Source organism: Cnephaeus nilssonii, assembly GCF_951640355.1.
Source record: "Cnephaeus nilssonii genome assembly, chromosome: 7".
Classification (NCBI taxonomy): Eukaryota; Metazoa; Chordata; class Mammalia; order Chiroptera; family Vespertilionidae; genus Cnephaeus; species Cnephaeus nilssonii.
This window is the reverse complement of record NC_137078.1, coordinates 91685608-91756376: the sequence shown is the minus strand read 5'-3', so window position 1 is coordinate 91756376 and position 70769 is coordinate 91685608. Positions and strand designations below refer to the sequence as shown.

The 70769-nt window shown below is 53.2% G+C and overlaps 1 protein-coding gene across 1 annotated transcript; it reads left to right on the top strand.

The window, feature by feature from the left end:
* Nucleotides 1-12489: 12489 nt before the first annotated feature.
* On the top strand, nucleotides 12490-52606 carry VWA5B1 (von Willebrand factor A domain containing 5B1; the record flags this gene model as incomplete). Its single annotated transcript, XM_079777874.1, has 21 exons — nucleotides 12490-12628; nucleotides 14256-14408; nucleotides 15724-15994; nucleotides 17849-17994; nucleotides 18846-18977; nucleotides 19611-19735; nucleotides 23329-23505; nucleotides 27753-27863; nucleotides 29594-29796; nucleotides 30240-30354; nucleotides 30764-30949; nucleotides 32311-32494; nucleotides 33270-33460; nucleotides 38373-38574; nucleotides 39050-39346; nucleotides 42179-42316; nucleotides 46693-46824; nucleotides 49239-49313; nucleotides 49922-49991; nucleotides 50523-50643; nucleotides 52121-52606. The coding sequence occupies 21 exons, from the start codon at nucleotides 12490-12492 to the stop codon at nucleotides 52604-52606; spliced, it is 3654 nt and encodes a 1217-aa protein (XP_079634000.1).
* Between the last annotated feature and the right edge of the window lie 18163 nt (nucleotides 52607-70769).

Genomic DNA, 70769 nt, shown 5'->3' with positions numbered 1-70769 from the left:
CAAGGTGAAAGGGTGGAGCTATAGTCCACCTTTTTAGAGGGGGAACCTCCTAGTCACATGGCACAGGACATAGATACATGGAGGGAGGAAAACTGGGTCCATTCATGCAATTTCTAGCAGCAGATGAGGGTTTGGGAGGATGTAATTAATGAGTGTGTGTTTTTTTGGCCAAGAATGTGTGGCACATGTCAGCCCAACTGCCTCCAAAGCTTGGACCTGCTCCCCTTTCATCCCACAGCCATACTCAGCTGGGTCCAGCCCCATCAGGAATTCCACCTGAGACAGGGGTCATCTCAGATGCAATGTCTGTGCAGCCAGGCCACCCTGCTCAGGATGTTCTGAGGAAAGAACCAGTCCCCACCCCAGCCTGAGCCCCCGCCCAGGCCTTCCCTGATCTGCCTGTCAAGTCCTGCCCTGGGTCCCCCAGCCCTGCCCTGGGCCCCCCAGCTTGAGTCACTGGAAGAAGTCACTTCCCTTCTGGCTCAGACTGTGTTAATTACACATTTCTGAGACTTGTTTTCCTCCATGTGGGCAGAAACAGTCATGCAATTGCTTCCAGTCCTGCAAACAGAGGGGTGGGTGGGAAAAGAGGTGTGTGTCTGGGAGTGGGAGGAATCTCCTACTTCTCTCCTCGCTGGGATCCCCTCTGAACACACCTCTCCTCTCTTGCTGCCCCTCCAGACTGTCTACAGGATTTCTCCAACGGCTGCAAGAATTAGGAAGGAGTTTTAATCTCCCCAGAGGGTAACCCTGGGGGGAAGACACAGAAATGGCCTGTACGCTGATGGCCCAACTGGGTGACCAAGGGGATGTCACCTCCCCTTTCTCGATCTCAGTGTTCACACCTATAAAACAGTAAGACTGGACCAGGAATCATTGAATGTTTAACAAACACTCATATGGCCCTGGCTGGTTTGGCTCAGTGGATAGAGCATTGGCCTGCGGACTGAAAGGTCCCAGGTTCGATTCCGGCCAAGGGCACATGCCTGGGTTGCGGGCTCAATCCCCAGTAGGGGATGTACTGGAGGCAGCCAATCAATGATTCTCTCTCATCATTGATGTTTCACTCTCTCTCTCTCTCTTTCCCTCTCCCTCTCCCTTCCTCTCTGAAATCAATAAGGAAAAAAAGAAAAAAAAACACTCATATGATGCTTACTAAGTGCCATGCTATCTTAAGAGCTCTGCAAATATTAACTCATTCGATTATCATAACAGCACTCCTCATTTTAGAGCTTGGAGACTGAGGCACAGGGCGGTTAAGTCATTTCCCCAAGGCCACACAGCCAGGGAATGACAGAGTCAGAGCTTGAACCCAGGCAGCCCAGCGCCAGAGTCCACATTTTGCCACCGCCTGCTTTCCTCTCCTTTCCCACTTTCTATAAACCCAAAGGACTGGCCTCTTGGAGTCATGCCTGTCTCACGTCCTTCTTTGTTTCCTTTTGAATAGGTTGCATTGTGCCACCCAAGTCCTAACCCCTGGAAAAGGGTCTTTGCAAATACAGTGAAGTTACGATGAGGTTGTACTGGATTCGGGTGGGCTTTAATTAACCACCAGGGGCGTTTTCATAAGAGAAAGGAAAGGGCGATTTGGTGACAGACACATGGAGACCCAGAGATGCTCAGGGAAGATGGCCAGGTGAAAGCAGAGGCAGAGATCCGAGTGATGCGTCTGTACGCTGAGGAACGCCAAGGAGCGCTGGCAGCCCCCGGAAGCTGGAAGGCGCCAGCGGGACCTCCCCTAGAGCCTCCACAGGGATCCCAGCCCTGACTCCAGACTTCCAGCCTCCAGAATTGTGAGAGGATAAATGCCTGTTCTTTTAAGCCACCCAGTTTGTGGTCGTTGGCTACAACAACCCTGAAAACTAACGCAACGGATAAGGAAACCTTGACTGTTTAAGCAGAGTCAGCTCTGGAAAACGCCTCCAAGCTGGCAGCCTTCTCTACACGCCCTTCCCCCCCCCCCCCCCCCCCCCTGCTTCATTCACATCTCAGATCCTCTGTCTCCTGCCACCTCTCATTTCTTCTTCATGGTATAGCCACCCAACCAAGCTGATCTTGATTCCCGGGGAACCTTGGTCTTGAAATGCAAGCTCTGAGCTTGGAATGACTGAGTCGAAAGGCTGGCCAGTGGCTATGGACCCTGGATGGGGAGCCAACAGGGGACAGAGATCTCAAACTTCATGGGGCTTTGGGAGCCTGGAGGAAGGCCCAGAATGCCAAGTGGCCATGCCCTTAAGCCCTAGTCCCTGACCTGGAGGAATCCGGGACCCTCTGAGCTGAAAAGTGGCTCAGAGCCACTCAGAGCCACTCCAGGTGCCAGTCATGTCTGTCACCTGTCAGCCTCAGTTCCCGCCCATCTAGAGCAGGGCGGATTCTGCTGACGGCACTGGGTGACCGTGAGGATTAAATAGACAGTGAATGGGCAAAGACTTGAGGGAACTGTGGAGTGGGACAGAGGCTGGTTGGGAATCCTTGTGCCTCTTCCCCATGTGGCCAAGTACCTGGGATCTGGGTCTTGCTCGCCATCACCTTCTCTAAGCACTGGAACCAAAGTCTGGCTCCTCGTGGGTGACCGTAACTATTAACTGAAGTGGATTTTGCCTTGTATATTGATTAGTCCTCATTATGACCAAGTCAGCATTCCATTCCCAAAACCCTCATTTTCTACTTAATGGCTGATCCCACGCCCTCGCAAGCATGCAGCAGCAGCCAAGGCATAACAGCCAAGCCAGAGAAGTTTGTTTTCCCTCAGGCTAGCTGCTACCCTTTCCTCTCCACCCATCCTCCATTCTTGCGGCCCAGCAGTACCCCCCAGGTCCCTCCCTCCAGACTGTTCTCCAGAATTCTCTTGCCGGGCCTCCCGGCTCAAGCTGGCTTGACACCTGCAGTGACAGGGTGTCAGGTTGATGTTTAATGAAGGTCTGGTGGGACTAACAGCTCTCAGGGATTCTAACGGTGACAGATATAAAAAACCAAGCCGGTGGAATGGAAACTTCCCAGCATGGGGATCTGACTGGCATGAATTTGCATCCCTGCCCTGCCACCTCCTTGCTGTGTGGCCTTGGGCAAGTCATCCCCCCTCTCAAATCTGCGGTTTCTCTATAAAATTGGGGTTTTTATAATGATTAAATGAGATGCGTAGGTGTGTGATCACTAGCTCTGCCCTGTGCTTCCGGGGCACCTACCCTCTCAACTGGGGACCCTTTAACTCTAGACTCCAAAGTGAGGTTTCACAGTCCCACTTGTCCTTGATCAGAATAAACCTCTGGCTCTGTGGGCTGTCCAACGTTGGACCCAGAGGCCAGGCCTCTGGTCTGATGCTTCCCAGAGCTCCACCTAAAAGCCTTGACATTTCCCTTGTGGCTTTGGCATGACCGGGGCAGGAGAGGATGACTCGGGGACTCTAAAGCCGGACAGGCATGACCAAAGGTCTCAGGAGCTATCCTGCCCATGCCCAGATATGGGCAGAGCCAGCTGCTCGGCTGCATCATGGCCGTGGGGGGAGGGGAAGAATGGATTGACAGCTTGTATCATTTGGCCCTAGGATGGACTTGCCAGGGGACAAGGAGATGCAGAGGAGGCCAGCTTGGCTCTGGTCCCATGCAGAGGGTCCCCAGGGCCGGGCAGGCCCTTCACAGTGCTCCATTTCCCAGGGAGGAGCTGCCCACAGACCTGTTAGCACTGGCCAGGTCCTCGCCATTAGCCCCAGCAGGAATTAGCAGAGGCTGCTAAGTGGCCTCCTGCTTTCTCCTGTGCTGGGGAGAAAGGGGGAGGGGCGGGGTGAGGGGAGAGTAGCACCAGCGTGTGCGCATGGGGTGATTGTCATGGTTACGCTCTGACAAAACAAATGGCTCTGCTTCCTGCAGGCCACCTAAACAGCCATCGCAATGTGGGCATTGATCAAGCCGGCTGCCAGGCTTGGGTGCTGAGCCCCAGGTGCCCCCTCCAGCAGCTCTGGGTGAGGGAGGCAGCTGCTGGCACTCTGGACAGAAGGACTATTGGCCCAGACACGTGTTGCTTCTGGGGCAAGGTAAGGGCTGGTGCAGCCTGTGTGAGGATGAGGGGCCGGCAGCTGGGCTGTCCCGAGAGTGTGTGCACGGGAAGGGGTATGCATGGTGGATTTGTGTGTCAGTGGGCATGTGCGTGTGTGAGTGTGTACTTTGTGTGCTTGCACTCATGGAGAGGTGGATCAGCAGAAGACCGCTCCGGTGCTCCAGCATTAGAAGTGAGAGCTAACACGACCACATGTTGCTGCTCGAATTCTCTCTCTCTCTCTGCCCCCCCTCCTCTCTCTGCCTGTCTTTTCTGTGTGATTCTCTCTGCATCTCCTTCTCCTTCTCCTCTCTCTCTCTCTCTCTCTCTCTCTCTCTCTCTCTCTCTCTCTCTGCCTCTCCCCTTTCTCTATCCCCCCTTCCTACCACCTGTTTCCACCACCTCCCAGTCCCCCATCTCTCGTTCATCCTCCAGGGCCCCGGGGCGGTCAGGAGCTCTCAGGCTGTTCACCCCTAGCTGACTGGCTCGTGCCCGCTGCCCTCCCGGTGCCCAGCGTGTGACTGTCCCCAAAGCCGCTGGCCGGCTGAGCGCCCTCCTCAGAGCCCGAGTCCCCCGGCTCCTGGCAGGTAAGCGGGGCTCCAGGAGGGCGGGGGGTCCTCCGGAGGAGGGAGGCGGGCAGGCGGGCGGGCGAGGGGACCACCGCAGTGCAGCAGTGGCGTCTGCTAACACGTCAAGCCCCGGCTGGAAGTCCCGTCATAACATCTCCTGCAGCAGCTGCAACAGTTTCCTCCCTGGACTCCCTCCGCGATCCGCACCGCAGCGCAGCGCGGGCCGCCCACCCTTAGCGCGGCAGACAGAGGCTGGGGGCAGGGGCATACCTGCTCCCTGCGCTCCTTCCCCCGCCCCCCAAGAGCAACAGGCACCCCCTTCTCTGTTCCGAGTCTCCTTTCTTGCGTGCCTTTTCGGAAGAAGACTTGGAGGAGGCAGAGCGCTCTTCCTCTCCTCCACGCTGGCTCGGGAGCCTGTTTCCTGGGCTCCGCTGCCTGAGCCCAGCCAGGACGCGGCAGCCGGGCAGAGGCTCAGAGGGCACAGGGAACCCCAGGCCTCCTGCTCAGGGTGGAGGGCAGAGGGCACGGAGGCTCCCTTGGTTAGCTGGACAGGAGGGGGTATCACTGAGTGCTTGGAAAGTGTCGGGCATGTGTGTGTAGGGGTGTGTCCCCGGAGGTGGTGACATGCATGGAGTGAGCCACATGAGATGGTAAGGAGGACATGTGTGAACGTACCGACATGTTTAGGGGTGCCTGGGTGGGGTTCCCTGTGTCTGCGCCCATGTGAGCGCACACATGCACCTCTGCAGGCCATTGTAGATTGAACTTGACCTGGAGGTGGCTGGGCAGGCTCCCCAGGGCCTGGCGTGGCAGTTGCATGCAGTCCCCTCGTCGCCCAGCCTCGGATGGCTTCTCTCTCCAGGGACAGTGCTTTGGCTCGTTCCAATCCCGTCCCGCCCCGTGATGATCTCGGGCCCAAGGTGAGGTGGGCACTGTGTCCTGAGGAGTGGCCCGCAGACTCACTGCTTTTCTGTCGTGAGATAGGCCGAGGCTCCTGGGCTGGTGGCTGGGGTTCTGAGCATCCTCCCAGCCCCAGGGAACTTGGGGTTTGTGGAAGACCAGCCTCCAGTCCTGGCCAGAGGAACCTCCCAGGAGGGACGCCAGCCATTGACCAGGGGCTTGCTCCCTGGTGGAATGCACTTGCTAGTGACGATGACCTGGGCCCGGAGGGAAGAGTGGCATTTCTGTCCCTCCCGGTTTCTTTCCTTGTGTTCAGCTCGGAGCGAGCACCTGCACCGGCCGGTGGCCTCTCCTTCCCACACATATTGCTGATTGCGGTTCCACAGGACAAGGGACAATCCTGGAGGAACGGGGGCGGTGGGAGAGGCACCCAGGGGCTTTAGGTCCGCGGCTCGTCTAGGACCCTGGCCTTGGGCTCCTGCTCGGGTTCAAGTTGTCCTGTCTGCTGGGTGAATGGGTCTCTCTTAGCACTCCCCGGCTGATTGCCTCCAACTACATGTCCTGAGCAACCACTGGCCAAGCTGACTTAGCTTTCTTATGGCCACACGAGTGTCCCCAGTCCAGCCAGATTGGAAAGCGGGCTTGGGCCATGCCAAACAGAGGCGCTGGGGCCAGCACTTCACACACAGCACCTCCCTAGTAACCCTCACGATAGCCCTGGGAGGGAAACTACCACTTTACGTGCCCATTATGCAGAGGGCAAAACTGAGTTTCAAAGGTTTTCCAATGAGAAAGTGTTCGTTACGGAGGAGGCAAGGCAGGTCCCAGGAGCAGGAATCCGCTTCCTAGTCTGTCATTGTGCCACTCAGTGTCCAGGAGGGCACGGTACACGGGCCTCTCTGGTTCCCTAGGAGCCCCAGTGCAAGGGAGCCCTTCTGGAAGGGAAAGGCTACAGGCTGGGTTCCACAATAGCCCTCCCTTTGCGCCATCATCCCGCCAGCTCCTCAGCAGTCAGGGAGTGGCAGGCTGGAGATGCGGACAAGGCCAAGTCACACAGAGAACCGTTTAGTGCCTTTCAATGGGGCCACAGGGATGCTGGCAGCTCAGCCGGGGGGCCTCATCTGGCAAGTGTACCCCTGGAAAGGTGGGTGTAAGCTGAGCTTGGGTAAATGGAGTCCGATTTTCCCAGCGATGGGGGGCTCGTTTCTCAGGGACCCTCAGAGGGCAGAGACTCCAGCGCTGGAACCTCATTGCCCCCCAGGGAACCCACATTCGTCCACCTATCAGCCAGCACCATTTATGTGTATTTAAACCACCTTCTCCTTAATGTTATACAACAAAGTCTCTCTTCAGAAACCCTATAGACAGCCCTTAATTATCTGGAGTTTTCAAAGTTGGATGTGGCTCTTTCTCCCTCCTTCAGCGGCTCCCGACGCAGCCTCCCAGCTACCTCAGAAGCCAGGGGTGGCTTGGCCTGACTGTCCTCAATGTCCCCACTGGCCGGCCTCCAGGTGTCTCAGGCCATGTGGGCACACTAAAAACTGAGAGACCTGGGCATTTCCTGTTCTGATCATCCCCCCAGTTCCCCAGCCAAAAGGAGACTACAGCTATCGCTAGGATGGAATCCTACAGGCTTTGGGCTGAAATAGAGGCATTTTGCCCATTACTAGATTCTTTAACTGAACCCATAGCCAAGGCCTATTCCCATCCCTGACACATCCCATCCTATTCATTCCTCCATTCACCCAGTCATCCATTCATTCAGCAAGTGAGCCCGTGCCATTCATCCATTCAGTTCATTGTTAAGCACCAGCTATGGACCAGACAGCGGAGAAACAGAGCTCTGGTCTGGAGTTCTAGCAGCGGACAGCCTAGCTGGGTGGGTGGGGAATAGGACCAACACAAGGCCTCAGGGCAGGGTCCTTGTCCATCTGTTGACCTCTGTGGCCCGGCCTAACAAGTGTCTGGCACACAGTAGGTGCCCCATATACTGTTGAATGGACATACCACACATGGATAATGAGATGGCTGACCTAAGAGATGCCAACTGTGCTAGTGGGGGCAATCGTACCTAGCACGGGACTCTGAGAAGGCTCCAAGGAGTTGGTGGCATTTGAGCTAGGCCTTGAAGGATGGAAAAGAGCTCCTCCAGAGAGGGGTTTTGGGGTGGGGGTGGCATTCCTGGCAGAGCCAGCAGCATCAAAAGAGATATGGAAGCAGGGAAGCCAGGCTTGTCTAGAGAAAGAACAAGTGGTCTTGACTGGCTGGAGCATGGGGTCCGGGGGTGTCAGGAACATGGATTTGTTAGCTATATCAGCTGGGTATGGGCCCAAGGGGAAGAGCTGTGGAAGAAGGAATCAGAATGTGAGAACTTCAGGATTCTAGAAGCCTAGAACAATCGGACCATCAGACCAGATCCAGAGATCCTGCCCCCATTTTAATGGGGGTGCTGGTACAGGTCAGTGAGTGAATGGTCCTTGGAGAACAGGCTCCCAGTGGGGGCGTGATAGCATGGACTTCTAGTAGGGTCGGCGACAGGGAAAAGGATGAGGACCCCTAGCCCAAGGTAAGAGGGCAAAGCATCAGAGTAAATGAGCCAGAATTGCTTGGTGGGCTCAGTCTGCATCTGGTCCAGGCCTGGCTGAGCCCACTCAGCGCCCCAACTCTGTGGATACAATCTGGGGGGATCTGGACAGGATGAGGGTGAGAGGTCTCCAGAATGGCTTTCTAGGTGGAGGGAGGAGGTCTGCCATACTGTCTCTTGGACAACATTGAACTGTGGATGAAAGAGGACGAGGCAGCTTCCATCTCCAAGGGCAGAATCAGAGGGTTACTGATATGGACACTTCGGAAGAGAACCAAGGATCTTCCCAGCTCTGCTGACCTGGCAGCCTGCACAGGGGTCACGCAGCCCAGGAAGGCAGGGCCTGTGGAAGAAGGCAGAGAAGAGAAGCCCTCAGTCCATCAGGATCCGCCCGGCTCCTGCCCACTCACTCAACAGGCGTTCTCTCCTTTATCCTCTCAGTTTCCTAGGAACTGGGCACCGTCTTGGTCCCATTTTACAGATGCAGAAGCCAAGGCACAAAGAGGTTAAGTAACTTGCTCAGGGTCACACAATATGCAAGTGGCAGAGCCCAGCCAAATAATTGACCCAAGGCCACCAGGAAGTGGCCATCAGGGACTCTGACGCCAGGCAGTACTCTAGATACAGGGACCAGGCAAGTTTACCCCTTTCCAGTCTCTTTCTGAAGCAAATATTCCCTGGCAAGGGGGAGCGGGAGGCCTTCTTCTTGACCCCAGAAGCCCTGATGCGGGCATTCCCCGCGGCCAGCATGATGACTAAAGAGAGGCAGGGCCCCAGCACTCTGTTTCCCCTGCTCCCTTTCCTGCATGTCCTTTATTGCATCTAAATCAGGTCCCACCACACCTGCTGCAGGTACCTGCTGGTCCAGTCTTTGTCCTCAGCCTAGAACACTGCACCCCAGGCAGTTGCAGGGCCCAAACTGCACCCCAGACCACAGGCCTCGCCAGTGGCCCCTTCTGGAGTTGGAGAGTGGGTAGGGGCTGAGTGCGCTCAGGGTGCAATCAGGAAGCCCCGTGTCCCTTAGACCCACCACCCCAGTTCGCCAGGCTCCTGGTTCTCCCGCCACCTCATCTCCCTCCCCTCCATCACTCTCTCCTGTGCTCAGCATAGACTGGGAAGCACCTGGGGAAGGCCAAGGATGAGCTTTGGAGGAAGCTGCTTCCTGTCTCATCGAGCCTGACTACTCACCAGCTGTGTAATCCTGGGTGCTGGACTTCTCTGCATGTCAGTTGCCCCACCTGTAAAGTGAAAGTGGGCATGAGCATTGGTGATGATTATAAAACATTAGAATCCGGAAGGTGCCCCCATTAAGGGTCCCTCCTCTGAGCTGCGCCCTGTTCAGGACGCTGGAATATGGGCCAAGAAGAAGGGGGTGGGCCTGCTATCCTCACGGAGCTCACAGCCCTGCGCAGTGGGGTAGACAAGCTGTTGTAGAAGGGCGGTTACAGAGCTTCATGATGTGGGATGTGACAGACAAGTGCTCATGGGCTGTGGAAGCCCTAGGAGGGTGTGTCTGATGGACTGGGGTATCAGGGGAGGCTTCATGGAGGCAGTGACAGTGGAACTGGGCCTTGAATGGTGAACAGGACTTTGTACAGTAGAGGAAGGCAACCAACATCCCGTAAAAGGCTCAAGGATGGGGAAGAACCTGACCTGTTCAGGGAGGTTACTGACACCCATTCCTTTTTCATTTCACTTTATAAATATTTATTGAGCACCTACTACATGGCAGGCACTGTGCTGGGTAGTTCACACATTTAATTCCATTTAGTCTTCACAGTGCCTGTGAGATGGAAGCCAGTGGCCCCTGCCCTCACCCAGTTTTATAGATGAGGGGACTGGCATTCAGGAATTAAATGACTCAAGGTGAGTGAGTGAGGCAGTAAGTTATCCACCAGGATTCAAATCTGAGTTTGGGTCCCAAGAGGCCTGTCTGAAGGACAGCGATCATTTGGGATTTACAAGTTCTAGTCCATTAGGGGACAGTCTTGGTATTTAACACGGGAACCTCCTAGAACCTGTGCAGCTCTCTCAGGGCTCAGGCTCAGCACAACATTTCATCCAAAGAAACACAGTCCAACACCCCACATCATTCAAAGCTTTCTTTTTGGCTCTTAAAGAGTATTGAATGGGGCCCAATTTGTAAATCGGGGCACCTCTTCCAAAGAATCCTCTTTTCTCCCCAGTTCTCCCCGTGGCTGCTCTAAGGCCTCTAGTAGCTCCTCCATCCCCATGACCCTACCCCTCCCTCCTCCCAACCCATTCAGTCCCCTTTCTGTTTTCTCTCTTCCTTCAATCCCGTTTTCCAGATTCAGCATCACATAAGTCAAGGACCTGGGTGAAGACAGGTTGGGTGGCAGATTAGGGGAAGAAGGTGGGGAGGGGAACATGTTGGTCCTGACGCACTAAACTCAGCCCATATCACCACGTCGGGCCCGCTCACACCATTCCTGAGGCTGAGCCCTCGCTTTTCACACTGTCCTGGACAACATTGGGTTGGTGGTTTCTTCCCCATCAAGTCTCTCCCGGGTGTTTCCTGTGGTCTGGTGCCCACTGGAGGCCCAGCTTGGGATGGTTGGAGGGCGGATGTTCCGCATTATTTGCTCTGGTCCCCATCTGTCACAGGAGAAAGCCCTACACAAGTGCCCATTGTACCCCTATGTCCTTCAGACACCCCAAATTCATGTGCAAACCAAACACATCTCTTTTGAGGCCTCAGTATCTTCATCTACAAGATAATACTGCACCTAAGATTGGCGTGGAGATTAAATGAGATAATGTATGTGCCTGACAAGTTTTTAATGGTCAACAAATTTCAGCTGCTCTTACAATTCTTCCCCCTCTCCACAATCTCCTCTGCAGCTAGACTGTAAGCTCCTTAAGGACAGAGCTGTCTCGTCTTTCATCCCCAGTGGCAAATTTAGGGCCTGGAAGGTAGTCAGTGCTTATCAATGCTAGACGGATTGATGAAAATATGCATGAATTAGGCCCCAAAGAATTTCAAGTTTACTTTTCCCAAGAGGGCTGATGTTGTTAAGGGGCCGGTTCCCAGGGCCTTTGCCTGTATTATCAACATCACTCATCCAAGCACCACTCCCCAGCTCAGGGACGCCCCCAGGAAGCCTGGCGTGGGCACCAGGCGTAGGAGGAAAAGACTGGGTTGGATAAGTTGCCCTTGGCAACACTCCACCCCAAGATGGACTGAACCTTATGTCCAAGTTCGCCCCACATCTGGGTGCTCGTTGCCTGCAGCTGCATTCCCCAGTCAGCATTAGGGCCAGGAGTGAAGCAGGAGGAGGGAGGAGGGTGGGAGTGTGGCTGGCCCTGAGGTGAGATTCAGGAAATGAACTGCACCCTCTTGTTCTGACCCTGCCAATAGCCAGGCTTTGCTGAGGCTACCAGGACAGAGAACCCCCAGAGAAGGCAGCTGGGGATCCAGCAGCTCCCCTGTCTGCTCCTTATCTACCTCCTGTTGTCAGTCAGCCTGCGGGAGATAAGCCAGGGCTGAGAGCTGTCTGGGCCTGAGCCACAAAGGAGAACATAATTAAAAAGACACTGCCGGCGTGGCAGAGGGGGGCGAGGATCCTGGTGGGATGTGAGGGGGGCCTGGAGGGAAGAGTTCCGTCTTTGAGAAAAGGCAAAGCAGTCAGCACTCATTGAACAGCCTTGCAAATAGGCTACCAGCCCATGGTAGCTTCACCTGGCTCAGAGAAGAAAACCCAGAGAGAGCCTGCCCTCCGATGTATATTCCACACCCTTTGTTTGACTTCACTTCCCACTCCCACCCACCCCTCAAGGGGCAGTGGTCATCCAGGGGAAGTCTCAGGAGCCCAACAGAGAATGGATACACCGCCCTACGAAGTGCTCGGAAGTCTTTCATGTTGGAATGAGGATGGTCATCCATTCTCTCATTCCTTTAAGCAGCACTGAGGACACAGTGGGTAGATTTACTGAAATCAGAGGAGGAGGGGCTTGATGAGCTATTCCATCCCCTCCTTTTGCAAAGGAAGCATCTACAGCTCAGAGGCTATGGGGCTGACAGAGGTGGGTCAGGCCAGGAGGGCACTGAATGCTGGGAGAATTCCAGACTGGACGGGGCTCTGATGGGCTCCAGCCCTACCTGTGCACCAGCCCACCGAGCAAACCCAGGCGGGTCCCCTGTCTTCAGGCCTCAGTTTCTCCACTGTGAAATGGAAAGAAGCAGAGTCACTACTTCTCTGCTAGTTCAGCATTATCGGGGGTCACCAACGGGGAAGTGCTTGGGGAAAGGGAAGAGAATGAGGCTCCGACTGCCTGTGGGTCTAAAGTGAGAGAACTGGTTGGTGGGGGGTGGGGGGATGGGAGCCCTCTCACTTCCTGTGCTTCCTGTCTCCCGCAGACCCTGAAGGCTGAGTAGCCAGCGGGATGCCCGGTCTGCTGAACCAGGTGACAGGGGCAGCCCTGCCCCTCACTGCTTCTGATGTCACCTCCTTCGTCAGTGGTTATGCCCTGGGTCTGACGGCATCCCTCACCTATGGCAACCTGGAAGCCCAGTCTTTCCAGGGTAAGGACCCCTCCTCCATATTGAATCCCCACCCCAACAGGTTAGCCGATGGACCTTGGGCAAGGCCTGGGCCCTCTCCGAGTCTCAGTTTCCTCACCTGTAAAATGGGGGTACCATTTCTGCCCAGTAGGCCTCAAAGCTGGTAGCAAGTCGGGTCGGGATTTGAGGCCAGGTTTGGGCTCAGCCCTGCCAGCTGGCCCAGCGCTGTTTAGGTCCCACAAGGCACGCCCACCTGCGTCCAATGGCCAGCCCCCACTTCCTCCGGCAGCCTCATGGTGGGAGGGGCCTGAGACTCAGTGGAAGCCAGGAGTTGCCAGCCCCAGGTGTGGCTCTGGTCCCTGTGACTCTGGAGAAGCCACTCTCTTCTCAGAAGCAGGATGCCCCTTTGCCTGTCCAGAGGGGTGTGGGAGGAGCAGATGAGGTCTAGAGTGCAGAAGAGCAGCGTGGAATAAAAACAGCCTGCGAACATGAATCATTGGGTGGGGCAGCCAGGACTGCGGACAGATGTCCGCCTGGAGGAGTCATTTGTAAATCAAACGCCTCTCTTTCCACTTCAGGAAGGGAGTTACCGGAGGGCGCTGTGTGGTGGCTTGTCCAGGATAAGATTCCCTCGCACCCACAGTTGATCCCCTCCGAAATCTCCTGGGCAGACAGTGACCCTGTTGAGGAAATCCTGGAGAGGGTGGCTTAAAAGGGGACCCACTGGGGACCCAGGAGACTACTGAATAACTTGGGGACAGCCCCTTGGCTTTCTACATGCAAAAAGACCCAGTCCCCCATTTTATGGATGAGAAAACTGAGGCGCAGGGGGATGGGAAGCAGGGGTTAGGGAAGGGCTCACTATGGGCCCAGCATTGTGCCGCCCCCGTGTTGGTGGGCAGATTAAATGAGATACAAACTTGATCGTCCCTGTGGTCCCCACGCCATGGAGCCATCACATCACTCAGGAGCTGGTTAAAATGCAGATCTAGGCCCCACCCCAGAACTACTGAGTCAAAATCTGTATTTTTAACAAGACACACACCCTCACCCATGATTTATGTGCTCTTCAAGGCTGAGAAGCACGAAGGTACAAAAATGTGGGCACATAGCTTCATAAATGGCTATTTTTTCCATTTTCATGATGACCCTACGAGTTGGGCTCTATTATCCCCATTTTACAGATGGGGCTGTGAGGCTTAGAGAAACTAAACATCTTGCCCAAGGTCACCAGGCTAGGAGAGGCAGCAGGGCCCAGATTTAAACCCTAGTTTACTTCCTCCAACACCCCAGCTCCTGGGAGCCAAGAATAGCAAATTCACCACGCACATGTGTGTTATTTGGCCCACACAACAGTCACATAAAATCCAGATTTTTACTCTCTCTCCAAAAGTCAGAAGCCCCGGCCACACTGGCCTCACATGCCTGCAGAGTAAGAGTTGGCTGGGGAGCTGCTGTCCCTTTTCCAGTAGCCCCTGTGCTCACACAGTGCCGGGCCTGAGTGCAGAGCCGTCAGGTCCCAGCCCAAGTCCTCTCTGGCATCCTCTAAATGGCAGTGAGCACCAACCTAGGCTTGGGTTCCTTCCCAGGGGAGGGGCATGCAGGGTGGGGCCGGGGCACCCCGTGACGCTTGGTCCTGCTCCGGCAGGCCTCTTCGTGTACCCGCTGGATGAGTACACCACGGTGATCGGCTTCGAGGCAGTCATTGCTGACCGGGTCGTAACGGTACAGATCAAGGACAAAGCCAAGATGGAGGGTGGCCACTTCAATGCCACCCACCTTCGAGCCACAACTGTCACAGGTAAGGAGGCCAGAAGGGCTATGGCTGGATCTGGGCCCAGCTGAAGTCTCGGGCAGGCTGAAAGGGTAGCAATGGCATAGGGTAGAGAGAGCATTAAAGTAGGAGTCAGGAATCCCGCGTGTCACTGACCCTCTCTGAACCTCACCTTACTGTCTGTAAATAGAGGCAATCTCTCCTCTTCTCGTCTAGAAAGCTTGGTGAGGATCAGAGGGTTCAACGACAGGTTCTACAGCTCTCTCTACAGAACAGAAAACATGTCATTTAAGCTCAGAGGTTGTGGAATGAGTCACACCAGGGTTTGACTCCCTGTCCTGGTCCTTGCAAGTGGTGTGAGCTCAGATAAAAAATAAAAATTATCCATAAAATGAAGCTAATACTTATACACACCAAAGCTCAACAGAGAGCATGTATGCAGAGCACGCACCGCAGTCCCTGGTACAGACTAAGTACTCGAATTGCTATTGAGGATGCTGAGGCTCAGAGAGGGTCAGAGACTGGTCCAAGGTCACACAGCCCGTCATATATATATTTGTTGCTGTTGACAGTATTATAGATGTCTCCCATTCCTTCCCTCTTTTGCTCCCCTCCACATGTTTGAGACAGGGCTTGAATCCAGACCAAGCATCATAGGATGTAAGAGATCATTATCATTGGATCTATGATCAAAGTGATGTTTGTTCATCTGATCATTAAGACATCCAAGAATATTTTAATGAGCACTTACCATGTGTAAGATGCAGAGTTGTCCTCAGGCTGATATAACCACTCACAGCCTGGAAGTATAGCTAGGATGTGCTTAGCAGTGACCATGAGAGCAGGTGGGATAATGTGCCCAAAGAGGTCTGGATAATGTCAGAGCAAGGAATGAGGGGTACAGATTGGGGGCCAGGGAGCTGTTCATGGAGGGGTTCCTGGAGGGGTTGGATAGATGGGTAAGACTGGAGAAGTAGGGGTGGGGGGATGGGCCTTACAACTGAAAGGACAGAGTAAGAGCAAAAGCATGGATCCCAAGGTGGGGCATGCTTGAATGTGGTTTCTTGGGGATGTAGAGTCTGCGGATGCAGATGTGACCCTCTGTGGGGGTTTTGTGGGTCCAAGTCTCCCAATCCGAGCAGAATACAAGTACACGGGCCTGGTGTCAGACCCATGCCTGGTTCAACGAGTTAGTAATTTGCTGAGGAACTTGGCCAAGTCACACCCCTATGCTGAGCCTGTTTCCCATCAGCAAAATGGGCTACTCAGACCTATCGCACAGCAAGCGTAGGGGGCAGTAGCGATAATGTATGCAGCGGCTGACTCCAGGCCTGGCGCTTAGGAAGCATCCTGCGAGAGGGGGTTTCCGTCGCCCCTCCTCCCTGCACACTGGGAAAGGTGGCTTTGGATGAGGATTTGGAGCGGATCCTCTTCGTGGTCAACCTGGGGACCATCGCCCCGATGGAGAATGTCAAGGTCTTCATCAGCACCTCCTCAGAGCTCCCGACGCTGCCCAGCGGGGCGATGCGGGTCCTGCTGCCTGCTGTCTGCGCCCCGACTGTGCCCCAGTTCTGCACAGAGAGCGGTGACCCCTCCAGCCAACAGGCCCAAGGGTAAGGAACCCCTGCCCGGACAAGGGCACAAGGATCAGAGTCTCAGGTGGGCAGCGGGGAGTCTGTCAGGTGAAGTCAGGGTGTGCAGGGCGGTGGAGATGGAGTTGAAGGTGAGGCTCAGCGCTAGAGGCCACCCCCGGAACAAGGTCTCCTGCCCCGCTCACTTTTAGAGCATTGGGATCTCCCTGATGCCTTGGAATGGTACTGGCCAGATGTTCTGGAATTTGGACACTTTGGGATTAGAATTTCCAGGCTTTATTCTTTCATGCACTTAAGACACTGAGTTGAGTGTTAGGGATCCAAAATCATCACAGATCCTGCCTTTTTAGAACTTGGTGGGAGAGATCATTATCCAATGAATAACACCCCTAATGTGGAACCACTGATGCACTTGCATGCATAATTAATTATGTGAAAAGTACAATGAAAGAGACATTCATTGGGCTAAGAGTATAAAAGAGGGACCCGCCCTAGCTGGTTTGGCTCAGTGGACAGAAGGGTCTGTGGGCTGAAGTGTCCCGAGGTTGATTCTGGTCAAGGACATGCACCTCGGTTGCAGGCTCCTCCCCGGCCTGGGCCCTGGTTGGGGCACATGCAGGAGGCAACCAATTATTGTGTTCCTCTCACATCAATATTTCTCTCTGTCTTTCCCTCTCTCTTCTGCTCTCTCTAAAAAATCATTGGAAAAATATCCTTGGGTGAGGATTAATCTAGATCAGTGATGGGCAACCTTTTGAGCTTGGTGTGTCAAACTTCGCCAAAAAACTGAGCATAACTCGGGTAGTGTGTCACTTTGAGGAAAAAACATTATTTCGCAAATGTTTCATCCTCAGGAGCAGCAAATGTTTCATCCTCGGCGTGCGGCCGCCTCAGCGGCCGCGTGTCATCAGAAATGGCTACGCGTGTCAGTGCTGACACGCGTGTCATAGGTTCGCCATCACTGATCTAGATAGATAGATAGATAGATAGATAGATAGATAGATAGATAGATAGACAGACAGACAGAAGAGCGACCCAACCCAGGGGTCCTGGGCCAGGCCAAGCTTCTCTGAGGAGTGATATTTCAGCTGAGACCTGGCGGGTGAGGGGGATGTAGGCACAGATCCAGCATTCCTGCAGGGGAGAACAGCAGAGGCAAAGGCCCTGGGGCAGCAGGCTTGATGTGTGTGAGGAGCGGTGAGCAGGCTAGTATAGCTGTAGCAGGTGGGAGAGTGAAGGAGAGAGGTCAGAGGGCTGATGTGGAGTCAGATCGTGTAGGACCTTGAATCTGAGGGTGAGGACACTTATGCCACAGCAGAGAAGCTGTAGGCACAAGCCAGTCACAGCCCAGGGGACACCAGGTTGTATGTTACCTTTGTAAGTACTGCCATAGGCGCCAAGCTTTGTGGATTTCAGAGGCAGGACCTGGGACAGCCAAGACTTTGGCAGGTCAAGGAACAAGAGGCCCCTGAGGTGGCCCCAGGAAGCTCAGTGGACAGAAAGGTCTGTGTTGAGCCTCCGTTTCCTCGTGTGGGAAATGGGGGAGATGGGGGCCAAGTGGCTTTTTTCAGAGGATTCTGGTAAGAACAATGTGTGCTGATGCTGTGGAGCACTGAGCCTGGCCCCTGGCCCAGCCCTCCAGGGTCTCGGTGCCTGTGTCTGAATCCAGGCCCTCCCCGGGATCAGGTTGAATGGGAGAATAAGGGTCTGGGGTGGGAGGAAGCTCCTCAGCCCCCTTTCGGGCTGGGCTGCAGGGGAGCCAGGGCTGCCTGAGACTCACCGTCCTCTCGACGTCCTCTCACGATGCACCCCCCTCCCCTTCTGCCTTGGTCCTGGCTGCCCGCCTCCTCCTCCTCCCCTCGGTCCCCTTCCCAGCAAAGACAGGCATTGCTTCGGCGGCCGGGCCCTGGACTCCTGGAACAAGCTGTGCCTGGCAACTCTTCTGGACATGGATGTGTCCAACCCCATGGAATACGAGTTCAACTTCCAGCTGGAGATCCGTGGGCCATGCCTGCTCGCAGGTGAGAGGGAGCTGCCCAGACCCAGGTAGGCGCCAGGAAGACGTGAGGCCCCGGGCTGGGGAGGGCTTCAGGCCCAAAGCTGCCCAGGACAGAGAGTAAGGGGAGGGTGGTGAATGTGACAGGCCCGGATGGAGGACATCCTGAAGTACATGGAGCTGTACGGATTCCCATTTCCTGCTCCCCAGCATACAGCCAAAGACAGGCCCCTCCCAATGAGCCTTCAAGGCTGCCCACCCCACCGCCATGGCTTCCCGGGGATGTGCATGGAGCGGGTGGTTCTTGGTCCCCTCCCTGCGGTTCAGCCATAGAGCCGCTTCCTGCTTCTCACCTTGCACAGCGGAATCACCAGGGACCTTCCAGAATCCTGCCACCCATCTCCCGCCCGAGCTTCAGGGGCCCTTGGTCTGGGCTATGTCTTGGGTATTGGCTATTTAGAAGGTCCCAGGCCATTCCAACATGCAGCCAGAGTTGGGAGCCATTGTTCTGACAGTTTCCCTCTCCAACCCACTCAAGGCTTTAGGATGTGGTTCCTTGTCAACAAGTGTGTTATCAGAGCAGCATGACCTTCCAGCCTGAGAGGTGTTTATGGAGTGCCCACCGATAGAGCGATCAAGCGCTGAGCATCTTCTATCTTTATGGGCCTCCACGAGAGGCAATTCCTTTGACTCCCCGCCAATTGGGTCCCCACTTTGCAGATGGGGAAATTGAGGAAACCTGTCCATGGCTACCCAGCAGGTCAGGCGCCCCTAATAGGCAGGAGTGTCATCTCTGGCTTGTATCTTAGTGTCCCCCACAAAGGCCCTGTCTCTCTCAGGGCTCCTGAGCCTATCCCGCCTTTCTGTGCCACTCAGGGGTAGAGAGTCCCACCCATGAGATTCGAGCTGACGCCGCCCCGTCCGCACGCTCGGCCAAGAGCATAATCATCACCTTGGCCAACAGGCACACCTTCGACCGGCCCGTGGAGATCCTCATCCACCCCAGCGGTACTGTGCCCCAGGGGGGACCCCTGGGAAGCCTGTGGGAGGGAGGAGGTGCTGAGCCCGTGGGGCACAGACAAGGTGGCCCCTCGCCCAGGGGTCAGCCAGGGAAAGGGTAGGGGTGCGTGGCAGAGGAGAGGAGACCAGCCTCCTAGGAAACTTGGCTCCAGCTGGTGGAATTGAGCGTCTCCTGCCCCAGTCCTAGCCCCAGAGGCTCCAGGGTCTCGTGCACCCACTGGGGCACTTTGTCCACAGGCCAGGTGAGCAGAGGATCTTTGAAACCCAAGCTCAGGGAAGCCCTGGAAGCTCTGACCTCTCAGGGAACAACTCTTTTGTCTCTAAGAATTCATTAGAATGTCAGGACCTGGAAATATCAGAGCAACCAGGCCCTCTCCCATTTTACAGATGGATAAACCGAGGCCCAGAGAGGGGCCAGGGGTCAGCCATGGCCACCAGGCACTTCTGCCTCCCAGCTAAGGAGTCTTCCCATGGCCCCACCCTGCTTCAGGCAGCCAGGGCTTCTGTACCCCTCTTCCTTCTAGGAGTCCTCCCCACTATGAGGATTCCGCCCCTAAGCTGAGGCCCCTGGCATCACCCTCACACTCGGGCACGTGCCAAGAGTTGATCTCATCTCTGCAGAGCCCCACATGCCACATGTCCTGATGGAGAAAGGGGACATGACCGTGGGAGAATTTGAGCAGCACCTGAAGGGAAGAGCAGATTTCATTAAAGGGATGAAGAAGGACAGCAGTGCAGAGCGAAAGGTGAGGGTGACTGAAGGAGAGAGCCAGGGGTGGCAGAGCCGGGGTGGCACTGGGGACTTGGACTTCACTGAGGAGAATGAGCTGGGTCAGGGACCTGCCTGAGGTCACGCAGCAGGTTGAAGGCAGGTCCTCGTCAGTGTTTCCCTTGGGTGGGGGGGACGGGGGGAAGCAAAGGGCTGAGGCACTGCGGGGCAGAGGCAAATGGCTCTCAGAGGTAGCAGTCACCCGGTGCTGTCCTCACGCTGCCTACCAGGTCACCATCTAGTGCCTAAGCCAAGTACATAAGGTACCAAGGTACCTAAGCCAGGTAAAATTCTCAGCTGGTGCTTCCCCAGGTATTACCCCCCAGGGGCACCCTACAGCCGGCGCACTCCCAGCTCTTTCTGTACTCCTGGGCCTCTGTTTTCCTACCTGTTGAATGGGTCTCTTGCTGTTCCTTCCTCTGGGTCCTGGGTGGCTATTACATAGACAGTAAAGACAGGGAAGGGAAAGCCTAACAAAGATCGTGCCCCTCTGCTGCCCTCTCCTCCACGAAGCCAAAAGACAAGAGACCCTACGCTGAGGGGTCGCATGGGGAAGAAATGCTAACAGGCTCAGCGATGGCCACCAATTGTACCGGCAGTCGCCCTCCTGTTCATGACCCTGCACGCCAAGCTGGGTCCTCAAGGCCAAGACACCTTTAAGAATGGTGGCCCACTTCTTTTATTCTCTTTGCTTGTTGGATGAAAAAACTGAGGTGTAGCACCCCAAAATAACTATGAGCTGGGGAATGGGGAAGACCGTTCCCTTGGGATTTGCCTTTGATGGCAACGAAGCTAAGGACTTAGACTCAATCCGAGGGGCAGTGACACTAGATTTAGGAGCCCTTCCCATTCTTGCTGGCCTGGCTGGCAGAGGATGAGGCAGCTGAGGAGTGTACAGAAACACATGTAGACAGCTTACTGCTCACCCCGACTGTTAGAGGTCCCACTGGAAGCACCTGCTTGGTGGGGGTGGGGAGGATGACAAAGGGAAGGTGTAGATGGCTCAGTGCCCATCACATCACTGCCACGTTAGCAACCCCACTGGAAACACCGCTCCCAGAAGTGCCCCCTCACCCAGATGAGTCAGTAGGGAGAAGAGGCTAAGCCAGGTTCTCGGGGTGGGGGTGGCAATGCCAGCTGTGCCCTGAGCTCTGAGAACTACAGCATGTGGACAATGTGGTTGGGGGGAGCCATGGGCCTCCCAGGCTGGGGCTGGGTCCCCCGCCTACCAAGCCTTAAATCAATTAGCTCTGGGACCACTGAGGCGAATGAGAATTAGTTTGCCACCTTGGGTTGGTTATGCAAATACCCTGTATTCTCATGAGCTCCAGGAATGACAGCCACCAGCCCGAAGCTGCTCAGAAATGATGAGTTTATTGTAATTCGATAATGGCAGCTTGAGAAGCCATTAGAGAATCCTGAGCCAGGGGCCCCCACTCTCTGAGAGGCGGATGTGGCTGTTACTGCCTTGGGCTCTGTCATCGAAAGAGCCAGGCTGGTCGTGGCTCTGGCAAAGGAGCTCCATGCGGGACAGAGAACGTGATCCTTTGCCAAGGAGGGAGGCGGGCAGCCAGAAGGCAAATGTCAATCAGGAAGAGTGGGAGGGACGAGCTGTCAAAACTGTGATTTAGCAAAGAGGGAGCAAATGGCACAGAGAGATAACCATGTAGGAAAGATGGCGATGCAGTGAGAAGCAGAGACAAATAGAGAAAAAACAAACTTGCACACACAGGTCAATGGTAGACAGACCCACACCGATTCATTCTCTCATTTATTCAGTCAACAAACACTACGTGTCCAATAGATGTCAGGCTCCATTCTAGGCACTGGGGAGGCCACACTGAAAAATGACACATCCTTGTCCTCGTGGAGCTTACCTTCTAGCACAGGGAGATAGACAAGAAGTAACCAAATGAGCACGGTCAGTTTGAAGAGGGCTGGGGACCAGAGAGAAATAAAACAGGATGATGTGGGAATGAGTGGCAAGCACTGGCTGCTCTTCAGCCCGGTGTCTAGAAAAAGCCTGCCTGAGATTGAGACCTGGTGGACGGTGAAGAACTGGAAGCAAAATAATGGTGACACGTTTGGGAAACAGGCAGCTGTGTGGGTGAAATGGGGGGAAGTGGGCAAAGATGAGGTGGACAGATGGGCCGGTTAGGCCCTGGGGGCTTCATAAGCCATGACACAGGGTATGAGGGGAAGCCATTGCTTAGGCAAGAGAATGGCGAGAATGATCTCGCTGCCTGCTCTACATAGAATGGACCACCGGGAAGTAAAAGTGGAGGAAAGGGGCCAGTAAGAGGCGATGGCAAGGACCCAGGCAAGAGATGGTGGTGTCCTGAACTTGGGTGGTGGCAGTGGAGACAGAAAAGGGCACGCATTCAGGATGTGTGTTAGCCGCAGAAGTAGCAATCCTTTGCTGAAGGAGCAAGAGAGGAAGCAACGACAAGTCCTCCATCTTTGGTTTGAACACTTGGATGGGTGATGGTGTCATCTACTGAGTTGGGGGAAGGGATTCAAAGAGACCAAAACTGAAAAACAGACACAAAGGGACATGTCCACCCAGAGGCAGCCAGATCAAGAGACAGAGAGAGGCAGCCGGGATGGAGCGAGAGGGAGGAAATGAGATTTGGTACAGAGTGAGTGGGAGCGTCAAGGAGGAAGGCTCAGCACCACGTCAGCCAAGAGAACACACAAAAGGTCAAGAACTATGGTGCTGCTCTCCCTTTGTTTACGAGCCCACCTCTGCACCAAGCTCTGTGTTAAGCCCTAGAGATAAAAAAGAAGCTCAGGCATGGCCTACCTTCAAGTAACACACAAGCTAGAGGGGAGGCAGAGATATGAGCACAAAGCTGCATGTGAGCAATGCCTGAGCCCACGACAAACCGCAACAGGGATGATGGCTACCATTTAGCCGATGACTGCCGGGCAGCGGGCTTCACAAGCATTGCGTTTATTCGTACAACTTGGCGAGGCACGTACTCTTGTCCTTAGTTCATAGATGAAGAAACCAAGTGATTGAGTACACCTGGAAGATGGGGGCAGGCTTTCCAAAAAGTAAAATTTAGAGAAAGAGTAGAAAGTTATCAGCGGGAGAGAATCAGTAAACCAGAGAAACCAAGGTCACAGTCAAGATAAGCCAGAGAGTAGCTCAGACACTGAGTGTGAAAGAGGAAGAAACTGCTACTCAACCAAAGGCCTGTACGTGTGCCGGGGCCTCCCATCTGTGTGCCAGCTCAGTTCGTCCTCATAACCACCCTGAGAAGGGAACATCATGTGCCTCGTTTTTAAAATTAAAGAAACAGGCCTAGAGGAGGGACTTGTTCAAGATCACACAGCTAGACAGTGACAGAGCTGGGATTCAAACCCAGGTCTTCTGCCTCCAAAGTCCATGCTTGCTGTTGCAACCAGTGAAAAGCTAGCAAATAGAGAGCCAGATGCAGTCAACCTGGAAGTCTCTCATGCAGAATATGAGCGGGATCTTGACAATACTTGATGAGTAATGGGAGACCACGTGAGTAGCGCTGGACCCCTTGAATACCAAGTGAGAGGTTTTTCTTTCTCCTCCAGACAGAAATCATCCGGAAACGCCTCCACAAGGACATTCCCCACCATTCTGTCATCATGCTCAACTTCTGTCCTGACCTCCAGTCGGTCCAGCCGAACCTGAGAAAGACCCATGGCGAGTTCATCTTCCTCGTTGACAGGAGCGGCAGCATGAGTGGGACCAATATCCACCGTGTCAAGGTACCTGTTAGAGGACCCCTCCCCAGGGTCTTGTGCTCTAGGGTAAATCAGCAGTGCTCCCCCAAACCAGCTTCATCAGTACTTTTGGTTCCAAGATGCCCCCCCCCTTCCACACCTGAACCACCTCCCTAAAAGGCTCTTCGTGTCTAAAAGGAACAACAACTTTTTAAAATCAGTTTGAACAGAGACACCCAAACTCAATGTGCTCCCGAAAGAAAACCCTGAAGTGGTACGAGCAGAGGCAGAACTATTGTCCACTTACAAGGGATGAAGTTATCAACATCTCCCCTTGACATTCTACAACCTTTGCTGAGTGCTGCTCAGGCTAATACCCCTCAGTAGGTACTAAGTGGACAAGGGTACAGCTGGCTATTGAATCCAGTTAATAATCCTGAGGTTAGTGCTATGGTCTCCATTTGCCAAAGTGGAAAGCCCATCCTGAGAGTTTCAATAACCTACCCAAGGTCACACAGCCAGTGTGGTCTAATACCAAACCCATGTCTGTCTGTCCCTACGACCTGGTATCAGAAATTCACGGGAGATGGCCCCTGTCATCAAATAATGTGTAGAATCCAGTAGAAAAAAAAAAACTTGGTTCTTTTTTATTTTCTTGAAATGCCTAATATGGGCAAAATTTTGTGGTTGGCCATCTGAAAAGACAGCAGGTTGTAAACTCAGTTTCTGACCTCAAACCAGTCATGTATGGAGCATGGTCTCGCTGCTGTGGAGACTTCTGATGAGTGAGGAAGACAGAGTAATCACCTTGCCCCCAACGTCCAGAGGCATTTCCTCTCCCTCAGGAGATTATTTACCTCGGTTTCGGCATTATCCCCCTCTCCCTTGTATTTCTAGTTGTGCAGATCTGTCTCATTTGGAGTTATGGGAAACTCATTAAGGGAAAGGACCAGATCTTTGCTCATCTATCTCTCCCCATGGGGCCTTGCTCTATATTTAGGCATAAAAAGCCCCCAGTCATGGTTCATTGAACTGAGTAAAGGATCACAGTTCAAGAAAACAAGGCATGAGGGAAGGAGAAGGGAAAGGGCTCAGTTGTCACCTGAAATGTCACTCCTTTCCCAGTTTGTGCCTGGAGCAAACTCTTGTTCCCAGGGCAACAGGATAAGCAAGGAGAGGAGAGGTTAGTTGGGTCTGTGAGGCCAGCTAACTCCTCACTCATGCTCTGACTGGGTTTTGTCTTGAAGCATGAGAGAGCATCCTATATGGAACCCAAGTTCCTGTTTGAGGCCTCTTGACACTGGGATGTAGGACTGGTTGGTACCTTCTCCCCACCCCTGCCCGCCATCAAAAACAAATACTGGAATGGGGAGCTGTCCACCGTGCTGGAGTGCTGAAGCACAGTCCAGTGCCCATGTGTATCCCATTCCACAGCTGGACCAATTTGTAAGATGTCTCCACAGTTACTCTAAGTATCATGGGATCATGAAACATCCCTTAGACAGCATTTAATCCACCTTCCCTGCCCATTTCCAGGTAAGGAAACTGAGTCCCGGAGAGGCTGTTTTTTCCAACATCACAGTGCTAGTGAGGGAGCCTAAGCTTTCTATATCCTGGCTCAGTGCTCATTTGCCTCACCTTTCTGATAGGGAATGATACATACGCCCCCTTTAAGAAAAGCGCTCTTTTCTAATTATGTCTTTTCTGCTGCATGACTTAGTAAAAGATCCAGTCTGCCACTGGCTGGCTATGTGGCTTTGGACCAATTGATTCTCAACTCTGGGCTTCATTTATACGGTCTGTAAAAGGAGAAGGAAGGATTAATACAGGGAGGGCAAACATATGTCCTCTATCCCTTTGTTCCCTTCTCCCAAGCCCAGGCAGACATCAACAATTGACCATGACATGCTTTACCACGCTGAGTCTGGACTCAGTCTCTGTATGTTTCTCATCACGGTGCTCCAGGCCATTACTACCAGTTGAATGGAGTTGGTTCATGAGTGGAAATCCATTTCCTGAACTAAAGACCCTTTCCGACCTTGACATTCCAGAATTCTCTGATGGCGACTTCCGCCAGGGCTCCTCTCACAGTTCCTTCCCCCTTGCAGTCTTTCTTGCTTGCTTTTCCAGCTCAGCTCCCTGGCCTCAAGGTTACCTTTCACAAATGGTTTTGCATCGGCACAAATCCATTCTGCTACATATGCCTGCCCCTTTTAGAAAAAGACATAGAAATTACTCAGGCCACACACCCCTCCCCCCATTGATAATGAGGTCATTGGGGGGTTGCTTGCATCATTAACTGTGGCCGGTTCTGTTGAAGTTTTAGGAGAAACTGGAATTAGGGAGGTAGGAGAGAATAGAAATCCAAACAGCCACGCGGAAGGGGAAAGTTCAACCAATTTAATTTCCTGCAGCTGGTCCCATTCTTCAGCTGCCACTTGCTGCTAAAAACACGGCTTTGAAAATTCTAATAGGTGTGAGCAGAGACAATCTGTATGGATCAGCAACGTCTCCTGCTAGCAGGAATATACACTAGTGGCTAATGAAAAAATAAGCAGATCTGGACTTCTTTCATAAAGAAATAAAATGTATTGACACAAGCAACAAAGAGAACATTAATGTTAATGTTTACAGAGGGGGTGGGAGAGGGGCTGCAGGTCCTTATGGTGTGGAAGCTGCCAGGATCCACTTACAGCTGTTTACTTCTAAATTCTGGGGTGGAACAGCTTGTTTCCCTGAAGCCATGCTGAGATCCCTGGGCTGCCATCAATAAACTATATGGGGGTGAGGGAGAGCCCTCCCCCCAATTCCTGAGTTCTGTGCCAAGGCAGGGCCAACATGAATGTCTAAGGGAGGCATGTGTTGTTGTTTTTTAAAGCTTCCTTTTTTAAAGATTTTTTAAAATGTTTAAATTGATTTCTAGAGAGAGGAAGGGAGAAAGAGGGAGAGAAAAAACACACACATGGTTGTGAAAGAGAACCATTGTTCGGCTTCCTCCTGCATGCCCCCTACTGGGGTTCAAGCCCCCAACCCAGACATGTGCCCTGGCCAAGAATCAATCCAGCAACTCTTTGGTACACAGGATGATGTCCAACCAACTGAGCCACACCAACCAGGGCTCAGAGCTGTGTTTTGAAAGCTTCAGTCCTATCTTTAGGTTTTGTGATCCAGTACAATTCCTAAATGCTCTAAGCCTCGGTTTTCTTCTCTGTAAAACAGAGGTATTAATATTGGTATGCATCTTGTTGGGGTGATAATAATAACCACTTGCTGACTGATTACTATGTGCCAGGCTGAGACTCAGAGGAATAACATAACTAGCCCAAGGTCAAGTTAGCAATAGGAAAGGTTCAATTTAAACCCTGATATGTTTAACATCAAAGTGCACCTTCTTAACCACTCTTTTAGAGACTAAATGAGGTAATATAAAGAGTGTATCACAGTGCTTGATATGTAGTAATTGCTTGATACTTATTGCCTCATCATCAATATCATCCTTTTTCCCTCTTGTCATCTCCACTTTTCTTTTTTGGCATCGTCTTTTCCACTGTACCTTTACCCTGGTCTCCTGATGTTGCATAGTTAAAGTAGGTTAAGATTCTAATGTTTACCGACTTTGGAGGCAAAGCGACTTGTGTCTGAGTCCTGGCTCCATTCTTTACTATCTGAATGCTCACCAACAAGTTGCTCTCCTCTCTGTACCTCAGTGTTCCCTCCTATAAAATGGGGATACTGTTGTGCCTGCTTCAAGGGTTATTGTGAAGATTATAGGAGGTAATGTAGGTAAAGTACATCCTGGGCATTCAACAAATATGACCTAAAGAGACTGTCCCAAAGCAATTCATCCCCAGTCAATGATAATTGGGTGAATTCTGCTGCAAAAGGCCCGGGATGAGAGCCAGGAGCCTATCCCATCACCCGGGTGACCCGGACCAGGCCACACGCCTCCCTTAGACATCAATTTTGTTTTGGCAGAAAGAAATGCGTGCCCCCTGCTCTCCCTACCTCTCAGGGTCAGCAGGAGGTGAGATGGAACTGGCAACCATAATAGAATGGCTTTGAAACGTCAGACTTGCTACCCGAGTGAGAAATTTCATGAGATGGCTTTGGTCCAGCCTCCACTCAGCATCAGCAGATTTCTTGATCTGGGGGGAAGGGGGATGTTGGGTGCAGGCAGGGGGTGCGGAAGGCCTGTGTGGAGACAGATTCCTGCTGGGATAATAATACCGGTGTGAAGCGGCAGAAGTCATAACTCCTTCCCGAATCCTGAAAATCCCTTTCTTGCCTGCCAGGATGCCATGCTGGTGGCTCTTAAGAGCCTCATGCCAGCCTGCCTCTTCAATGTCATTGGGTTTGGATCCACATTTAAGACCCTCTTCCCTTCCAGTCAGACCTACAACGAGGTAAGGAAGGACAAGGCCGGGACTAGGAGGGGCGGGTGGTGAGGAGCAAAGGACAGAAAAAGAGAGAGGAGGCCTGCTCAAAGGCTGTCCAAACGTATAGGACCAGGATGATACCCAGGAGCCAAGCAGGAAAGAGAGGCTAACTCTGCTCAGGCAGTTTTCTGGCATCTCAGCCTTCTGACACCCTTCTCTTTAAAATAAAGAATAGGTTGGGCAAAGTGTGGGTGTGCGCAGACAGGGGTCCAGGGAGGGGTAGAAAGGATGCATAGGCCTGCCACTCACTGAAGCCTCTGCCTTATGAGGACAGTAGGTCCGTGCAAGGTTGAGCCAAAGAAGTGAACAGGAAGGGATGGCCGAGTGAATAGGTGGGTAAGTGGGCTGAGAATGGGACTCACGAGACTCAAGCTACAATTTTAAATAACAGGACTGTGGCCCCAGCAGCACGTTCAAAATTGCAGGCCTAGGAATTGAAGGGAGGAGGGGAAGAGATGGAGGGAAGGAGGGAGGGAGGGAGGGAGGGAGGGAGGGAGGGGAGGAGGGAGGGAGGGAGGGAGGACTTAGGAGCCACTTTTCAATTAAAAGTAGTTTATGGTTTTTTTTAATACAATAATAATATATATTGATTATCCCACAGCCTTTGAAACTAGATAAAATCAAAAAGAAAAATACGCAAATCTCGCATGATCACGTCAGAAAAATAAAAGGAAAAACAACATTAAGAGCTTAGAGTAAATCCCTCCAGACCTTGTTCTACGAATTACCCACAGTTTAAATAAAGATAGGATTAGGCCTTCCAGAAACTACTTTTCGAACACAACAGCCTGTCATGAGCACATTTTATGCCACTAAGCATAAATCTGCAGCATAATTCTAATGGCTGCCTAGTGTTTTGCTGCACGGACAGGCGTGACTTATTTAACTAAACCCCTGCAGTTGGGCACTGAAGTTGTTTCCATTTTTTTTGCTTATCATCTTTGTATCGAAGGCTTAACATACCTCCTTCATGATTCCCTTGGAATAAATTTCTAGTGTTTCTGGCTCAAAGGTACATTGTACACTTTAAGACTTTTGACGTGTGCGGTCACTCCAAGCATGGATGTTGGAAGAGCATCTTCCTGAGACAGGAGCAGAAGGACATCGGATGTCCAGTGAGCATCTGTCCTTGCTGTAGTGACATTGATCCGAGGCCAATAATCCTGGGGCAGAAAGGACAATGATAAGTTAATATAACACCACGAATGGTAGCATGGCAGGCGCTGGTCGGGGTGTGATTGGGCAGAACCATGTCCAATACCATTAAGTGTCCACCTATTCTTCCAGGATGTGGGAGAGGTGAGACTGGGAACAGGACTCAACTCTAGTGAGGTTGAACTATTATCTAGGGCAGCGATTTTCAACTGGTGAGCTGCAAGGATTTCTAAGACATGCAATACCTATCTATTTAGTCGGGGGCAATCTTTTCCCTTAGATTGTCACACACACAAATGACAGCAGCCAACACATTAGCCATCTGATGTGAATGAATCAAAAGTATACCTTTATTTTTGTTAGATCAGCAACAAATATATATTTTTATGTAATTTTAGTAATTAGTTTATGTTAGGGGGGGGGGGAAGGTTGAAAATTGCTGACCTAGGGAAACAAAAGGACTCCTCCCTCAAGAGGCTCAGAGTCTCCACACCATACGGTGACCCTGGGAATTATCTCCCCTGCCTATGCCTTTCCTACAGGAGACCTTGGCCATGGCCTGTGAAAACATTCAGAGAATGCGGGCTGACATGGGCGGTACCAACATCCTCTCCCCGCTCAAGTGGGTCATCCGGCAGCCAGTGCACCGAGGCCACCCGCGACTTCTCTTCGTGGTCACAGACGGGGCGGTCAACAACACCGGGAAGGTGCTGGAGCTGGTGCGAAACCACGCCTTCTCCACCAGGTGGGCACAAGCTGAAGGCCTAGGACCTGGTTATCCTGGGCTGCCCTGGACTGGGGTTTCCAGAACCCGGGCCACGTGGGGAAAATGCCAGAAGACGAGGAAAAAAACCTTTCAGAGCTTTGCCTCCAAGGTGGTGTGGCTGACCTCAAAGTTTGCCTTTCCCCCTCCAAGTTCAGGAGGGATGAGATGCCCACACCTCTGCATCCAGCTCCCAACCAAAGGAAGCTCCCAACCTAAGCCCTTCCTGCTGCTTAGACTCTGAGCTGGGGCAGAAGCCATGGGCTTTATGTGTGAATGTAAATGCCCATGGATGGCCCTCTTCCCCGGCCCTCTGCCTAAAGCTGGGCCAGCTGTGAGAGAGTCCGCCTGGATCATGCTCCCCATCAGGAGACAAAGATGGCAGAGAGGATGGGAAGTAGCAACCTTTCTCCTCCCCTCCCCAGGTGCTATAGCTTTGGAATTGGACCCAACGTCTGCCACAGGCTAGTGAAGGGGCTGGCAACCGTGTCCAGGGGCATTGCTGAGTTCCTGACAGAGGGGGAGCGGCTGCAGCCCAAGGTAGGTGGGAGGGCCCCCGTCCCTCTGCTGCTGGACCCTGAGTTTAACACGTGGGGAAAAGGAGGCCCAGGAAAGCAGATCCACTGGCTCACGATCACTATCTGGTTCATGTTTTTGACACAAACTTTCTGTGTGCCCTGGACTAGTCACAACCCTCCTCTGAGTCTTGGGTTTTCTCATTGATTAAATGCTAAGCTTAGAGAAGACGACAGCAAAAAATTTGCTCCAACTCCGACATGGCAGGAGCCTAAGAATTGGCCTGTTCACTGGCAGGCAAGCCACCCCACGGCCTCTTGTCACTTCCCGGCTCACGTCCCCGCATGGTCATACCTACCTGGGCTTCGTGCATCTGAACATACCCGCCCCGCTCACACATCTCCCCAACCAGTGTTGTGATTCTGCCCAACAGATGGTCAAATCCCTGAAGAAGGCCATGGCCCCAGTCCTGAGCGATGTGACTGTGGAGTGGGTCTTCCCTGAGACCACCGAAGTGCTGGTCTCCCCCGTGAGCACCAGCACCCTCTTCCCTGGGGAACGGCTGGTGGGATACGGCATTGTGTGTGATGCCTCCTTATACACCTCCAATTCCAGATCTGTAAGTATCTCAGACATGCCGGGGGTCAGTGGGAGCCCGGAAACATGCAGGAAAGACTGTTCCTGGCAGGAAGGGAAGAATTGGATCTGGGCTTATACTTGCCGGGCCATGGAACACAATCTACAAATAACTAATGAAATTAGAAAGACATAACTTTTCAACCTAGACATCCCTTCGGAAGATCTAACAGAAATAAAGTGATATAATGGAGTTATGTCCAAGGATTCATTGTAGCATTTTTTGTGATGGCAAAAACTATGGCCACATATTAATGCTGCTCCTCTCAAAATGTCGCTTGATGTTACACGAAGCAGGGAAATATTGTGAAAGACATGATTACAAATGATTTTATAGCAAGAATATGAATTTCTCATCAAATAAACTTAATCATTGAGAGAGGACAACAATTTGTACAACTCAACTGGTCAATTAGGTTTCTAATTTTCTCTTGTAAATTCCAGGACTTCATTAACTTCTTTTTCTAGTCCAAAGGTATTCATACCCTCCCCAGAGCTCCCAAACTATTATCTAGTAGATCAACAATAATAGGAACCATAGACACTATGGTCTCACATACTTATTTTAATTGAACTGATTTTTTAAGGTGATTTTCTACTCGTTTCTTCCTTTTCTACGCTGTCCTCTTTCCTACACCAGGTGATTTATACTTTGCTTGTCTGATCAGGCCTGACTTACTGTTGAAGGAATGAAGGTTAACAGCATTTTCTCTTTGTGTTTTTTGTATCCTCTGTCATCACCTTTTATTCATCAATGGATGACATGTTGACTTTTTGACTGATAAAATATTAAATGTAAATATAAATACAGCCACAAAGTGAATGCTTAACCATAGGGGTGGTAGAATATTGCACAATCTAATGTTGAAAAGAACAGTTGACATGCAGGATTTCCAAAATGCTTAAAGTGCAAAGTTCAAGATACTGCTAAATATAAAGTAATATGGTCCAGTTTTTGTAAAACAAAAATGATCCCCAAAAGCCTTTGTGTTTTATATGTATGTGTATACTGTGGAGAATGGAATGGGAGGAACAGAGGGTTCATTCTGTGCATTTCATTAACCTATTTGGAGACAGCAATGGCATTTAGAATTACCTTTTAAAAAAATGTAATAAAGAATATAATTTAAAATATAAACAATGTAAGTGATAGGAAGTAATTTTCATTCACCACCTCATGAACAGAAGTCTGCCTAAATTCTCCAAGCTAGCAAGACACTTTTTTTATTATTCCAGTTCTGACATGGACTCTCCACCACCTTGTCTCACACTGCTTGCTGCTCTGTGGATGTCCTGCCTGCCATCGAGCCTAATTCCCAGCCTTCCTTCTCTCCCTTCCTCCAGGACAAGAGGAGACGGTACAGCATGCTGCAGTCTCAGGAGTCCAGCAGCTCCGTCTTCTACCATTCACAGGATGAGGGGCCCGGCTCAGACAATGCAAATTGTGCCAAGAGCTTGGGGGAGCCCCTCAACCTGAGGCAAGCCACGGATGCCCGGCCATCCAGCGGCGACCCCACCACCACTCCTGGTAAACCTGCCACTCTTTGTGCCTCGCTCACTTCTCCAGAAGCTATGATTGCTACATTTTACTGAGCACTTACTATGTGCTAACCACTTTATACAAACAACCGCGTTGAATAGTTAGCAGCTGCAGAGGTGGCTACCGCCTATTCTACAGATGAGGAAACTGAGGCAGGGAACTTCAGTCACTTGGCTGCGCCCGTGGAACTGGAAAGAGGCTGAGTACAGATAGAGAGAGTAGACCTGTCTGCCTCCAAAGCCACTTTATGGTTTCAGTTTCCACTCAGAGGGTATTTACTGATCACCTACCCCGGCTAAGTACTGAACACAGTGTGAGCAGCAAAGGTGACTCAAACGTGGCACCTGTTCTTCTTCACCTGTTCTCTCCATCTGGTGAGAGGGATACAGTTGGACTTAGTTCTGAGGGGAAGCAGAGTGACATGGGCCACAGGAGGTTCTGGGCAGCAGACATTGCCTGAGCAAAGGTGTGGAGGTGTGACACCTAGAAAATACATCCACAGCTGGTTACTCAGCTACTTTGCTTGGAGCACATGGAACCCTGAAAAGGGAACAGAAAGGAGAGGGGCTGGGTGATAGATCAGGGCCTGGTTAGGCTGGGCTTTCAATGCCAGGTGGGGCGAGGCACCCAAACGTATTTCAGTAGGTGAGCAGTGGAAAGCTCGAGACGTTTCCAAGCATGAAAGGGTATGCAAGCCCCTCCCTCTTTGCCCGCTGTCCTCTTCTTGCACTCTGGTGGCTCCCCTATCACCACCCCTGTCCAGGTGTGGGCCTCTCCCAGCGACGGCGGGCATATAGCACCAACCAGATCACCATCCACAAGCCCTCCCCGAGGGCCACCACGGTCAGCGACCCCACGATGGCTGCCAGGAGATACCCGCTGCGGAAAGCCAAGCTGCAGGACCTCATCAACCAGGCCAGCCCAGATGCCCCGCCAAGACAGATTGATTTGCAGGTACCCGGGCGGGGCAGGGTGGAGTTGGGGAGGCCATGGGTAGGGGCGAGCTGTGTCTCCTGCTTCAGCCGGAAGGATGGAGCCTGTCTACAACTGATTGAGAAGCGAGTCACCTCTTCCTTCATCTGCCTGACCCTCAAGGACCCCTTCCTTACAATGATACCCATTGGCCAATGACATCCCCAGTTCTCTGCACACAGCACTTCCCAGTTGTCAAGGAGCCTCCCCGTCTATTCTCTCATTTGATTTTATAGCACCCCTGGGAAAGGAGGGGTGGTGGAAATTAAGGGTAAAGGTCACACAGCTTGTCAGGAGACTAAAACCCATGGCCCACTTCCTGCAAAGCTCTTGCTCCCCTCTCCATCACACACTGCGCCTTCTGCAAATACCAAGGATGGTACATCCACCCAGGGCAGGGATGATCTCAGCGCTACAGCCACAGCAGGGCCAGTTGCCCCCTGTCCAGCTAGACCCGTTTCTCAGCCTCAGCACCTTGAACATGATAGTTCTTTGTGGTGGGGCGATTTTGTGAAGAAATTGTAGAAATTTCACAGCATCCCTGGCCTCTATCAAATGAATGCCAGTTACACCACCACCCCCAGTGATGACAACTAAAAACGTCTGTAGACATTGCCAAATGTCCCTGGGGTAGGGCGGCAAAATCACCAGTTTGAGAAACACTGTCCTAAACCAAATTGGTGTCTGGTATTATCTGCGCGCCTTACCCCATTTTCTCAAGAATGGGCTTTATGTAGCTTCGTCAGGGTGAGTCTGTGGTTCCAGAGAAGCAGCCTTTCGTTCCCCATGCCCACCCACAACCTCCATCCATCCCCGCCTCCACAGACACATAAGCCCCTACGCTCCCCAATGGCAGAGACACTGCCACCTTGTCCCTGAGGTCCTTCTCTGTCCTTAGCCAGGGATGCAGTTGGAAAACACTGACCTTGGAGTCAGGCAGACTCTGCTCCTCAAACATGTTACTTAACCTCTCTGAGCCCCCATTTCTTCATCTATGAAATGGGGAGAATAGCTTGTGCGGGTGGTTGAGCTAACAGCCATCAACAGATATGTACTGAGAGCCAACTATAAGTGGAGGACTCTTCCAGGCATCGGTTGATTAAGAGATCAAATGCCTGGTGCAGCTCCTGGCACACAGTAGGTGTCCTTTAAATGCAGGTCTGATTAGTGAGAGCTCTGAGCAGTGTGGCTTCTCTTCTCTCCTACTTGCTTCTGGCCATCTTAGCTCGTCTCTGTCCCATCCCCTGCTTGGCTTCTTCCCCAATCTGATTCTCCCCAACACAACATGTGCACACATGTATACACTCCCTACAGCCTCTGGCTGGATGAAGGGCTGGACCTGAGACTAGCTACTGCCATGGAAACTGTAGCAGCTTGTTTCTCAATGTGGTGGTGATGGTGGGGCAAAGGTGAGAGGAATCCTAGTCTCTGATGAGGGAGGTGAGGTTAGGGACCCCCGGGGACGCAGCAGCCCTGGCTGGTACCAGCTCCCACTGAGGCCATCCCAGAAGTGACCAGTCCCAGTCTTCTCCCACACCCTTGTACCATCCCAGGACCTCAGGTCCAGAGGAGACAGGAAGGAGCACCTCAGCCCCTGCCCCAAGGAGCCCCCATCTAATGGGGAGCACAGTCCCTTCCCAATACATACTTGATAGTGATGAAAAAGACCACCCTGTTAGCTGTTGGCCTAAAACAGTGGTCGGCAAACTGCGGCTCTGTTGACTAATGAGTTTGCCAACCACTGGCCTAAAAGACTAAGAAACATTTTTTTCTCTCTGTTACACCTAGTAAGTGCCCTTGTGCCCTCATCTCCTATCAGGCGATGCAAATGTTGCCAGAGACACAAAATTCATTTTTAATTAATTTAATATTCTTTAATTACAAACACACTCAGAGTGTGCAAATCACACCCTCAAACAGTTCAACTGAGTATAAAGTAAAAAGATCCACTTGGTTTTAAGTGTTTCCTTCCAGAAATACTACACACACACACACACACACACACACACACACGTACACAACATACGTAGATGTTTTAATAATCACATATACAAACTTCCCTCCAAATTACTTTTCTAATATATTTTTTTTCATTGTCTAAAGTTTTACATGTCTCCTTTTTCCCCGATTGACCCCCTACCAGCCATTTCCCACCCCGGGCAAGCCCCCACCACCCCAGTGTCTGTGTCCATTGGTTATGCTAATATGCATGCATACAAGTCCTTTGGTTGCTCTCTAACTCCCCCCCCCTCCCCTGCCATTTGTCTCTGGATCTATTCTTGTTCATCAAATTATTTTGATCATTATATCCCACATATGAGTGAGATCATGTGATATTTATCTTTCTCTGACTGGCTTATTTCGCTTAGCATAATGCTCTCCAGGTCCATCCATGCTGTTGCAAATGGTAAAAGTTCCTTCTTTTTTATAGGGGTGTAGTATTCCATTGTGTAGATGTACCACAGTTTTTTAATCCACTCATCTGCTGATGGGCACTTAGGCTGTTTCCAAATCTTAGCTGTTGTAAATTGTGCTGCTATGGACATAGGGGTACATATATCCTTTCTGATTGGTGATTCTGGTTTCTTGGGATATAGTCCTAGAAGTGGGCTTACTGGGTGAAATGGGAGTTCCATTTTTAACTTTTTGAGGAAACTCCATACTGTTCTCCACAGTGGCTGCACCAGTCTGCATTCCCACCAGCAGTGCAGGAGGGTTCCTTTTTTTCCGCATCCTCACCAGCACTTGTCATTTGTTGATTTGTTGATGATAGCCATTCTGACAGGTGTGAGATGGTATCTCATTGTTGTTTTGATTTACATCTCTTGGATGATTAGTGACTTTGAGTATGTTTTCATATGTCTCTCAGCCTTCTATATGTACTCTTTCAAAAAATGTCTATTTAGGTCCTTTGCCAATTTTTTGATTGGATCGTTTATCGTCCTTTTGTTAAGTTGTATGAGTTCCCTGTAAGTTTTGCAGATTAAACCCTTATCTGAAATATCATTGGCAAATACGTTCTCCCATTCAGTGGGCCTTCTTGTTGTTTTGTTGGTGGTTTCTTTTGCTGTGCAGAAGCTTTTTATTTTGATGTAGTCCCATTTGTTTATTTTCTCCTTAGTCTCCATTGCCCTAGGAGCTGTGTCGGTAAGGATATTGCTACAACATATGTCTGCTATTTTGCTGCCTATGGAATCTTGTAGGGTTTTTATGGTTTCCCGTCTTACATTTAAGTCCTTTAGCCATTTTGAGTTTGTTTTTGTGTATGATGATCTGGTTTCATTTTTTTCTAATATCTTAATTCACTTTTATATATACAGTAAAATTACTCTTTTTGGTGTATGAGTTGTGACAAATGAATAGTCATGTAACCATTTCCATGATCAGAATACAGAAGAGTTGCAAATTTTTTAGTGTTTCCTCTTAGACATCTTCCCAAATTAGTTTTTAAGAAGCTGCCTGTCTTATTGCAGTGCTGTCTTATTCCAACACATGGACGTACCATAACTTACTTGCCAATCTTATTGAAGTACATTCAGAGAGTTTCCAGATAGTCACAAAATCTTTTTTTTAACAAACAATACTGCAACAAAGATACAGTACATGTACATAGATATTTGCAACCTTGTGTATTTCCACAGGATTCAGTTCCTAAAGGTGGAATCGCTGGGTCCAGGGAGCGTGGGCCTTGTTAATGTTGACAGCTAGCACGGGGCTGCCTCGTTCTCCACAAGTACATGTCATGCGCACTCCCACCAACAGTCCATGGGGGACCCCCATCTCCCCATTGACCACATTGCGTGTCACCAGACATTTACATATTTTCTAGTCTGGAAAATGAGGGAAATCATAATTCATTTCATTTCATTTTTTTTATCCTCACCCGAGGATATATTGTTATTGGTTTAAGAAAGGGAGAGAAACATCGATGTGAGAGAGAAACATTGATCCGTTACCCCCCATATGCATCCCAACTGGAGATCAAACCCATAACCTAGGTATGTGCCCTGACTGGGAATCGAACCCTTGAATGATGCTCCAACCAACTGAGCCACCTGGCCAGGACTGTAATTCATTTTCATTTAGAGCAACACTCAAGAAGCTGGGCATGTTTTCATGGGTTTATTGGATACTTTTCCTGTAAACTGGCTGTAAATGCCCTTAATCCATTATTTTATCGAGTGTCTCTCCACCCCCACCAGTGATTTATAAGAGCATTTTCTTGAAAATGAGCTTTGTCATGCATGTTGCAAATATACTTCCCAGTTTACCCCTGGCCTTTTGATGTTTTCTTTTTGTACCAGCACAAGAATAGACAGATTAAGTCCACAAAACAGAACAGAAAGACCAGAAAGAACACCAAATGTGCATGAGAGCTTTGTCGGCATAGAGGTGGGGAACGGATAAACCCCAGAGACTCCATAAATGAACCGTATTCAATAAGCGGAGCTAGGATTCAAAAGACCAACGAAAAGGCTGGTTCCCATTTCCTTACACGAAAATAAATTTCATGTGAATCAAAGATTTAAGCAAACAAACAAATATCACAAAAATTCTACAGGAATTTTTTATTTTATTTTTTTAGTGGGAAAGACCTTTTAAACATGACCTTTGAGAAGACATAAGGAAAGGGTTAATTTTAAACACGCACAAACGTTTTAAACTTTATGGCAAAAATAAGTGAGTGTAGATTATCTATGGTATGTGATTTTCCATGGTCTTCCGGGGTTTGGACTTCATCCATGGTTTGGGCTTATTCATGTTGACATTTCTCATGGGTAGTGGAGAGTTTGTCCTTGGGTACTCCAGGGGGAGCTGGGATGCCCCCGGAGAGAGCTGTGGCTGGGGTGGAGGGGAGGGGCCCAGCCTCCTCATCTCCCTCTTGCCTCCCTAGCCCTTCCTGAACAATGGCTGGGACCTGTGCCAGGGCCCCAAACTCCGGGGCCCCGGGGCCCGCAGGCCCTCTCTGCTGCCCCAGGGCTGCCAGCCCTTCGTGCCCTCTGACCAGGAGCCCCAGGCCTGGAGCCCCATGAGGGAGCTGGATCTTGGGTGCAGCCTGAAGCCTGCCTCGGACAGCCTCAGCCCCGGGGACCTGGGTAAGTGTCCTCAGGGTCCCAGCCTGACTGGGAACAGGGAGGACGCCTTGGCTATGGCCTGACTTCCGATGGCAGGCCCACAGGACAGATGCCTGTGCCCCTTGGGGGCTGGAGGGAGTCTGCTGTGGCCCCTTCTCTCCCCGAGGACCTCACCAACCCCCCACTCTTTCCCAGTCAACCTGGCCCTTGGGCTGCCTGTCCCCCACCACGCGTCTCCCTGAGGAGTGCCTCACCCCATCCTACCTGGCCCCCCAGGTCCTGGCTTCCTGGGAGGTGCGTCTGCCCCACTCCTGGGGCCAAGCCCATGCCGCCCCACCTGTTCTCAGAGAGGAGTTTCCAGATCCCTGGGAGTGGGGGTGGGGTGCTGTACTGTATTTGCTTAGGGGTGTTTGTGCCCCGGAAACGGATGATGTCCCCTGGGGGGCTGGCTCTCTGTCCCCCAGTTCAGAGCACTGTCTTGTCCCTCCGCCCACAGAGCCGTTCCATCAGCCCTCCTCCTTGGAGACCCAGACCTCCCCGGCCTGGGAGCCGCCGGCCAGCACCGGCAGGCTAGCCACCCCAGACCCCGTGCTGGGCAAGGCCGTGGTCAAGGGCCTGCGCGACAGCCAGCGTTTACAGTGGGAGGTGAGCTTCGAGCTGGAGCCCCCGGGCCACGAGCCGGGCAGCGAGCGCGACGCCGACCTGTGGAGGGAGACCTTCCACCACCTGGCGGCCCGCGCCATCATCCGGGACTTCGAGCAGCTGGCGGAGCGGGAGGGCGAGATAGAGCAAGGTGAGCGCCCGCCTCCTGGCCTCCGAGCCCCGCCCCCTCCGCAAGCCCCGCCCAGTGCCCCGCCCACTAACCCTCCCCCATGATCCCCTCACCTCCCCCCCCCACCCCGCCTCAGGCTCCAGCGTGTCCCTTCTCCTCACAGACCTGCCACCGCCCAAAGCTGCAACTCCCCAAAGCATCGCAGCTTCCAGGTGCCTCCTCGCCCCCAGCGCGCGTGCACACACACACACACACACACACACACACACACACGCACACACACACACGCACCCCAGGGCTCCATCCCTTCCGGTATCTGCCCCCATCCCCCTGCCTCCGGGAGCCTGTCTCCTCCCATCAGCCCTGGGCTGTGCCCTCTGCTACTAGTCCTCCACCCCTCCTCACTCCCCAACCTTCTCCCCACAGCGCCCTCTAAGACAGAACAATGGGGACAACCCTATTCCACCTACCTTCCCACAGAACCCACTAGACCAGCGGTTCCCAACCTTTTTTTGGCCATGCCCCGCCTAAGCATCTTTAAAATCCTGATCCCCCTCCCAACCCCATGACGTGTAATTCTTATTATTCAAAAAGTGAACTCCTATTCACGTGGAGGAAGCCTAAAAGGCCATTAACTTGGTCTAAACAAGCTTCCAAAGAACATGGCATCCATGAAAGAGACAAATAAAAGACTGAAAGGATAGTTGAAGTACTGAGGAAGAAATCACTAAGAAATTGTTAAAAAAAAAAAAAAGTAATAATAATAATAGGAAGTGATATAAAAAAATAGCAAATAAAGTTTCAAAACATACTAGAGAACTGAAATGCATAAACATGTCACAATATATACTTATATACTGTATATGAGGCCCCTAGAACCATAAGAAATGCAAAAAATTCACTGTTAATAACTCATTCTCGAATTGCCCCCCTTGAAAATCAAATTGCCTCCCTGTGGGAGGTGTGCCCCACGTTGGGAACCCCTGCCCTAGACCTACTCGGCCCACTCACTCATCAAGGCCCCTTCCGGGCCAGCCTTGGGGCTGAGCACAGTGACCGGGCATCCCTGCCCTTACCAGTGTTGACACCGACTAGCAGGAGAGGAAGCATTAATCAAACAAGTATAGACACAATTAATACCGCATTTGTCCTAAGTGCTATTAAGAAGAAATACAGGGATACAAGAGATTGTATAACCAGGGTGGTGGGGAGCTCATTTAGCTCAGGAATTGGGGCAAATTTTTCTTAAAAAGTGAGTCCTGGGATCCCAATGGAGTCCACTTGAAGACGAGACAGAGATATAAATAGAAAACATTTCTATTATTTGTTATAATTTGTGCTTTATTTACATGATATGATTTATATTTTATATTATTTGTATTGTTGTGAATACTTCAGAAACAACAGGAGTAAAACCAATGAATCACTGAAGTAGTCATTAGTAAAAACTTATTGCACACACACCGAAAAGACAGTTTGCAAATCAAGAGCACCCAAACCAACACAAGGAATGAAGCTCAGGGGTATCTATACTAATAAAAGAGTAAAATGCTAATTAGACCGGGAGACCTTCCGGAGGTCCTTACAGACAAAGCCATGGAGGCAGAGGCGGTTAGGGGCGATCAGGCCAGGAGGGGAGGGCAGTTGGGGGTGCTCAGGCCGGCGGGGGGTGGGGTGGGGATGGCAGCAGTTGAGGGTGGGCAGTTGGGGGTGAGAAGACTGGCAGGCAGAATGGTTAGGGGCAATCAGGCAGGCAGGTGAGCGGTTAGGAGCCAGTGGTCCCAGCGAGAGGGATGTCCAACTGCCAGTGGGATCGGGCCTAAACCAGCAGTCAGACATCCCCTGAGGGGTCCTAGATTGGAGAGGGTGCAGGCCAGGCTGAGGGACACCCCTGTGCACAAATTTCGTGCACCGGGCCACTAGTATTATCACAAAGCAGCTTATAGAGTGAGGAAGCAGTGACAGTTAATTCTTCATGGTGACTGGTTATAAAGTTGGAATTTTCAGCAGTTACCTTACATTAACCTTGGGAAACAGTTCAAGTCTCAGAGGCACAAGCAAGAAATGACCCAGGTCACGTTAGTCTTGCAAAATGAGCTAAATTAAACTTTGTTTGTATAATGAAACTGGTTTTGTCTGCTCAGGGAATTTTCAAGGCTGAGCTCTGTTTGGTTTTTATTTTAACATTATATAATATGTTATTTTTTCCCCATGAGCACTTCACCTTACAGTTTACAAACGTGTCCATTCTGCATGTCCTTGGCTCCTCACACAGCCTTTTGGAGGTGGCAAGCCACCGAGACTGCTAACTTGCTGAGTGGAAAGAGCTTGGGCTTCGGGAACAGACCACCACTCAGTCCCGATCTCGACCCATTACTACCTCGCTGTGTGACCCCGTGCTTGCCGCTCTCCCTCTCTGGTTTCCAACCTTCTGTGCAAAATTGTCCAATGGGCCAGACCAGTGGCCCCCCGACTCAGCCAGGATGCTATGAAGTCCAGCAGCAAGAGTCTCAGCAGACAGCTACGAACTGAACATAGGAAATGCAGACAACACAGATGGCTTTGATTGTTTTTAATAACACTAGTTATTTAGGGCAGTAATGTCTTTTTTATTCTTAGGTGTCTTACCTCTTTTACATTAAAACATCCTTATTTTATGAAGTGATAATGGAGGATAACAATCTTGGGGGTTTTTATGTTCTTCATCGGCAAGTTGGAAACCCCTTGGTTTGAAGGGCTTATTTCATCCTAAAGATGGGACCACTGGTCTAGCCTTCCCTCTGGCTTCCGGAGCTTCCGTGTGGGAGAGAACATTCTGAGTCCACAGAGTGACCCCAGCTTCTCCCTCCGCAGGATCCAGCCGCCGCTACCAGGTGAACGCCGTGCACACCAGCAAGGCCTGCAACATCATCAGCAAGTACACCGCCTACGTGCCTGTGGACGTGAGCCAGAGGCTGTACCTGCCCACCGTGGTGGCCTACCCCAGCTCCGGTAAGGCAGGGGTGTGGCCAGGCAGCCCCCGGGGGCTGGAGGAGGTGGCTGGGATCTAAAGGGGCAGAGTTGCAGGGTAGGGTGCACAGAAGGTCCTAGAAGCATAAAGACCCCAAAAGCAGGTGGTGTAGCCACCACGGGGCACAGAGCCTGTGAAACCATCCCACTCCCTATTCCCACCAAAGAAGCATGGCTTCATGGAATTTTCCCAGTTCGGACAATGGTATGTGCTCTCTGTAGAAAATACCAAAATGTAGAAAGTCAGAAAATAAATAGAAGTGACTAGAAGTGACAGTCATCCAGAGATGAGTTCTGATTACCTCCTTGGTGACCACCCTTCCAGACTTCTCTCTATGGATATCTCCATCCTATCTAATAAAAGAGTAATATGCAAATTGACCATACCTCCGCTACACCCACAAGCCACGCCCACCAGCCAATAAGGAATGAATATGCAAATAAACCCAACCAAGATGGCTGCAGCCACAAAGAGCAGGAGGGAGGCTTGGGTTTCCCTGGCAATGGAGGAAGACAAGCTTTCCACCTGCCCTTGGCCTGCCTTGGCCTCTGCTCCAGACTACAAAGTTTCAATTATAGAAGATACATAAATCCCAACAGAAATGGCTGCCGCCATGGAGCAAGCAGGAGGCTTGGCTCCACTCCAGGCTACAAAGTTTCAATTGTAGAAGATAAATAAATCCCAGATACCAGGGCCTCTGCTTGGGTCGCCAGGGGGCATGGCCAGCCTGCAAACCATCACAGGCCCCTCGCCCAGGCCGCCCCATGCCCCAAGGGATCCCCCACCCTGATCCAGGACACCCTTCAGGGCAAACCAGTTGACCCCCACCCATGCACCAGGCCTCTATCCTATCTAATAAAAGAGTAATATGCAAATTGACCATCACTCCAACACATAAGATGCCTGACCCCATGTGGACACAAGATGGCCACCACAAGATGGCCATCAGGGGAGGGCAGTTGGGAGGGACCAGGCCTGCAGGGAGGGCAGTTGGGGGCAATCAAGTCTGCAGTGGAGGGCAGTTAGGGGTGACCAGGCCGGCAGAGGAGGGAAGTTGGGGGTGACCGGGCCTGCAGGGAAGGACAGTTGGGGGGGACCCAGGCCTGCAGTGGAGAGCAGTTGGGGGGGACCAGGCCTGCAGGGGAGGGCAGTTAGGGGTGACCAGGCCTGTAGGGGATGGCAGTTAGGGGCAAACAGGCTGGCAGGGGAGCAGTTAGGCATCAATCAGGCTGGCAGGGGAGTGGTTAGGGGGTGATCAGGTTGGCAGGCAGAAGCGGTTAGGGGCAATCAAGAAGGCAGGCAGGCGAGCCAGCAGAGTCCTGGATTGTGAGAGGGATGTCTGACTGCCCGGGCAGTCGGACATCCCTCGAGGGGTCCCAGATTGGAGAGGGTGCAGGCTGGGCTGAGGGACACACACCCCCCTCCGTGCACGAATTTCGTGCACCGGGCCTCTAGTAGAGAAATAAAAAGAAACATAATTTTGCATGAATTGGATAATATCAATATATGCTGTGCCTTACGAAATATGGGTGTGAAGGTGAATCAGCGCTTCCTGCTGCGGAAAGATACTAATCATAATAGTCAATTTGACAGGGATGGATGGATATATGGATATACTAGTGGCCTGGTGCACAAAATTCGTGCACGGGGGAGGGGTGTCCCTGAGCCTGGCCTGCACCCTCTCCAATCTGGGACCCCTCAGGGGATGTCCGACTGCCGGTTTAGGCTCAATCCCACAGTCGGACATCCCTCTCGCAATCCGGGACCGCTGGCTCCTAACCACTCACCTGCCTGCTGGCCTGCTCACCCCCAACTGTGCCCCCCCCCACCGGCCTTCTCACTCCCAACTGCCCACCTTGCCAGCCTGATCACCACCAACTGCCCCCGCTGCCAGCCTGTTTGCCCCCAACTGCCCTCCCCTCCTGGCCTGATCACCCCTAACTGCCTCTGCCTCAGCCCATGGCTTTGTCCGGAAGGACATCTGGAAGGTCTCCTGGAAGGTCTCCCAGTCTAATTAGCATATTACCTTTTTATTAGTATAGATAGATGCCTGGTGCACAGGTGGGGGCTGGCTGGTCTGCCCTGGAGGGGGTCCCATATCAGGGTGGGGGTCCACTTGGGGGGTGGGGCCGGCTTGGGCAAGGGGGCATGGGGCAGTTTGCAGGTTGGCCACGCCTCCATCGGGGTGGGGGGGGTCCCTGCTGGGGGACATGGCTGGACTGGGCAAGGGGCTGATGGCTGTTTGCAGGCTGGCCACACCCCCATGGGGTGAGGGTTCCCACTGGGGGGCGTGGCCAGCCTGGTTAAGGGGCTGAGGGCTGTTTGGGAACAGTTTGCAAGCCAGCCAAGCCTCCTGCTTTGTCCGGAAGGACTTCCAGAAGGTCTCCAGAAAGTCTCCCGGTCTAATTAGCATGTTACTCTTTTATTAGTATAGATAATCATTTAATCCTCAGACCAACTCTGCAAGGTAGATACTATTACCCCCATTTTAAAGATGGGGAAACAGAGGCAGAGGGGGTTAAGTAACTTGTCCAAGGTCACATGGCAGTAAGGGGCAGAGACAGGCTTTGAACCCCAGGGATCTGGCTCCAGAGTCTCTGCTCACCCCGCTCCTCTCCAACTACCTCTAAAGGTTTATCAGAACCTACTGAACCAGCCCCTCATTATTAGACCTTCCGTTTATTCCCTTTGCGATTATTGTAAATGATGCTGCAAAGAACATCTTTGTGCACCTGTCTGGTTATTTGTTCAGGGCTAATTAACTCTCAGAAGTCAGATTGCATATCAAGATTGCCCATTTACAACTGTGCTGGATGTTACCAAACCCGCCCAGCCCCAAAAGTCACTCCGATGCCCGCCCTCGCCAACACTGACGGTTGTTTCTCTTTCTAAACCCTGCCAGTCTGATAGTGAGGAAAGACTCTCTTGGGGGAATTTCTTTAGTTTTTAGTTTTTGTGTGAGATGCTTTTCACGTTTGTGAACTATTTGTTCTCTTCATCTCCTGGATTACTTTTTCCTGTCCTTTGTGGTTTCTTTTTTTTTTTAGCAGACCTCCTGAAAGAATTGTGTTTGGAAACAAAATGTGCCTTTCCTCGTTCCTCTGTGCCCTGCACCCCTTTTTCATTGTTCATCATGGTTCTCGGCTCAGGCTCTGGCCAGCAGCCAGGCTGTTGCTCCACTGGCCATTCTTATTCACTGGGCCTTGTCATCCTGAAGGACATGCTTATTCAAGATGTCTGTCCCTCCCACCCACCTCTGACCATCCTCCTGGCATCTGTAGCCACAGTCTGGGAGGTATGGAGACCATCCCGCCATCCCCAAAGGTCTGATCAGCACTTCCCAAAGTTGTGATCCAGGAACCTAGAACCCTAGTTCCCCATCCCATCAATGGCCATTCAGCACAAAAACAGGAAATACCAGCCCTGGTCAGTGTGGCCCAGTTGGTTGGACGTTATCCCATGCACCGAAAGGTTGCCAGTTTGAGTCCCAGTCAGGGCACATGCCCAGGTTGTGGGCTCAAACCCCAGTAGGGGTTTGCTCTCACATTGATGTTTCACTCTCTTTCTCCTTCTGCCTTCCTCTCTCTCTATAAATCAATTTTTAAAAAATGTTTTAATAAAAAATACCAGATCAGGAAGAAACTGAACTAAACACCAGTTCAGGAAACACTGAACTGAATAAAGCTCAAAAGCTTTCTTCACAGCAGAGCCTCTTGGAGCCTTTGGGATGTTAATATACATCAGGAGGCTCAGAAAATGGACCATAGTATGCAGCTTCTTCAATATGTATTGCCCAATAGAACTCTTGTAGTTTTTTTAAAGAATAACTTACAGACTAGTGTTCTCATAGAGTGGGTTCCCCAAAACACACGTGGGTGGTATAGCTTCATCTCTCTTCCATCCATCCCCCATTGGTGATGCCCTGGGACTGCAGGGACCTGCCTGTGGCAGGGGGCATGGGACCTGGGTCTCTGAGACAGCAAACTGGGAGTGAAAGGAAATGGGGTGTTCGTGAGAAAGCCAGCCTTTAGACTAACGAGACAGCATTGCTGCTTTCTGAACATTATCTCTCAGCAGTAGTATTTACCTAGCAAGGTCGGTGTTATTGTCCCCATTTTCCAGATCTGGAAATGGAGGCTCCGAGTGGTTAGCACCCCATCTAGCTACTAAAAGATGGGGCTGGGGTTCAAACCCAGGTCATTCTGGCTCCAAAGCTCATGGTCTCGCCTTGTACAATGCCTCCTCTGTCTTTGGATAGTTGACAGACTAAAGCCAGGATCCTTCCTGCCAGCTTGGGAAGGAGGCAAAGGACTGGCACAATTGTACCCACCTGACCCCTTCTCCTGTCCTCACGAAGGTGCTGCACTGCGGATGGCCAGCTCCCGGGCCCTGAACCAACAGTGGAGGGGCAGCTCGGCTGGCTTCACTCGGTCCCAGACCATGCTCAGGGAAGACTCGGCAGCAGGACCTGGCAAATTTCAGAACCTAAGTAAGAGCCACCTGGGGCGGGTTCTGGATCCTGAGTCATGGGATAATGTCCTCATGCCCAAGACCCTGGAGGCCTCACTCGGAGTCTGCACTTTGGGCCCTTGCAGGACCAGGGTGAGGCCAGGCCTCCCAGGCTCTCTGAGGCCTGAGCTGGGCAGAGGGCTGCAGCAGGCCCCAAGCACGCTGCCTTAACACAGCAGCATGGCCTCCCTGCCCGTGTGCCCACACCATCCCTTCACCTCTCCCCTCTGAAGGTCCGCCAACCCCGGTGACTATTCCCTGCCTTCAACCTCTGAGTCCTCCCAGGCATCAAATGCCAGAAAACCTGATAAATAGGGGGACTTGGGGAGCAAAGAGGCAGGTCCACCCGTTTGGGTCCTACCATCTGCCTCGTTCAGGATTCCCAAAAGCTTCCTTCCCGCCTTCACCTGATTGCGTTGTGCCTGCAGCTTGGTCCTTGAAGATCCGTGATTTGGCCTTTTTGCGACTTTGCACTCATTCGCAGGAGGCTTCACCTCTCTGCGTCCTGAATGCCTGCCTGTCTTCCTGTCCCTCTACAGACAGCCTGACGGCTGCACTAGTCCTAACCCCTCTCTTCACGCCCTCGGGTGTGCAGCGAAGACCTCCTGCTCTGTGCACAGGGAGAAGGACAGGGGAGGGCCCGCCTGGCCACAAGCCTGGATGCCCAGATCATAATTTATGTTTAGCCTGAGGGTTAGAAAGTTCACGGACATTGGCGGGTTAAAAAGGGAACAGTGGGTGAGGGGGTGGAGGAGCTCTTTAGAATTAAAGAGATCTGCCAACTCTGGTTCCTTCAGAGCCTCCAAAACCGGGAACCTGCTCTTCCCTGAGCCATGCTGAGCCTCCAGTCTAGAGGAAATGTCTTCCTTCCTCCATAGTGGTGGCCCATGACTTCCATCAAAATCACAACCCCCTTCTCTCCTTTTCTTTTTTTTTAAACTTTTATTATTATTATTTCAGAGAGGAAGGAAGAGGCAGAGAGAGATAGAAACATCAATGATGACTTGAGAGAATCATCAATCAGCTGCCTCCTGCACACCCCACACTGGGGATCGAGCCCACAACCCAGGCATGTGCCCTGACCTGGAATCGAACTGTGACCTCCTGGTTCATAGGTCAATGCTCAACCACTGGGCCACGCCAGCTGGGCGAAAATCCCTTATTTTCAAGTGTCCTCTGATTCAGATCCAAGTGTCTATGAATTCTAGGCTGTTCCTCTATCCCAAGCACTTTCCGTCCCCAAGGGTAACAATCGCTAACACGTACTGAGAGTTTCCTGTGTGCTGGGCACTGTCCCAATTATCCATGGCTCCTCATAATCCTCTGAGTTGGTTTCTTTTATTGTCCCCATTAAGAGATGAGAAAACTGAGGCTCAGAGAGGTTAAGTGACTTACTCAAGATCACACAGCTGATATAAGGTAGAGCCAAGACTTGAACTCCGGCATTGTCTGGCCCCAGAACCCAGGAGTTTAACCACCAGGCTAATTGCCTCCTGGTTGCCTCAGTCACTAGTTCACTCCCATGCTGCCCCACTCCACCCGAGCACCCAGTGATAAACAGAGCTCCTTGGCCCTCATGGAGTCCTGACAGTCTCATAGGGGACCAGAGGCTCTGATGAACACATTTGTGCATGAAGCTTTTTCCATAATTTGGTTTATTCTTTTATAGTATACGAGAGGCCCAAATTCGTGCAAGGGGCTCGTCCCTCGCAGCCCCGGCTGCCTCGGCTGGCTCTCACAGCCCTGGCCCATCACTCTCCATCTCTTGAAATAATGATCCTAAGAATAACCACCCTGATTACACATTTTGAACAAACTATGTATAATTATCACCCCCATTTTACAGATGGGGAAACTGAGGCTCAGAGCCATGTTCTGGTGCCTCCTAGAGAGCTGGCATGAGATCCTCCTCAATGAGACATAGGCCTGGTGCTTCATGCCTTCTTCTCCCCAAACCCCCAACTCCCACCCTCAGCCCTTGACCTGCTCCTGCTTCCCTGATGGGTCTGTAGCTCAGGGTTTTATTGAGCACTTACTACGAGCCAAGCACTAAGCACTATCTGTGTATTATCTCACGAATCCTTATAATACTGTGGGACAGATACTATTACCCCTAATTTGCAATCAAAACTTATGAAGGAAGTCCCTTTGCCAGGGTCACACAGCTAGTCAGTGGGGGAGTTGGGATTGGAACCCAGGCATTCTGACTCTTACGGCAGAGCAATGGTGGTACCTTGAAGACAAAGGCCCATCCAACTAGGGATGGAACACTTAACCTTGCTCTCCAGCCCACCCCCAGGTTCTGTGAATTCAGCCATCACTCTCCTGGCAGGGGCGGGAGAGGAGAAGGGGAGAGCCAGGGGCTCAGACCTCACTGGCTTCCCTCTGTTGCAGATGGCGAGGAAAGCCCCGCTGTGCCCTCCAGCAACGCCACATCCCCGGGCGGAGAGAAGTACTCTGCCTCTGAGGGTATGTGGACATCACCCGGCTCTCCCCTTAATGAAGATAGTGATCGTGGTTGAACCTCGGGCCAAGAGAGTGTCTTAGCCCAACAAAGTCCTCAGTGGCTCATTTATTCCTCAGCACAACCCTATGCGAGATAAATAGGAATATCCCCAACTTAAAGGCTAGGAAACTGAGACTCAGAGAAGTAAAGTGACTTGCCCAAGGTCACACAGCAAGTCAGTGATGAAGCCAGGCCTAGCTGACCATTCCAACACCTCACTCTGCCCAGAATCCTCTAGCAATGTGCCGGGGAAGGAAAATCCATGTCCCCATCCGGGGACAAGAGGGTTTAACATGAGGCTGTCACTGCCCCAACAGGGAACCTTCCGGAAGATGCCAGGGGCCACCAGCCAAGGGCACTTGGAGGCCTGTTTCACACACATGGGCCCATATATTTCACCCCTCCCCATACCTGCTGGGTCATAAACAGAAAGCAGCCTAACGTTCACCTAGATCCCTAGGGACGCAGGCAAGCCCCTGCCCCTCTCTGGGCCTCAGTTTCCCCCGCTGGGCAGTGAGCAGTTGGACAGGGTCCTCTGTCAGGCAACAACTGTCACTGTGTGGCTCTCCAGGTCCCCTGCACGGTCTGGCCACCAACACCCTTTCTTCCTTGAAGGCCTCTGAGACCCTGTTTGGAACCAGGTACGTGGGATTTCCATTGGGGTACACTCTCCCACCCCCCCGTCTTCCAGGGGCTGTCCCTGGCTTAGAAGGCCAAAGGCAGGCCCAGCCTGACATTTAGACAAAAATGAACCATCCAAACCGTGCCAATCCAGAGCTATCACTGTCCTCCAGGTATCCCCCTGCAGAAAACCCCACCTTTGTGGCTCAGCTCCCACAATGTGGTCTCTGCAAGTACAACCCCCTGGGAGGGCCAGCCTGAGACGCGCTGACCGCTGGGCTAAAAGGTGGTCCTAAAAACAAATAGCCTAGTCCTCGCCCAGGTTGCTACTCACGCACTGCGGGCCTCAGGGAAAATGCACCCCCCAGGCCTCAGTTTCCCCAGCTGTCAAATGAGGAGATTGGAGGAAGCCACCTATCAGATCCCTTCTGGCCTGACTTTCAGAGGCGGCTGAGGGAGCACTGGGGGTGGGATGACCAGGGACACCAGCGGGGGGGGGGGCGGGGGGCGGGGGAGGCTGTAGCCACTCTTCCCTGGCTCCACCCACACAGGCTGACTCTCAAGAAGTCCAGGCTGCTGACGAAAGCAGCCAGGGGCTTCCTGGGCAAGCCGCTGACCAAGACGCCAGAGTCGACGCCGCCGGGGAGCCAGAGCTTCGACTACGTCCCGCTGGTGAGTGCCCCAGACGCCGGCTGCTCCACAGAGGGCCTTCCCAGGAGCCCCCTTCCAGCCCTCCCCCTCCCCCTCCCAAGGGAAGAAAACCCAGACCTCGCACCCACGTAGTCAGCAGGGCAGAGGGGTCTGCATGAGGCCCCCACCCAGGGTCTAGGAGTGTTGCTAAAAGCTAGCGGCAGCAGCATCTTTGCAATCCGCTGCCTTTTGAAAAATTCCCGGGAATTGTACATTCTGCCCCACCGTCTACACGTGTCCGATTTTCAATGCATAAACAAGCCTTGAAAGGGCGCTCAGGTGAGTAAAACTCACACCCCACGGACAGGCACTGTGTTTGGCAAGTGGCTTTGCAGACGCCGCAGCACGCTGTGCAGAGTGGGAAGCCCAGGTGTGGCGTGGACAGCTCTGAATTGAGGAGCCAGGGAGCGTGGCCTGCCACCTCCGGGCCGGGGCGTGGGGAGCTGCGGTGCTGGAGGGAGGGACGTGTCGGAGTTCCACTGTGCAGCCCCGGGCCCTGCACACCCGAGCGCACGGAGCCTTCCCAACCACCCAGGGCAGCAGAGCGCTGTGCGCGGGTTCACTCCACAAGGACTCGTTGAGCCGGGCGCAGTGCTAGGCCCTGGGAGACCGCCTTGCACTAGATGAGCACAGTCCCTGAGCTCGTGGCACTGTCGTGGGGACACAGACAAGGAGCCAGGCAGTTCTGCTCCTTGGGCGCTGCAATAGGAGAGCCGGGTTGGTGGGGCAGAGCAAGGCGGGTGGGGCGCCTTCTCCAGGCTTGCGGTCGGGGAGGAATGACGCGTGGCTTACTGAGGAGCATAAAGGTCAAGCCGAGACGTGGAGGCCGAGGAGTGACAGCTGGCAGCCTAGAGAGGAGAGAGAGCGGTAGCTGGAGAAAGGGGCTCGAGGAGGAAAAGTCAAGGGCGAAGCAGTGATTTGGAAATCATGGTTGGGACTTATTCTAAGAGAAAACTGACGCCACTGAACTGACGGCCTCAGAGAGTGACATGGTCTGTGCTTTACAAAGACCCCTCGAGGCGCTGGAAAGATGAGGGGGTGGGGACAGAGGAAGAAAGTAGAGGCAGAGACAACACGGGGAGGCGGATGGTGGGCTCCAGAGATGTTTAGAAAGCAGACGTGTTGGCATTTGGAAACTGATTGGCTTGGAGGGTGGAAGAGAGCGGTGAGCTGCCCAGAGCCGGCTTGATGGCCGAGGACGGTCTCAGTGGCCATGATGGGCCCGAGGCAGGATAGGAGTGAAGGCGTTGCATTGGGCTTGGAGAGGGATCTGTTTGGAGTGCCTGAGGGATAAAGGAGGGAGCTGCTCAGTGGGCCTGGGTGCCCCGCAGATCCCCCAGGAAGGGGGGTCAAGCTGGAGAAGATGAATGGTGGGCTGTGTGGACCCAGACTTTTGCATGGCCTGGGGCTCCACCGGCTAAAAACTTTGAGGCCCACTGAGGGGCTCCCCCACCCACAGGTGTCTCTGCAGCTGGCCTCCGGAGCCTTCCTGATGAACCAAGCCTTCTGCGAGGCCATCCACATCCCTATGGAGAAGCTCAAGTGGACCTCGCCCTTCACCTGCCACCGAATGTCCCTCACAGCCCGCCAGCCCGAGTCTAAGAGCAGCCCCTCGTCTCGGCACCCCTCTTGTGACACCTTCTCCGAGGAGCCTCTGGCAGGGGACAAGGCAGGCTGGGAGCTCAGAGCGGTGACAGAACACACAGGGAAGCTGTGGGCCACGGTGGTGGCCCTGGCGTGGCTGGAGCACAGCTCGGCGTCCTACTTCGTTGAGTGGGAGCTGGTGGCCGCCAAGGCCAGCGCGTGGCTGGAGCAGCAGGAGGTACCCGAGGGCCGCACGCGGGGCACGCTCAAGGCCGCCGCCCTGCAGCTGTTCGTGCTCCTGCGGCACTGGGACGAGAGCCTGGAGTTCAACATGCTCTGCTATAACCCGAATTATGTGTAGGGGGGCTGGGGCAGGGAAGGGCGGGGAGGGGACCGTGTGGGCCTGGGGGGGGGGGGTGCTTTGGAAGCTGTAATATATTGGTTGCTAGAAAGAACCCTGGACTAGCAATCAGGAGGCCTGAACTCAATTCCAACTTTGCTACCACCCAGCTGTGCAACTGAAGGCCATACCGTGCCCCCTGTCTGGGCCTCAGTTTCCCCCCCTGTAAGATCAGTGGGTGAGGTGAGGTTGGACTAGATATCTAGAAGGGTCAAAGGTTCCTTTCTGCCTGGACTGTGGGCTGCTGTGGGGTTACAGCCGCTGGGGGTGGAGAGGGAGCACAACTTAAACCTGGGTCCCCCCAAGAGGAGGAGCACGTGGCCAGTGTCCCCTCAAATAAAAGAGTGAATGAGCAAACCCCCAAACTGCAAGTAACCAGATTTACAAGCTTATAGGCTAGGCAGGAGAGACCACCTCTGCCGGCTGCATTGTGGGATAGGCACTCGTCTCCATGGTGACAGCCCAGGACCCCTAAATCACGCTTACAAACCCACTGGAGGACCATCCTCCCCAACACTGGATAGAAGAGTCACCGGGGCCTTTTCCTCTGGCCTAGAAGCCCTTCGTGTATTTTAGTATTGATGTGTGACTTCCTAGCTAAGAAGAGCAGGTGAGCAGGACAAGGGGAGACACCCTGCCAGCTGGGGTGTTAGAATTAAGCGGTTGTCTGTGCAAAAACAGTCCCAAAAGAATAGATGTAGTCCCAGAAGTCAGTGGAGAGACCAGACAGCACTTTAAGTAACTTACACACTTTCAGGAAGTACATTTGTGCTGAGGGGCTAGAGAGGTACCCTGTGTCCGCTGCATTCTGGGACAGGGGGGCGCTGTCCAGCCGTGTCACACTGTGGAGGACAGGGGCCTTCTTTGCAACAGGGAACCATGCTTGGCTGCAGTGCATCTGGGGCAGCAGCTCCAGCCAGGAGCCCTGATCTATTCAGTGAAATGAAGGACTCTTGAAGCTCCCAGGCAGAGAGGGCCTGGGGACTTCCTCTCAGGCCCCTGGTGATGCCATGTGGTGACATCCGCGTCGCAGCCTCAGATTCCCTCCTGGCTGCTGCCCAGCGATCTCGGCCCCACAGACTCCCCTGGAGGCAGGTCTGGACCTCACCAAGGAAGCCCACCAGCTTGGGGCCCCGGGCTGAGTCCGCACACCCCACACGCACACCCCTCTCCAAGGCCTTAATCTCGCCTCATTGAGTGGCCCCGCCAGGCCCCACGGCCCTGGCACAAGCTTCCCGCTTCCTGAAGACCCGGAGGGCCCCACACAGACCTGTGGAGCACATGGACTCTGGCGCCATCTCAGCCTCGGGAAGACTCAGAAATGCCCCGTCTTCAGCAGGAGCTGAGGGAGCCCAGAGGTCCAGCCTACACCCACTAGGCTGGAGAAAAGGCAGCCCCAACAGGAAGTGGTACCCCCACCCCCAGGAAGAGCCCTCCCTGACCTTCTGCTGAGCTGCAACATCTCCCAGGCACCTCTCTGCACCAGCCCCTGGAGGCCCTCACATAAAGCTGGGATCCATCCCCAAGGGAGGGGGCGGGGCTGGAGGCTTAATATAAATCCTGCCAGCTGCTTGGCTCACTGTTCCGTTCTCACCCTCTGGGCAGTCACTAACCCAGTGGCTACCTCCACCCTAGGCGGGACATGATGCCAGAAGGGGATGTTGGCTCAATGTCAGCACCACCCAGACGGATAAGGGCTGTAGGCTGTCTTGCTCAAGGCCTTGAGCAGGTGTGAGGACAGCATTGTCATCGCCCGCCCCCCCTCCTCTCCCCGACCACCATCACCAAAATAATACTCTGCAGCTGTGCAGCAGCAGCCCCAGCCCCGGCGTGGCATTCATTAATGGAAAGATTGTCAGGCGGATGGTTAACGAACCTGGCACTAGTTTGGGCAAGTGGCATCTCTGGGTGCCCTGGAGCTGGGGCTTCCCCCTCCTCTGACTTTCCCAGATTCCGGGCCTCTGAGTTCTTTTCCTCTTAGTGACCATGGACTTGCTCTAACTGTCTGGGTGACCTTGAACAAGTCACATCTGCTTTCTGGGCCTCTTTCCTCCTCTAACGCGACCAGGTTGGACCGGACTGTCCAGCCTCCCGATTAACCTGATTCTGGTGTCAGGGCTCAGTGTGGACAGTGGCTGGGGGCTCAGGATGGCCCGGCACCTGCCCAGTGTGGAATGAGACACCTGGAAGGAGTAACCGAGAAACCCAGCAAGGCCGAGGGCACGCCGCCCCCTTCACAGGGAGCATCCTCAGACCCTGCCCCGGTGGCAGCAGCTGGAGGGCTGGACACCTTTGATGCACAAGCAAGTTGCTGACCTCCGGACTCCCTGGCTCTCCCGCCCAGCACCCCAGCACCCGCCATTGCCTAGCCCAGATGCTGCCTCTCACTACAGCATATTGGACCATCTCCGAGTGGCCCCCAGACCCAAAGGCATTCCACAACCTGAGAGCCCTGGGAAGGCGAAGAGAAGGGCAGCGCTACCCGGGGAATGAGCCGTGTGTTCATTGCCATGGCATCTGGGAGATGGTTTCCCCACTTCTCTAGCAGGGTCTAGAGAAATCAACAAAAATAGAATGGGCGCCCTCCGGGGCTGTAGCACGCTCCTCGGTGCCCGTGTACAAATCAGCGGGGCAGGGGCGTGGGCGCCCTTTGCAGCGGGGTAATCTGCTCGCTCGGCAGAGGTCTCTCCTGAGGTCAGGAGCTCAGCAGCATCTCCTGGCCAGGCCCCGGCCCCTACCGTGGGGCTCCCTGAACCCCGTACTCGGCCGACCCCAGCCCGGTGACCTAAGCCTCGGAGCAGCGCCGTCTCCCGGGTTCCCTGGCGAAGCAGGCTTTCTCCTGTTCATGCTGCAAACCTCCTCGGCTGGAACCGGCCGTCTCGAGCTTCTCGCCACGTCCCAAGGCAAAGCGCCTCGTCTCCGTGTGGCCGCCTGCGGGGACACACGCAGTGCAGTTTCTCTATTTGCCCAGGTGGCTTTGGCTCTAGTGGCATGGCCGGTGCTTGTCCCCTCGGAGCCTCAAGTGCCTACAATGTGCTGCCCCGTCCCCTTGCCTGCTCACCCGTAATGTCCCCCTGGTGCCTGTGACACTTGTTCTTGGAATACACCTCGCCTTTCTGCCCGGTAGCCAGTTAGGTGGGCGTCGTGGAAGTCCTGCCCATCAGCCACCTAATGTCCACCGATAACTGGCAAATCGCATCCCGGGCCGTGTGAGTGTGTCTGTTCTCAGAGGAATGGCTTATCTGCAAGTGGTGGCTACTGTTCTCGTATAGGCTTTTAGCTCATAAAAACTGTTGAACGTGACGACGTGACAAACTTACACGTGTGTCTGCTCTTCTGTTCTCAGAGCTCGGGCTTGACTTTAGACGCGTGGTCCAGCCATCGGCTTGCCCAGGTGGTCACAACCTGACTTGGTTTGGATTTCCCCAGGGCGACCAACTGTCCCACTCTGTCTGGGACTGGGGTAGGGGGGTCCCAGGAGGTGGCGCTTTCCAGTTTTAAAACTGGGGCGATCCGGGGGAAATGGGGACAAGTTGGTCACAGTGGTTCCCCTGGAAGCAGAGCCTGAGATAAGGATTCGGTGCAGATGGTGTGTTGTGTGACCCAGGAGACACCCCAAGGCAAGTGAGGCAGTGGCACAGCGACAGGATGAAGGGCGTGTCACTAGCGAGTCACCACAGGGGTGTGCACTTCCATCCCTGGGGAGCTCCCTGGGAAGGAATGGGGGTGGGGAGTGCCCATTCCACTCAGTCACTGGGTGAGGGTCACCCAGGCCATTCATTCCAGGGCGCTCCGGCCTGCCACCCGCGGCGCAGCCGCCGCACTGGCCCCTGAATTAGAGAAAGCCCCGGGCAGAGACGCACAGGGACTGGCGGGTGGCCAGCCCACGTGCAGAGGGGAAATGAGCTGGGGGGGAGGGGGGGCAAGGCCCTGGCAGCACGTGCTCCAGTGTCTTGGCGGAGCTGCTTCCCACGGTTCGGATTTTTCTCAGAAGCAATTAGTGATCACAAAGTACGTTTATGTGCAAATCATCACCAGTCCCCAGTTTGCCTCCGAGCCCACACGCGCTGATCCCAAAATCAAATACAAGGCTCATCTGGAAATCCTTCAGCAGCTTACCTTATTTCCTCAAAAATCAATCATCACTTTGCAGCCTTCGGGGAGAACAGCTGGCTGAGACAGGAATTCCCCACAGGCCGAGAGCATTGCCCCGGTGTGCTCCCAGCCCCGATAGGAAGCCTTCGGGCAGCCAGGAGGCTGAGACTAACAGGTCACAGTGAGATGCTGGTCGCAGGCATGGACCTCGTGGGTGATCTTCGCTGGTGATGGCTTTCACTGAGATGGACAAGTCCTTTCTCTGACCCCGCCCGCCCCCCCCCCCCCCCCGGCTGTGGGCTGCTGGAGGACCTGAGGTCCCTTCAACACCTCACTGATGTACATGAGCTGGTACTACCTCCACTTTTGTAAGAAACTCGCTTCTTTGTTCTCTTCTCCCATTGTGCATCCTGTAAAAGCCGTGTGTGTGTGTGTGTGTGTGTGTGTGTGTGTGTGTCCTGCTGGGATGGCAATAAGGGTCTCCTAGGCCTTCACACTATGCAAAACATACTCAGAAAAGCAGGGACTCCGCACTGGAAACTCTATAGAAGGAGCGAATGGAGTGATCCCGGTGGTTTGGGTCTCTGAGTCTCCTGCACCTCTGTCCGGTGGTTGTCAGTCCAATCCAAGTCACGGAAACCGGGGCTCCCTTGGCTCAATTAATCTTTACCCTGGTCTGAAATGGGGAGCTGAGTCCAGCCTCACTCTGCGGCTCTCTGGGTCTGCCACCCAGCAGCAGTTGTCCTCGTCCCCCCCCTGAGCATCACTGGAATCTGCCAACCATGAATCCTTCCCGGAAGCATCCAGACCACCCACCCAAAGTCCAGCCACCCCAGGTCCAGCGTTGGAGGAAGAAAGGAAAATGTGTCTCCCATGACATAATGAGACACAGGTAATCTGCTGGGAGGCATCCTCTCCTAGCCTGGGGGTGGGGGGCCTGGGGACTCAGGATGTTGTTACCCCAGCTCCTAAGACCCCGATCATATCTGGGGGGAGGGAAGTTGTCTATGATGGATGGCTCCCTCAGCTACCCCAAGCAGAACTAACTATCCCCTTACACTACCCATAAGCTCCAAGATCCTCCAGGTTGCAGATACGGACCTTGCAGGCACTGACCGGGTTCCTGTCTGGCTGCAGCATCTGGGGCTTCCCCAGAGCAGGAAACCAGGGGCTGTTTGCACAAATGCCGTGACACACAGACCCTCCAGTGCTGTTCTGATATCGTCCAGCAGAGAGCGCTGTGGGCATTCATTGCCTTCCAGGCCCAGGGCTGGCTGAGACATTTGGGGAAAGAGGGGCAGCAGGAATGAAGGGAGGCTTTAGAAGCTATTTCTGTTCCCTGGCAACAGTCTTTTTTCTCGGCTAAAAGTGGGTAATTCGTGATGGCTAGTTAGCCCACTGAAAGGCTGTGCTGGTCACGTATTCACCTGTGTGTCTGGACACCGAGCCAGCTCACCTGGGACTGGAAAGGAGAGGGTGACTACTTAGTCCTTTTCCTGCTCTGCCCACTCCTCCTCCCCTCCACCATATCAGTACCCGCTCCTTCTCCAAGCTTCCTGCAAGCCCACTTCCTAAGGAAGCTTTCCTAGGCCTCTCATTAGCAGCACCTTCTTATAGGAGCTCCCAGTCATACATGGGGTCTCTCCCAAGCCACAGATCTTATCTCCTCCATTAGACCAGGGTGACCCCAAATAGGGCTCTGTCTCCTCCACCCGACTATGCGCTCTGCGGCAACTGTTGGGTCGCTCCATTAGCACCTGTTTTAGGACTCTGTCCACAGACAGTGAGCAGTTTGGAGACAGCCCTCTTTCCCACACGCCCAAGGGAGGATCTGAGAGGCCCCCCAAAGTCCCATGAGCTTTGCACATTGGGCAAGAGAAAGATGGGATTTGATCAGGCAAATGATCAAAGGATCAGGCCAAAGGTCCTTGGGAAAGAAGATCAGAAAGGCAGCAGGTGAGACTTGGAGATTGAAAACACCAGACCCCCTCGTCTTCGCCCTCCCTGCAGGTCCCCCACTCCGCCTGCACTGTCACCCAAGAGGTGGCCCCCATCGCTGCTCACGTGTACAACAGTTCAATGCTGCCCTATTCTCCCTGCCTCCAGGTCGGCCTCTTTGCGTCCAGCCTGGGCAATGAGGCCAGAGGAACCCTTCTAGATCACCTTCAGTGGCTCCCCATCGCCTATGCAGGGCAAGTCCAACTCACCCTGACACTCAAGACCCTTCACCATCTCACTCATTTTCCCCTCACTGCCTTCACTTCCTGCACGTCACAGGCAAAGTTCATTCATTCAAGAACTATGAACTGTGCTACCTACTACATGCTGGGCCCTAGACTGGAAATACAAAAAAAGAACCCTAGACTGGAAATACAAAAAAGAAAAAGAAAAAGCCTGTTCCTTTTCAGCTTGCTCAGGCTGCCCTAACAAAGTAGCACAGACCAGGAGCTTAAACAACAGAAATTTATTGTCTCACAGTTTGGAGGCTGGAAGTTCAAGATGAGGGTGTCAGCAGGGCTGGTTCCTTCCGAGGGCTGTGAGGGAGGATCTGTGCCAAGCCTTTCCCCAGCTCCCGGTGGTTCCTCGGCTCACGGCAGCATAACCGCAATCTGCACATGGCATTCCCCCAGTGCCTGTGTCTGTCTGTCTTCTAATTTCCCGTCTTCCTAAGGACACCAGTCATATTGGATCAGGTTCAAATGGCCTCACTTTAACGTGCTTACCTCTGTAAAGATCCTTTCTCCCAAAACGGTCACATCCTGGGGTGTTGGCGGTTAGGACTTCAACATATGAATTTGGCAGGAGACACGAAGCTATGACACTGCACTCGTGGGGCTGATGTCCTGGTAGAGAGAGCTAGACAAGAAACACAAAATCAAGTAACTATATATTAGGACAAGAGGTGACAGGGCAGCAAAATGGAGCAATGTTGGGGGGAGGGAGTAACAGGATGAAGAGGATGCTGTTTGTGCCTGGGCAGTTAGAGAAGACTGCTTGGCTGGACTCCCAGTGTCCCCCAAGCAAGCCATTCATGTCCTTGCCATGTTTTCTCTGCCCGTGATGGATGTTTACCCAGGGAAACTCCTCCTCCAGGAAGCCTTCCCTGACCTGCAGCCCAGGGCAGAGAGGACCTTTCCCACAGCCCTTTGTGCTCTCGGTAACGGCTGTTATGAGCTCTCTCGGTGATATTTCAAGGCTGTGTGTCCATCAAACTATAAGCAACCTGAGAGAAGAGACTGGGCCTCAGCAGTGCTTGGCACATCCCAGCTGCTCAGTAAATGTGTGCTGAAGTGCAAGGTTAGAGGGTGACCCAATCATTCTATGTTTAGTGCAAATAATCAGAAGTTATAATTTAGGGAGTCCTAAATGTCAGACATGATTCTAGGTCTTTCCATTGATTCACCTCGTTTGCCCCTCACAACTCTATGACGTACCATTTTAGTGTTACAGATGAGGAAACCGAAGTTCAGAGGCATTAAGTAATCTGCTTAAGGTCACCCAGCCAAAAACTGGTGGGGGCAGGATCCAAACTTAGGTCTGCCCAACTCTTGGGCCAGGTCTCTTAATTTCAAGACATTCATTCATTCATTCATTTGTTCACTGTGACTTCTACCATATGTAGGTACCCAGGCCAAGTTAACTGGGCCAAGTCCAGAAAGGGGAGGAGAAGGAAAGAGGGAAAGGGAGGGGAGAGGAAGTAGGGAAGGGAGGGGAGGGAGCATTTATTCCTGAGCTTTCCATGTTCAGCCATGACACAGCTGGCTCACTGTCCCCTTGCCCACTAAGTCCCCTCCTCACCACACCATCCCCAGAAAGTAAATGTAGCCCAACTCTTCCTGTCCCTCCCCAGGAAGACAGCCAGGGACTAAAGACACAGGAGAAGAATCTGTAACAAATCCTCCTTCCAGTCCCTGCACATCACATGCCACACAATGGACCCACAGCTTTTTGCTTTTCTCCACTGTGCTTTCCCGTTACCTGCTCCTACTCCTGCCCCGAGGAGGGAAGCAGCAGATGGCCCTGGCCTGGGGACCCAAGTCCCAGCTGCTCCTACTGGCAGTCTCAAGATGTCAGGGCTGGACACAGCGCTGAGAAACCTCCAAATGTCCAGCTCACCCCCTTACAGTAGGGATACTGAGGCCCAGGGAGGCATAGGGCCTGGACCAATGTCATTCATTGTATCTCATGAATCAGAGGAAAGGCCGTAGAATCATGTCTGGCATTTAGGACCTGGACCAAGGTCACTCGGGTCCCCGAAAACCGGCCCTCGTTGTATCTAAAGGTCCCATGTTAGGGCTACTCTAAGGCAATGTCCTCAGAAAGGCTCCTATGAAAATACCCTTTGTGGGTGAAGGCTAGAGACGGGGGACTGCAGAGGGGTGATACTCATAAGCTAGATACTTGGGCTGGGGGAAGCCAGGTTCTAGGGTGGCAGAGAGCACTAGGGAGAGGGGAGCCAGAGCCGGAGCAAGGCTGGGACAACTGGAAATGAATCTCGCTGTCCTCCCCATTTTGTAGTAAAACCCAGATTCCCTGATGCTGCGGGGAGCCCTCCCAACAATCATTCAGCAGAGGCACAGGTCATTTCGGGTGTGTAGTCTGTGCACCCCCAGGCAAGTTCCTTCCCCTCTCTGGGCCTCAGTTTCCCCATTCATTAAAGGGGAGAGGTGGACTGGATCACTGCCAAGGTTCCCTCCAGCTCTGAGGGGGGTAAGTTGAACATCCTCATTCCAGACCATTCCAGGATGACCACGGGTTGCCCACACTCCAGCCTCAGCCCCCATGAGGCTGTGCTAGCTCTCCTGGAGACGCGGGCTCTCCCCTTGGGCCATAGGCATTGACAGGGCAGATTCCAGCATGGCCGCACCTGGTCCCTGGTGGATAAATGAGCTCTGGGGCCCGGGAGCACACAGAGCAGACACAAGCCTGGAGCCTCCGGCAGCCACCAACCAGGCAGATCGGCAGGATGGCAGGATTCCGTTCCAGAAAGCTCGGAGGCCACCACCACCGTGGCCCCTGGGGCCGGAGGCCTGATGAAATTACAGCCGCCATCAATCAGAGGTTTGGCCCTGGGCAGTGGAAAAAGTGTGAGTTTCTGGGCTGGCCTCTCCCTCCCGCGTCTGCCTGTCACTAGCTGGGCGAGTCACTTCACCTCCCCAGCCCTGGTTTGCCCAGGCGGCAAATCACCAGGCCTACCTCAGGGTGCTCACAGTTAGACGCACACTAGGCCAGGCAGCTCAGAAGAGGAACCCAAGAGGTCCCTGGAGCCCAGGGGTCAATGAGTCTTTATTGGGGGGGGAGGGGGGCACAGTTCCCGGGTTTTATTAAATTGCAATTCCCAGTAGAGAGAGAACTTTCAGGGTGACACCAACAAGGCCTGGGAGCGGTGGACACTGTGCCCACCGTACCAGCAATAACATTAAATGACTAACAGTCCCCAGGTTGGCCTGGTCTGGAAACCCAGCCTGCAGCTGGGACGGGCTGTGCTAATGGCGGGAGGAGGGGAGGCCCCCACCGGCCGGACCCCTCTCCCCACTGTCTCTCCAGCCTTCCTCTCCCTCTGCTTTTGCGCAGCTGTATTTCCGGTCCCTCTTCACCCCTCTTCCTCGGCTGCTCTCTGCCAGTCCTCGCCCACCCCTGCCTTTGTCTCGGCCTCCAGGGGCGCCCAGCCCGGCTCTCTCCGTCTGTTTCCCGGCTCCCCTCCCCATTCAGACCAGCACCCGCCCTCCGCCCCCGCGCGCCCCGCCTCCAAACCCAGCGAAGCCACATCTGTCCTAACCCAAATCCTGCCAATTAAGCCGCTCCCTCCGCTCCCCGCTCCTGGCGGCAGCTGCTGACGTGGGGAGAGACGAGCGACGGCCACCGCCTACGCGGGTGGGGCAGGGTGGGGAGAGGCGGCGGCCCCCTCCCGGGGCCAGGCCGCTTCCGTCTGTCCACCCACAGCCGGCGAGACGCGCGAGGCCCGCGCGCGGCGGTCCGAACCTTACTCCCACAGGCCTCGCGCTTGGGGTCCCCCACCTGCTCAAAGACCCCCACCTTCGTCTCCCTGCACCGACCCTCGCGCGCGGATATCCCCGCCTGGGTCCAAGATTCCAAATTGCCCTCCAGGCACCGGCCTGGCGCTCTGGTTCCCCCAGGGAATTCCGAGACCCCCCAGGAAGCGTCTCAGACCGCCCCTCGCACTGGGGGATCCCCTTGGCGCTCCAAGACTCCAAATGGCGCTCCTGGCACGCCTCTCCATTCCCTAATTCCGCGACCCTCGTCCCGCGCTCCTGACATCCCCAACTGGACAAGTAATCGCTCCCAGCCCCCTCTGCGCCTCCACCGCGCACTCCCCGCGCCCCCACGCCCCCGCCCACGCGGCAACCCGCGCTCCCGGCACCCTCCACGCTCTGGGTCCTCGGTCTCCCCGTCCTGAAAGGCGCGGATCCGCCTCCACGAAGGCAAAGCGGTGGGAACCGGGAGGGGGCACTTAAGAGCAATTAACTCGCTCACAACTGGCAGCAATACCTTAATAAATAATAGTCTGAAAAGCATGTAAATAAATATTAGAGCGCATTACGTGGGCTGGAAGCGCGGCCGCCCCCTTCCCCCGCTGGTTTGAAATGCGGGGAGATTGGCAAGTGCCTGCGGCCCCTGGGAGATTCCCTGCGCCCCCGAGACTGAGCTGGGGGGGGGGGGCGGGGTGGAGGGAGAGGCCCAGGGGGCTGAGCTGGGGGAGTGGAGGGAGAGGCCCAGGGGGCTGAGCTGGGGGAGGGGAGGGAGAGGCCCGGAGAAGGAGCCTAGGACTCAGTGGTCGGCAAACTCATTAGTCAACAGAGCCAAATATCAACAGTACAACGATTAAAATTTCTTTTGAGAGCCAAATTTTTTAAACTTAAACGTCTTCTAACGCCACTTCTTCAAAATAGACTCGCCCTGGCCGTGGTATTTTGTAGAAGAGCCACACTCAAGGGGCCAAAGAGCTGCATGTGGCTCACGAGCCACAGTTTGCCAACCAAGGGCCGAGGTTGAGAGACTCAGAGAAACACAGAAGCGGTAGGGAAAGGATGAAAAAGAGGTAGAGAGGAGGATGGAGAAGGACTAGGCCCTGGGAGGGGAGCTGAACTGGGAGCAAGGACAGGGGAGAGGAGCAAAAGAGGCAGGATCTAATGCCCCGGGGGTTACAGAGTGAGTGTCTGCCCTTGGTTCTCTCCGGCCTCTCTCATTGCTCCTCAGTCTTCCTTGCTGCCTTCTCCTCAGGCCCCTGGCCCCACCTCAGACCGTGGGCCTTCCCTCACCTGTCCTCACTCACTGGATGACACATCAGTCTGGATGCTTTGAATGTCATCCCTGTGTGGAGGGCCGGCACATACACACTCCAGCCAGACAGGTCTCCTCTGGACCACAGACTAACACAGCTCTTGGAGGTCTAAACCCACTTTAACAAATACCTGCCCCCCGCCCCCGCCCACACCAACACACACACACACACACACACACACACACACACACACACACCAAGTCTGCTTCACCCACAGTCTTCCCAGTTCAGCAAGTGGCAGCTTTCTCCTTGCAGTTATTGAAGCCAAAACCCCTGGAGTCATTCCTGCTGCCTCTCTCACACCTCATCACTACCCACCAGCAGTCCTGTCCTCTCTACCTTGAAAATGCGTCTGGAATCCTTCATTCCTCCCGACTCCATGGCCCACACAGTAGCCTCCTACACCCCCATCATTTCTCACCTGGATTGTTGCAACAGCTCCTCCTCACGGGGCTCCCTCACCCCAACCCCACCTCCACAGTCTATCGGGTTAGGACACTCCTCGCTGAAATGTTTCCTTCAGAGGAAAAACCAACCTCCTTAAAATGGCCCTCCAGGCCCTAGCAATCTACACTCCACCCCTCCTCCCCTTTGGCTGATGTTCTCCTCCCTCCGCTCCCCTCCCTCCTTCCCTCTGCTCCAACCATCCTAGCCTCACACTGCTCACACTCGGAGCCTGTTCCCACCTTAGGGTTGTCACACCCACTGTTTCCTCTTTCTGGTACATTCTTTTCCCATATTCATCCTAGTTTTAGCCCATTCCCTCTTTCAAAGGTCTGTTCAAGTGTCCCATTCTCCAAGAGGTCAACCATGGCCATCCTGTTAAAACTGTGAATTTCTCTCACCCCACCCAAAAGAAACCGCTTCATCTTAATCACCCTGCTTTTATTCCCCCGTAGCACTCAGCCCTTCTAATATGCTTTGTCACTTATCTATTTTGTTCTTTGTCTCTCTCTCTCTCAAAGAGGAAGTAAGCTCCGTGAAAGCTTGGATTTTGTCCTCCCTGCCCCCAAAGCACCATAGCTCCAGTACCCAGAGCAGTGCCAGGAACATAAAAGAAAATCAAAACTATTAAGGGAAGAGGGGCGGGGAGTTGGTTGGAGGAAAGAGGAATAAGAGGAGGAGAAGGAGAGTCCCAGGAGGAGGGACCAGCATGGGCAGAGGCTGGTGGTATGGGCAAGCATCACAGGTGGGGAGTACTTGGAAGGACGCTGGCTGGTTGGAGCTTGGAGTGGCCCTGGGGCTGGCGCGTGTACTCCACCAGCCTGGTACTCTCGCTGAAGGAGCACCGGGTGGGAAATGCAGCAGTCCCATCTCAACCGAGCCCCCCAACCCCATGGCAGGGAGCCCCAGTTTCATCTCAGGCCCCAGCTGGGCATTGGACCCCAGGGCTACAGGCAGTACTGCATGGGTAGGCCCCTGCTAACAGGCACAGTAATTACTGGTTGTATGCGATTAGGGGATAATTATGCTTAATAAGTCCAAAAGTAATTACCATGCAGGCTGCTTTCTGCTTTGGAAAACAGAAGCCCCGGTGAGCAGGAGCCAGGGAATAGAGACGGAGGAGAGTGGGCACCAAGGACCGTCAGCGGCGCTGGTCCGTCCCTCCAGCCGAAGCCTGAATCCTCTCAGTGCACCCCCACCCAGGCTTGCTCACCTCCAGGGATGAGGAGCTCCCTCTCACACAGGCAGCTCCTCCCCTCATTGGAAGTCTGCACATACAATTGTGGACACAGTGTGGGCTAGTCCTGGCCATACTGGAATAGCCGTATTCCATGTTCTCGCTCTTCACTTTTTGGCTCAACATCTTAGCATGTGCACAGACACAGAACTAAAGTCTCATTTGTAAAAGGAGCGAAGCATGTCATATGTATTGCCACTGGCTCTTATCGACTCACATCACTGAGGTGGCGTTTCCCAGTAGTCCCACTACACAGGTGAAGAGACTGAGCCTCCAGGAGGCCAAGCTCATAGGCGTGGTGAATGGCGGAGTCAGAACTCATATTTCAGCCTGTCTGGTGCCAACATCTACACTCCTAACATCTAAGCTTTGTGGCTTCCCCCTAGGGCCACACGAAACCAATCCAATCCATCTTTCCAGAAACGAACCCATGTCCCCTTGAGTTTTTTCTTTTTTTACTCTAGACAGAAGCAGTGGGATCAGGAAGGAACATGCATCCTCAGAATTCCAGAGTGGAGAACAGTTGCTACTGCTGTAAAAAAATAATAGACCGCCAAGCTTCTCCATTAATGGGAAACATATAAAATAACATTTCTTTTCAGTGATAGTGTCCAAGTTACAATTTTTTTCAGAAAATATCACTGAAAAACAACGACCCATTGGAGAAGTGGGCTAGGATTGGGATACACAAATGCTCCCCAAGGTAGTGGGGTCCTGAACCATCCCTCAGAAGATTTACAAAAGTATGGAGGCCGGGCACTGACGTCAGGAGATCGGATTCAGTGGGTGAGAGGCAACGTCGAGGAATCACAGTTGGATGAACTCTCCCCAGGAGATTCGGCCAAGTCTGGACTTGGGGACCACTGCCCAGGCGCCAGGGCATGTTTCAGCACCAGGGACAGGGGCAGACGCTTTGGCTCTCTCAATGCCTGCTCACTCTGCCTGTGGGGAATTCAGCTCTTTTGCCTTTTTTCGGTGGAAAGAGAAGAGTGGGAACTTCTCACCTCCTCCCTCTGACTGGTTGGGAGGAAGGCTACATTCTTTGTGGCCACTGTGGTTCAAGCTTTGCAGAGCATGAAACGCCAGTGAGGGAGGAGGGGTCTCACATGAGTCTCAAAGATGAACACCCTTTCCTCCCCACAAAATAGACGTCCTGTTTTTACTTCTCCAAGAGGTTGGACAGGTAAGGGAAGTGGAAGAGTCCAGGGCTGGAGTCCTGCATTAGTCTTGAGTCTCCCTCAGCTAACTATATGGCCTTGGGCAAGCCACTTCCTGGGTCCTGTGGCTGGTAGAGTGAAGCTGGGGTTTGACCCCAGGTTTTGGTGATGACTCAGATAATGCTTTCTCCCTCTGCCTCTCTCACCATGGCCTGGAAACGATGAATAATCCCAAACCGGCATTTCTCCAACTGTGACCCTCAAAAGTGTGACACACTCCTAAGAGACAGGTGTTTAGTGCCTACGAAGCAGGGAGGTGGAGAACTATAGTAAAAATAAGTTCAAGAATTGCAAGGTCACCAAAGGTCAAACAGATATTTTAGCAGTAGGACTTCTGGGCCTTATAGTGGTTATTTCCAAGATGTTACTCAGTGTTTCTCAAACTTCCTTGCATGGAACACTTATAGACATAGCTAACAGTTACATAGCACTTACTACATGCCAAGTGCTGTGCTAAGATCTTTCCATTTTAAGGCATTTAATCTTCATAACAACCTATGAGGTAGGTGGTTATGACAAGACGGTATTATTACCATTTTGCAGAAAGGGAAACTGAGGCACCGAGGAATAAAGCACTTACCCAAGGTCACATGGCTAGTGTGTTCCAGAGCAGAGGTTGGGACCTGGAAGCCGAGCTCTAGAGTCTGTGCTTTAACCACATCCCTGACCTGCATCTCCCACTCTGAGGACGGGAGCTCCTAGGCCACAGTAGGAAACGCCGTCCCTGATGCTCATCTATGTGGCTCTGGAGAGTTTTAGCAGTAGGTTTTCCTTGCCAATTTTGTTTGCTTTGGGCTGGTGTTTCCATTCCCCGAACAGTGGCAGGCCCAGAGGATGGCTGGGGGGGGGGGGGGGGGGAGAGAGAAAGAGCCCAGTGTGGTTTGGTTTTTAATCAGCATCTCTATCTATTTTTCTATTTATCAAATGAGATTGGCTTTGCAGACGGGGGGGGGGGGGGGGGGGGGGCGGGTGCTGAGGACTCATGTCTGGTCCCCTGATGGGGACAGGAGAAAGGAGGGAGGGGAGTGGCTAGAGGAAAGAGGGAAGGAGAGAAGAGGTCAGAGAGGAAGAGAGGGGCTGAGGACAAAGGAGGGGGCGAGAGAGAAGGAAGGAAATAGCGGAGGAGGGGAGGGGAGAGGGACACTGCCAGGAGGAAAGAGGGGAACAGAAAAGGGGCTGAGGAGAGCAGGAAGCTGAAGAAGTCCTCTCCTCCTGCACCCCACTTCCCCTGGACCCCCACTCTTCCTCTTCCTCCTCCTCCGAAGCCCAGCCCAGGAGAGGGCCCTGTCTGGACAGTGCTCGCAGGACACCTATAGGATTTGAGACTGGCCCCGCCTGTGAGCCTCAGGACTGCGTCTTGGGAGCCCTCTCTATCCCCAGAACCCCATTCTGGGCCTCGCCCTCTCTCCAGGCACTTCTGTGTTGCTTCCCCCAAATAAACCAATGCCTGTCGCCCCCCACCGCCGCCACCGGACAAGCTTTCTCTCCAGTGGCTCCTCCGTGCTTAGGCAGCTCAGTCTGCTCCAAGACTCAGCTGTGCCGCTCATCTTTCTGTCTTAAAAAAACAACCTGGACCATGGATCCTGCTTCTGTCTTCACCGGGAGCATCAGCACCAAATTGGAGCATGGTTGGTGACAGTCCCTGCTCTGGGCCCAACCCTGGGGCTTCCTTGAGGGCATCAGGATGATGTCACCCCATTGGCTTGAGACACAGCAGACTTCAGCCCCATCCAGGTCAAGCCCCACCCCAGCCTGAGGCCTCTCACAGCCCAAGCCTCACTCCCAGAACCTCCGGGAGGAAATCTGGGGCCAATGTTGCCATGGTAACCGTGATACCAGCAATTGTTATTCATTGTTCTCAGGGTATGGAATTCTGTGACCTGCAATCAAGATGAGAAGCAGCTCCAGTCGGTGGTGGAAAGAGCACTGGACTGGGAGTCCAGGGGACTGCGTCCAGCCCCAGCAAAGTCACTATCAAGCAGAGTGACTCCAAGTTCCCTGTCTTTCCTGGGACTCAGCTGCCCCGCCTGCTAAATGCATACCTGTGTGATGTGGGGACCGTTGGGTGAGCTGATCCTCCAGTAGCTGGGTGACTACACGAAAGTCCCCTCAATACCTACCTACCAGCGCCTGGAAGAGGCTGAAGACATAGTCCAAAGGGCATCATCAAAATTTCTTGTTAGGGTCTAACTCCCGTGGCCAGGAGTCAGAAACCTGTTAGTCCAAAGGAAGCCACCTCCCTCCTGAGCTTGTCTCCGTCAGAAAGAAGCCACCTCCTCGGGGTGGACTGCCAGGAACCTTGGACCTCTTCCCATCTGCACACCCCCAAGCAGCCCTTCCTTTGGTCCAGTAATTCCCCTTCCAGAAATCTCTGCTCAGGAAGGCGCCTGAAGTATAGAAAATGCTTGAACACAAAGAAATGCAGCAGGGTTGCTAATAACAGGAAAAACACGGAGTCATCCAAACAAACATAGGGGAATGGCTGAAAAATGGGGGAACCCCTCCCCAACCAGAACATTGTGACAGCCAGTAACAGTAATACTTGCTGTGAGTGTTTACAAGCGCAGGAAACCGCTTATGCGCGAATGTCACACAGGACAAACAAGGTGGCAACAGGAGTGTGCTGTGTGGTTTCTTTTAATGGCATGGAAAAGAATGCTTGTGTTAGGGTAAACTCTGTTTTCTTTCTCGAACTCTATTTCCCAAGTTTCAACAGCTAGCACTTATTATTATACTCTGGAAAGATGAATAAATCATTTTTTAAAGTGGGCCTCGAAGGAGACATAACAGGATTTGACAGTCCTTGACTGACATTTCCAGCCATGGGCTTGACGGCTTCCTTCACCTGTCCATGCAACCGTTTCTAACATGGGGATGGGGATGCTACCCATGCCAGAGGCTGCTGTGGGGCTGGAATGAGACAAGGTCCCTAGAGCACCTAGCATGGGACCTGGCACGTAGTAGGCGCACAGGAAACACCAGCTATTAGCTGGATTCTGTGTGGCCATCTTCTCAGACCTGGGCTGGCCGAGGTCTCAGCAGCCTTTTTGAAGCGTGGCCTCTGTCTCTCAGCCTGCAGTCTTAACTTTCTCGTGCTCTCCCAGCCCTGTCTCCAGCCCCATTTGGAAAGTCTGTCCCCTGCCCATGTCCGTCCAGCCCATGCCCATCCCAAGCTACCAGCCACCCTAAATCCTACTCAAGGAGTTGCCCAGAGGGTTCCTCCAGGATGCCCAGCTGAGTTTGCACACCCCCCTCAGCCTGGGTGCAGGCTGGACCCACTTCTCAGGCTCCCTCCAGCACCCCGAGCTGGGGTCTGCCCCCGGCCAAGGATTCTTTGACCCCAGTTACTTTAAAAGGAATTCTCCAGCCTCAGGGACGGACATAGCATTTTCCTAGCCTTTGCCACTTTCTCTGGCTTCCAGGGAAAGAGACCGTGGGCCTAGGTGGGCCTCTGCACCTGAGCCCAGAGAGGAGCATCTTTCTATGAATCAGCCACCATGCCTGGTGACAGACATGGTTTACCTCTGATAATGCCATCGTTTTGGCACCTAACAGGCAGGGAGAGACGGAGCAGAGCAGGCAAGAGAATAATGAATATTTTGTGGGAGCCAGAGGCAACTGAGTGGCAGGCAGAGAGGAGCAGGCAGGGGAGAGGGGACAGGCTCTGGGTGTCAGCCCTGTGGGTGGAGGGAAGAAGGGCCCCCTAGGGACACAGCCTGACACCCATCCTCCCTCTCTGCCTTTTCCCTCACATTTATTTTTCCCTACTGTTTTCTTCCCTCCTACCCTTCCTTCCCCCTTTCCTTCACTTTTTTCTTTTTCCCCCTC